The 70,931-nt window shown below is 50.0% G+C and overlaps 1 protein-coding gene across 3 annotated transcripts; it reads right to left on the bottom strand.

The window, feature by feature from the left end:
• Positions 1–23,516: 23,516 nt before the first annotated feature.
• NT5M (5',3'-nucleotidase, mitochondrial) lies at positions 23,517–62,053 on the bottom strand. 3 transcript variants are annotated; one of them, XM_008010515.3, is made up of 5 exons: positions 61,452–62,053; positions 58,614–58,714; positions 45,776–45,836; positions 26,252–26,384; positions 23,517–24,372 (listed from the first exon to the last, which is right to left on the bottom strand). In XM_008010515.3, exons 1-5 carry the CDS (start codon positions 61,716–61,718, stop codon positions 24,230–24,232), a joined length of 705 nt encoding a protein of 234 aa, XP_008008706.2. In that variant the 5' UTR covers positions 61,719–62,053; the 3' UTR covers positions 23,517–24,229. The 3 variants fall into 3 exon arrangements, with proteins under 3 accessions (XP_008008706.2, XP_008008708.2, XP_008008710.2); XM_008010517.3 differs by having other exon boundaries at positions 26,270–26,384; positions 61,452–62,051; XM_008010519.3 differs by lacking the exon at positions 26,252–26,384 and having other exon boundaries at positions 61,452–62,052.
• Between the last annotated feature and the right edge of the window lie 8,878 nt (positions 62,054–70,931).

Raw genomic sequence — 70,931 nt, 5'->3', positions numbered from 1 at the left:
AGGGAGGGAGGGAAGGAAAAGAAAGAGGGAGGGAAGAAAGAAAGAAAGAAAGAAAGAAAGAAAGAAAGAAAGAAAGAAAGAAAGAAAGAAAGAAAGAAAGAAAGAAAGAAAGAGAAACAGAGAGAGAAAGAAAGAAAGAAAGAAAGAAAGAAAGAAAGAAAGAAAGAAAGAAAGAAAGAAAGAAAGAAAGAAAGGAAGGAAGGAAGGAAGGAGAGAGAGAAAAGGAAGGAAGGAGAGAAGGAAGGAAGGGAGGGAGGGAGGAAGGAAAAGAAAGAGAGAGAGAGAAAGAAAATGTGGCATGTAGGCTGTTTTTTTTTTGTTTTTTTTTTTTTTTCAATCTTTGTAGCTATCTTATTTAGGAATAGAATGGAGGCAGGTTTGCCTGACACAGTTCCCAGCTTGACTTTTCCCTTTGGCTTAGTGATTTGGGGGTCCTGAGATTTATTCTCCTTTCACAAACCTTATTTTACAAATGAAGACACAAAGATGGCCCAGAGAGATTCAGTAACTTGCGCAGGGCCGCAGAGCTCCTAAGTGTCAAAGAAAGTGTCAAAGGTTGAGCAGGCAGCCACCATGCCAAACAGCCCCCAGAAACACAGAGGGCGGTGGAGAGATGACTACTCAGAGGGGAGGGCTGGAAATGACTTTTCCCAGAAGCTGAGAGCCAAGGCCAAGTAGGGGTGGGAGGAGGGAGAGGGTGGAGTAAAACTCTAGGTAGTAGCATCAGCTTGTGCAGGAACCTGAAGGCAGACAGAATGATTGCCACGTGGGGAGCCAGGCGAGTGTGCAAGGCACCCAAGCATTGAACGACCAGAGGTCACTCTCGTCGTCATTTTGGTTTTGGTGGGTTTTGGCCGGCTCCTTTACTGCAACCTGTTTTATCAGCAAGGTCTTTATGACCTGTATTTCATGCTGACCTCCTATCTCATCCTGTGATGATGAACAGGTGACTGTCCTCCCCACCAGCTCCCATGTGCACATCTAGGTGCAAGGGGCCCTGGCAAGCACATTTCTGGCCCAGCACAAGTGAGATTCCCCAGACATACAAAGAGTGTTCAAAAATGTCAGACAGCCAAAAATCATGACCGTGTTGATCAGACAGAAGAAGAGGCAAGTTCCATGTTGGCCCCATAGAGATGGAGGGGCCTGTGAGACCTCCAGGTGGAGCAATTCAGTATTTCTAGGTGCATGTACAGAAGAAGTCTGAGCCATGCCATCTAAGCCATTTTTCCTGGGAGATTTTAAGCAAAACTTAAAATTATGTGATGTTCTAACCATCACTCAGGCCCTGGTTAAAAAGTATTGTGAGGCTCGGGTTTTGTGGATTTAGGAAATTGTGTATTCAGTTGTGGTCTGATTGATCTATTTTCTTTACTTTAAAAAAAAAAAAAAAAATGGCCAGGTGCAAGTGGCTCATGCCTGTAATCCCAGCACCTTGGGAGGCTGAAGCGGGGGATCACCTGAGGTCAGGTATTCGAGACCAGCCTGGCCAACATGGTGAAACGCCATCTCTACTAAAAATACAAAAATTAGCTGGGTGTAGTGGCACACACACCTGTCATCCCAGCTACTTGGGTGACTGAGGTACAAAAATTGTTTGAACCCGGGAGGTGGAGGTTGCAGTGAGCCAACCACTGTACTCCAGCCTGGGCGACAGAGCGACACTCTGTCTGAAAAAAAAAAAAATTAGTCATGATTCACTGGTGTTTGGGTTTCAGTTGAGCTTGAGAAATTCAAATATTGATTCTTGGAGTCACAGAATTTCTCAGGCGGAAAGAATCTTAGAGGGCTCCATTCATAGCACAGACTCCACCACACCAAGGCCAGGGACTAGGGTAGAAGGGGGCTGGCACGGCGTGGCCCTCAGAGAGCCTGGGCTTGCAGACTTGGCTCTGCCTTTGAGCTTGTCTCCGCCTTTGAGCTTGTCTCCTTGTGTGTAAAATGGGGGTGACAGTCCTCCTTCTGTGAGCTGGTCAGAATCTAATAAAACAGTTTTTTTAAAAAAAAGAGAGAGAGAGACAGGGTATTGCTCCGTTGTCCAGGCTGGAATGCAGTAGCACAATCATAGCTCACTGCAGCCTCTCACCCCTGGCCTCAGGCAATCCTCCCACCTCAACCTCCCAAAGAGCTGGGACTACAGGCACCTACCACCATACCCAGATATTTTTTTTCTAAACCTTTTGTAGAGATGAGGTCTCACTATGTTGACCAGGCTGGTCTCAAATTCCTGGGCTCAAGCAATCCTCCTGCCTCAGCCTCCCAAAGTGCTGGGATTACAGGTGTGAGTAGTTCTTTAAATGTCTGGCAGAATTCGTCAGTGAAACCATCAACCCAGGGCTTCCCTCTGTAGGGAGGTTTCTGATTACTGAGCCAATTTCCTTACTAGTGAGGGGTCTATTCGGATTTTTATTTCTTTGTGATTTAGTTTCGATAGTTTGTGTATTTCTAAGAATTTGTCCATTTCATCTAGGTTATCCAATTTGTTGGCGTACAAGTGTTCATAGCATTTTCTTGTAATCCTTTTTATTCCAGTCAAATCAGTAGTAATGTCCCTACTTTCCTTTCTGATTTTGATAATTTAAGTTTTTTCTCTTTTTTTCTTAGTCATTCTAGTTAGTTTTGTCAATTTTTGCTGGTCTTTTAAAAGAATCAACTTTTGTTTCATTGATTTTCTCTATTGTTTTTCTATTCTCTATATTATTTATCTCTGCTCTAATCTTAATTATTTCCTCTCTTCTGCTATTTGGGCTTAGTCTGTTTTGTTTTTGTATTCTAGTTCCTTAAGTTGTAAAGTTAGGTTGTTGAATTGAGATCTTTTTTTTTTTTTTGCCATAAGTTTTTTTTGGTTTTGTTTTTGTTTTCAAGACAGAATCTCCCTCTGTCACCCAGGCTGGAGTTCTGTGGCGCGATCTCGGCTCACTGCAAGCTCTGCCTCTGGGATTCACGCCATTCTCCTGCCTCAGCCTCCCGAGAAGCTAGGACTACAGGCGCCCACCACCACGCCCAGCTAATTTTTTTGTATTTTTTTACTAGAGATGAGGTTTCGCCATGTTAGCCAGGATGGTCTCGATCTCCTGACCTCGTGATCCACCCACCTTGGCTTCCCAAAGTGCTGGGATTACAGGCTCAAGCCACCGCGCCCTGTCTTACCATAAGCATTTAACAGGTCGAAAATTCCCTTTTAGCACTGCTTTTGCTGCATCCCCCAAGCTTCAGTGTGTTGTTTTTGTTTTTATTCATACCTCTTTATTTTTTTAAAGTTATTTTATTTTATTTTATTTTATTTTATTTTATTTTATTTTATTTTATTTTATTTTGAGATGGGGTCTCACTCTGCTGCCCAGGCTGGAGTGCAGTGGCCCAATCTCGGCTCACTACAGACTCCACCTCCCAGGTTCAAGCAATTCTCCCACCTCAGCCTCCCAAGTAGCTAGGATTACAGGGGTACACCACCATGGCTGGCTAATTTTTAGTAGAGACGGGGTTTCATCATGCTGGCCAGGCTGGTCTCGAACTCCTGACCTCAGGTGATCCACCCGTCTCGGCCTTCCAGAGTGCTGGGATGACAGACGTGAGCCACCGTGCCCAGCCTAAAGTCATTTTAAATCCCATTTGAGCAGCCACTCACCCAGTCAGTGGTGTGGGATCTCCTCCCCTCTCAGACCCACAGAATGAACGAGAGCTTGGCCGTACCCCACGTGGGTGAGTCCTGACCCTCCAGAGAGGAAGTCCAGCTGACATCATCCCGATCAGCACCCTAGTGTCTCCTGGCGTTTAGCAGCATCAATCCCACAGTCTCCAAGGCCCCCAGAGCCCTGCCTGCTTCATTCTTGGAGACACCAGACCTCTACTCCTGCCCTTACCATCATCTCGGTCAGAGGCCTCTCTGGACGTCTCCAAGTACCTTTTCTTTTCCATCCATAAAATCCAAAAACCTGATCGGGAGGGTGTAGACTCTCATCCCAGGGCAGGCAAAGTCCTTCCCTTGGGGCTTCAAGCACACAGGAGCAACTTCTCGGCAGGACTCTGTGCTCCATCAATCAAAACGCATTTCTGGACCCTGAGTTTTTTGTTTCTATGCTTTTCACCCTAATTCAATTATATATCTCTTTGAAGCCTCGCTTGACTACTCCTCCCACAGGGCCTTAGAAGGTACTAAATAAATGTGTCCAAAAGGTGGGTGATTAATGCATGGATGCCAGGAGGTTAATAGCAAAGAGGGACTGGGGAGAGGAAACACCTCCAGGGACGGAGGACAGATGAGAGTGTGCCCCAGACCCTGGCCTCTCCAGCCTCCCTTCCCTCGCTGAGCCTTGGCAGCTTTGCCTGTCAGTCATGCCACCTGCCCTACAGATTAGAATGCTGCGCTGATCCCGGCTCTGTGCTCAGTGGCTCCAGTGACTTGCATTTTACCCAGTATGTCATCTGCCCTGTGCACAAATTCTGGAAAAAGTAAGGTCACATATTACAACCAGGGCCCAGAGAGGTCCCAGACTCACACAGCAAGGAAGAGAGCCCCACGTCAAACCCTTGGGCTGCTATCCAGCTGGCAGCACATGAGGGTCCCTGAGAGCCTGCCTGGGTCTCGGGTTGCTCCCCTGCGGGACATTTCCACAGATGCAGAGCTGCTGGTCACAGCAAAAGAGACGCAGTCCCTTCCCACCAAGAGCTGAGACTCAGAACAGGAGGTCCTGTCCTGGTGTTCTGTGCTTTTCCCACCAAGAGCCTAAGCAATCCAGAATGCAAGCCCGGAAGTCGGAAGGGCCGGGGGTCATGCTAAGGCTGTGGCACAGATGACTCCCAAGAGCTCCCTTCCTCATCTGTAAAGTAGGATGCCTCCCCCGCACTCCCAGAGCAGGCAAAGTCTGTTCTCACCAACAACTCCTCCCTGCAAAGCCAGGGCCTCTGCCCGAGGACTTCCCCTGGCCAAAGAACACATTGCTGTGTGCCCAGGGCAAGCCCAAGGGCCTGCCTGGCAGCTGACACCCCAGGAGCAGCCCTCAACTAACAACTGATGGAGGCAGATGGGTAAATCCCTGGCTCCCGTACCTCTGGTTTGTGATCACCTGAAGCATGCTGTGCACAGTCCCCCAGAGGTCCCCAGAAGGACCAAACCCCAGTTACCCACAGCAGTAAGCTTCTCATCCCTGCACCCTGTAATCAAATTCCTTCTCCTTCACCATCTCACTTCTCCACCTCACCATCAGTGCTTCCAGGAATCAGCTTCCAAACAAACTTCTTGCATTCAACTCCACATCTCAGGGTCTCCATTTAGACAAGGGAATTGGAGTCATAATAAGGGCTAATGCTTAACTGAATGTTCTCACTATCCCAGGCTCTCAATAAAATGGGAACCATTTCACTCTTATTATTTGTTTGTATCATGTATCAGTCAGGAGAAGTCACTTTATGCTGCAGTAACAAACAACCCCCAAATCTCAAGGGCTTAATACCACTAAGGTTTGGCTTGATGGAAGTGTTCTCTCTCTTTGCAGATCTTTAGGGACCCACTCAGACTAACATGTTTCACTGTCTTAAGACACCCTCATCTCAAAGGGAGACTTTAAAGTTTGCCAAAGCAGGGAATAGAGTAGCACACAGGCTTTTCCACCAGGAGTGGCATCGGTCACTTCTGTGCTCATTTCATTGGCCAAGCTACTCCACTCCAAAGTCTCAACCCCAACTCTGGACCACAGCCAAGAATTCTGAGGGAAGACCTGTCCTTGGGTCCGCACCAACCATCTCTGAGTCAGTTACTACTTCTGTGTAACAAAGCATGCAAAACTTAACAGCAGAGACAACACTATTGTTTCTCATAATTTTTGTGCCTAAGGAATTCCAGGAGGGCTCAGTCAAACAGTCTGTCATGTGCTTGTGGTTCTGAGCCCCTGGCTGGGCATCTCTTCCTCTTGATGTTTATCTATGTGGGCTTGTTGGGCTTCCTCACAGCATGGCAGCTCGGGCAGCTGGTCTGCTTACGTGGCATTTCAGCAAACGAAGCAGAAGCTACATTGCTTCTCACATTCTATTGCTCCTCAGCAAGTTAGACATCCTCCGAGAATCAAGAGGAGAGACAGAGCCACGTGCAGAGGACGTATGGGCTAGACAGATTACTGCGGCCACCACACCCTGCCAAGGAGGAACCCTTTGGGGGTGAACCCCATGCCACATCCTTGAGGTGCCCCCTTTGCCCCATGATAGAGAACTGAGAGGCACCAGCGGCCTGCATGACTCAAACTGCTGTTCCTTGCTGGGACTAGCTCAGAAATCATGTTGCCTAGGTAGCTGCCCCACCCTACGTGTCAATAATGGGGTTTTTTTGGTACTGGTATGTGTTCAGTTAGTATCTGGATTAGAATACTTGAAAATTGGTGGCACTGAAGGAGCTCCAAGTGTCATCAACCACATACATTTACCACGACATTGGATTCCTGCTACAGCTGTGTGAGGTGAACCAGGAGGGCACTGCCACTCCCCCTTTTTTTTTTTTTTTTTTTTTTTTTGAGACAGAGTCTCGCTCTGCCGCCCAGGCTGGAGTACAGTGGCCGGATCTCGGCTCACTGCAAGCTCCGCCTCCCGGGTTCACGCCATTCTCCTGCCTCAGCCTCCCGAGTAGCTGGGACTACAGGCGCCCGCCACCTCGCCCGGCTAGGTTTTTGTATTTTTTAGTAGAGACGGGGTTTCACTGTGTTAGCCAGGATGGTCTTGATCTCCTGACCTCGTGATCCGCCCATCTCGGCCTCCCAAAGTGCTGGGATTACAGGCATGAGCCACCGCGCCCGGCCTGCCACTCCCCTTCTTAAAAGATGTTAAACCTGAGACCCAAAAGCTTACACGCCTGGCACAGGGGACCCTGAATGTGAGTTGCAGATTAAAGACGAGGGAGGGCTGCCGACCTCTGTTCCCAAGACCTCCCCAACCCCTTGCGAAGGGTTTGCAGAAGACCCTTCCTCCTAGCTGGAAAGTGGAGCTTTCCAGGGAGATTAGCCAGATGAAAGGAAAAGGAGTGGGTGGGGAACAGAGGAGGGAGCCTGCCCCCACCACACCCATTCCCTGCAGAAAACCGGCTCTTGAATCACCCAAAGTCTAATGAGGGAAATCGAACTCATCCCAACTTCTCTTTTCACATAGTGGAAACAGAGGCACAGGAGGAGAAGGAGGTTGGCCAAGTCCACACAGAGGTAAGCGGCAAAGCTGGGGCCTGACCTGGGTTCCCTGAGACCCTGGCCTTGGTGCAAAACGCTGCACCCTCCCGGAGCGGGGGTAAAACACATGTCATCCTGCTTTCCGAACAAAACAGCGGCACCAGGCTTTTACATGTTAAACATTTGGTTTCTTTTTAAACGTTTTCGTCAGCTGTCCTCTGGGCTTTAAAAATAGAGCCAGTCAGACGCAGGCAGGAGCTAAGTCAGGGAGCCAGCCTGAATATTCAGCTCCAGGGTACAAGAGCACCAGGAAAGGGCAAAGCCTGATGAATAACCCATGTCCCCAAGCAGACACAGAGCCAGCGCCTCGTTCCACTTCCTGTGGCTTCCTCCAGGCCTGGGAATCTGGGGAAGGGATGCCCTGCCCGAAGGGAAGCAGGGTACAATGTCCAGGCCCAGCAGGACCTAGGCTGAGTCTCTGGGATTTGGGAGAAATGGGTCAGAAGCTCCCCAGTGAGGTGAGATGGGCCAGCTACCTTGGGTTTGCCTCTTCCAGGAAGCCCTCCAAGTTTCCAAAGTGCTTCATCTCCCAGGAGAGCCATAGAGAACTACTTTCTCTTTCTTCCTGCTTGGCTCCTTCAAATACACCCTTTGCCCCACCCAAGTGGCTGCCCTACCCCTCCCTGGAGTTCAAGGCTACAAAAGGGCTGTGGGGTCCTTGACCTTGCCTAACCCTGGGTTTCCCCACGCTGTGAGATTGGCTGGTTGGTTCTCACAGCTGTTTATTTACCCATCCTGCAGGTGCTCGCTCTGTAGGGTGCAGATGAGGCTGAGAAGGGCGGGCTGTCACCTTAAGGGTGTTTATAATCACCCAGGAACAGGGGAACAGGGTGTGTGCATCACTGTGGCAGGAGGCTGATGACCCAAGATGCCATAACAAGATGAAGCCACAGGGGAGGGCCGGGCAGAGACAGGTGAGGCCAACAGAGCCCCTGCCACCTCGCCTGCTCTCCCACCGGCCCCGCCCCTGGCTGCGTGCACAGTCTCATGGACCTGTTCAGTCCCTCCAAGGCCACCTCCTTCCTGCCCTGGGTCATCATGCCCGACCCCTCTTCCCCATCACCGCCACCTCCCTGGGCTAGCTGATTCCTGCTGCTCCTTCACGTCCCGTTTAAACATCCCTCCCCAGCCAGGCGCGGTGGCTCACGCCTGTAATCCCAGCACTTTGGGAGGCCGAGACGGGCAGATCACGAGGTCAGGAGATCAAGACCATCCTGGCTAACACGGTGAAACCCCGTCTCTACTAAAAATACAAAGAATTAGCCAGGTGTGGTGGTGGGCACCTGTAGTCCCAGCTACTAGGGAGGCTGAGGCAGGAGAATGGCGTGAACTCGGGAGGTGGAGCTTGCAGTGATCGTGCCACTGCACTCCAGCCTGGGCAACAGAATGAGACTCCGTCTCAAAAATAAATAAATAAATAAATAAATAAATAACAAATCGCCCTCCCTTCCTTAGGAGGTGGCAACGAATGAGTCAGCAAGGAAGGGCTCGGGGGTGGACGGTCCAAGTTTAAGCAGAAGATGCTCTTTGAGAGACCTGAGACTTATAGACGCCATGAGAGGGCTGAGCTTGCACCCAGGGTCAGGAGGAAGAGCATCTGGGAGAGGAAAGATCAGGTACAGGAGCCTGAGGGGGAGCATGGAGGCCCAAGAGGCAGTGCCAATGGACAAACAATGAGACCACCGTGAGGACTTGGGCTTCTGCCCTAGTAAAGTGTGAGCCATGAGACGGTTTTGAGCAGAGGAGGGAGAACAGTTGCCTTAGGCCAGGGGAGAACAGACCCTAGGGGGCAAGGGTGGGAGCAGGAGCCAGCTAGGAGCTGACTCAGGGCCACAGTGATGGCAGGTAGATCACTTGAGGTCAGGAGTTCAAGACCAGCCTGGCCAAATGGTGAAACCCCGTCTCTACTAAAAATACAAAAAATTAGCTGGGCGTGGTGGCAGGTGCCTATAATCCCAGCCACTTGGGAGGCTGAGGCAGGAGAATTACTTGAACCCAGTAGGCAGAGGTTGCAGTGAGCCGAGATTACACCACTGCACTCCAGCTTGGGCAACAGAGTGAGACTCCATCTCAAAAAAAAAAAAAAGGAAAAGAAAGGAAATCTTATTCAGCCACTGAAAGGAAAGGCCAGGCACATACTACAAAGTGAATGAACCTGGACACCATGATCCTAAGTGGCAGAATCCAGCCGCACAAGTCCCCACAGCACCTGAATCCATTTACACGCAACGTCCAGAACAGGCAAACCTATGAATTAAGTAGGGTGGCGCAGGGCCTGGGGGAGGCGACAGGGAGTGACCACTGGTGGGTCTGGGTGGTGAAGAAGTTCTGGAACAAGACAGTGGTGCTGCTCACACCACATTATGAATGACCGTAATGCTACTGAATTGCACACTTTAAAATGGTTCAAATAGTAAATATGCATTTTGCCACAATTAAAACAAAAATCAGCCCAAGGCACACCACCTGGCCATAGGCTGCGTGAAGCTGTCGGGCCACGCTGGCGCTTTGCAGGCTTCCGGGTGGAAGGGTGCTGGCTCTTCCTTCCCGGGAGTCACGCTGTGGGGAGGAGAAAGGGGGTCTTCTCAGCCATGAGGGGCTGGGGGAGGGCCGGCTGGGCTGCCACAGCCAGGCAGCATGGGGTAGGACCATGGTAGGGGTTTCGGGCCTCTCCCTGGCCCAGCCTCTCAGCCACCCCCAGCTGCAGGACCCTGGGTCAGTGGCTCCCTCTCTGGGCTCCAGACACCTGTCTCAAAAACAGGGACCAGAGAGAGCAGCTCCGGGGGTCTCTCCCTTCCTGTCCGAGAGTCTGGAACCAGATGTCCTCTGCTGACTCATGGGAATGTTGGAACAGCCAGCACAGGCTATCCCAGGACCGTCCCCCAAGCCACAGCAGCCAGCGTCCTCCCCACACCAGGCCCTCAGACCCCATGTTCCCAATGCTGGGATGTATCCCAACGTATGAGGCAGTGCTTCTTAATATTTTCTGGATCACACATTTCTTTGAGAATTAGAAAAACCAATCACACTCTTCCCAGAAAAGCGCCCTGAGCAGAGTGAAGAGCCTGTTTATGACGAGGAGATGAAAAGCAGCTGTGCAGTGTCAGAGGGACCAAAGCCCAAATCCTGGCCGTGCTGGGACTCACCAAGCCTGCGCATCTCAGGCTCTTCCATCTGTGAAGTGGGTGTGTTAATAGCACCCACCTCACGGATTAGATGAGATCATTCTTGCACGTCACTTAGGAGATGCTTGGCACTCAATGAATGTTGGCAAGGCCACACTCTGCAACCTTCCCAAAGACCGCCTCCTCCCAGCCTTCACCTCCCCCTCTCTGCCTCTGTCCTCCCCTCCCTGCCTGTCCTCCCCCTCCCTGCCTCTGTCTTCCCCCTCCCTGCCTCTGTCTCCCCCTCCCTGCCTCTGTCCTCCCCCTCCCTGCCTCTGTCTTCCCCCTCCCTGCCTCTGTCTTCCCCCTCCCTGCCTCTGTCTTCCCCTCCCTGCATCTGTCCTCCCTCTCCCTGCCTCTATCCTCCCTGTCCCTGCCTTTGTCCTCCCCCTCCCTGCCTGTCCTCCCTCTCCCTGCCTCTTTACTCCCCCTCCCTGCCTCTTTCCTCCCCCTCCCGGCCTCTGTCCTCCCCCTCCCTGCCTGTCCTCCCTCTCCCTGTCTCTGTCCTCCCTCTCCCTGCGCTGTTGCCTTGCCTTCCAAATGCCATCTCTCGTATCCATTCTCATCCCCATTTCCACTGCCAGGGAAGCTATGGTGTTTGCACCTTGGTCTTCTAATGCAACAAGCTTACCAAACTCTTCATTCATTCTTATTTTTTCTTTTCTAATGAGATAATCATACTGTCTACAAAACAACTGACTTTTTCAGTGTTTCAATATTGTAACCAGTCCATGTTTATCTGGAAATAACAATCTCTTTTTTGAACTGTTCAAGTCTATACACATGTATATCTTGTTAGAGGGTGGATATAGATTCTGATTAATTCTAGATGTTGGTAGAATAAGGTTAAGTAGGTGTGTGAAAATATTGAGGGATGCCAGGCATGGTGGCTCATGCCTGTAATACCAGTACTTTGGGAGGCTGAGGCGGGCAAATCACTTGAGATCAGGAGTTCGAGACCAGCCTGACCAACATGGTGAAACCCCGTCTCTACTAAAAATACAAAAAGTTAGCTGGGCATTGTGGCATGCACCTGTAGTTCCAGCTACTCGGCAGGCTGAGGCAGGAGAATCACTTGAACCTGGGAGACAGAGGTTGCAGTGAGCTGAGACCACGCCACTGTACTCCAGCCCGGGAGACGAGCAAAACTCCACCTCAAAAAAAAAAAAAAAAAGGAAAAGAAAAGAAAAGAAAGAAAGAAAGAAAATGTTAAAGGAAATCTCCAGAAAAAATGGAAATAGAATGTATAACTCGTAAACTATTAGAGGAAAAACTGAAATGGGAAAAATGAAATCAACCCAGCAAATATCAGGAAAGAGAAGAAAAACAAAATATGGGAAGTAGAAAACAAAAACTTATGTAAAAGGAATAAGTTAAAACATTTCAATAATCACATGTGATAAATGTGAAAGGGTTAAATTCACCATTCAGGAGTCTCCCTAGACAAAAAACCTATAGGACCTATATAGATTTGAACAGTTCAAAAAACAAATTGTATTACGTCTGTCAATTTCTGAGAAAAATATATTAAGGTCTCTCACTCTAATTGTAAAATTGCCCATTGCTCTTTATAGTTCTGTCAGTTTTTGTGTTAAATATTTTGAAACTATGTTAAGGGCATAAGATTTCATAATTTTTATTTTGATGGTAGATTGTCTCTTAGCAACATGAATTCAAATTTCCTTTTTTAATACAGTTTTTGCCTTGAGCTCTGTTTTGTCTGATACTGACGTATGCTCACCAATAGCTTTTTGTTAGGATTTTATAAATTAGATCTTTTTCTACTCTCCTATTTAGAACCTTCCTGGGCCATTAGGATTTATATGTGTTTTTTTTTTTTTTTTTTTTTTTTTTTTGAGACGGAGTCTTGCTCTGTCGCCCAGGCTGGAGTGCAGTGGCCGGATCTCAGCTCACTGCAAGCTCCACCTCCCGGGTTCACGCCATTCTCCCACCTCAGCCTCCCGAGTAGCTGGGACTACAGGCGTCCGCCACATCGCCCGGCTAGTTTTTTGTATTTTTTAGTAGAGATGGGGTTTCATCGTGTTAGCCAGGATGGTCTCGATCTCCTGACCTCGTGATCCACCCGTCTCGGCCTCCCAAAGTGCTGGGATTACAGGCTTGAGCCACCGCGCCCGGCCTATATGTGTTTTTTGAAGGCAGGGTTCCTTTTTTTTTTTTTTGGTCTAGCAAGACTCCTGAATAGGTGAATTTAACCCATTCATATTTATTGTATGTGATTATTGAAATGTTTGAACTTATTCCTTTTATATAAGTTTTATTTTCTATCTCCCATGTTTTGTTTTGTGTCTCTTTCCTGATATTTGTTGGATTGTTTTTCCCATTTCAGTTTTTCCATCTAATACTTCATAAGTTATACATACTACTTCTATTTTTCTGGAGATTTCCCTTAACATTTTCACATACATACTTAACCTTATTTTAGGAATATCTACTGTTAATCAGAATCTATATCCACTCTGTATCAAGACAAGAGCTTTAGCACACATTTACTCTCTACTGCTCCACAAACTCCTCAATGCTTTAATTGATAATATCTAATATTTTAGTTGAAGATTGTTATTAACTTTCAAGCAATCAACATTTACTTAGATTTAATAAGTTTTATTGGTTTCTTTGCTCATCATTGTTTCTTGTATTCCACTTCTTTTTTAAGACAGGGTCTTCCTCTGTCACTCAGGCTGGAGTGCAGTGGAGCAATCACATCTCACTGCAACCTCAAACTCCTAGGCTCAAGTGATGCTCCCGCCTAAACCTCCCAAGATGCTGGGACCACAGGCAAGCACCACCATGCCCAGCTAATTTTGCTGCTTTTTGTGGACATGGGGGTTTCACTATGTTTCCCCAGCTAGTTTCAAACTCCTGGCCACAAGCAATCCTCCTGCCTTGGCCTCCCAAAGTGCTGGGATTATAGGCATGAGCTACCGCACTCAGCCTCCGTTTCTTGGATTACTTTTTCTTCTTGCTAGGCTAGGCACATCATTTAACAATTCTTTCAAAAATGAATTTTATCAATGCTAAACATCTTAGACATTGCATGTCTCAGTATGTGTTTTTATCCTTGTATTTGGCTGCATTTAGAATTCTTGAGTTTGACATTATTTTCCTTCAGGTTTTAAAGATAATTACTTCTTTTTTTTTTTCTGGTTTCCTGTATCCCATTATTTTGCAAGTCGTCTGTTTTCAGTCTGAAATATTTAGAATCTTTTTTATCCCCAGTGTTCTGAAATTTCAACATGTCTGTCCGGTAGAGGCGCCCTCTTCATTCATCCTGACAGGCACTGGCAGAGTTCTGCGACATTGCCAATCTCAGCACTTGAAAATTTCTTCCCCTGCATTCTTTTGGTTGTGTCTTCTGGGACCAGAAAATGAAACTTTGATTCTGTCCTTCATGTCTCCTAACTTTTATTCTGTGCTTTCCATCTCTTTGTCCTTTCATGCTGCATTCTAGAAGTCCTCAGCTCAATCCTCTCACTCATTTATTTGCTCTTCAGCTATATCCATTCTGCTATTCAGCCCATTTATGGAGTTTTTCAATGACCAGATTTTAACTTTCTAGATTCTCTAGTTGATCTTTTTGGGGATCCAATAGCCTATCCCATCTCTCCAGGGATACTGATTACACCTTTCGAAGTCCTCATCCTGGTACATTAACTCCCTTTCCTTGGGTGTCAATTCTCTCATTGAGGAGTTTGCTGCCTGTCATTCACAGGCTCATCTTTGTATCTGAGGCTCATGGTTAGCCAATCTGCAAGCACCACAGCTCTCTCCCACAGCCTGCCCCACTCGTGGGGTAGCAGAATGCACCACCAGCTGCTACCTAATGTTCTGTGCATGGGGGCCTCCATTCTCCCTAAACACACCAGCCTTCCAGGACAGTGCCTGCCCCTTCGAGCCTTGCACTCACATTACTTCTAATGACCGCTCTCTCAAAACACAGATACCTGTGTTCTCTGCTTGGTCTGGGTGTGTGTGGGGTGTGTGTGTGTGTGTGTGTGTGTGGTGGTGGTGGTGGTCAGGAAGAGGGCTGAATTCACCTGTGGCTCCTGCTGAGTACCTTGAACAATCATCCCATCAGGGCCCAGGGGCCTACAGTGGCCCCAACTTTTTGCAGCAGCCAGTCCTCTCCCATCATTGGCCCCAGCCTCTCCTGCCTTTAAGGCCTTCAGCATAGTGTCTGGTCAACCGAGTGCTCCAGTCTTGTTTTCAATGTGGTTATGAATTTTAAAAAACGTATTTTTTGTCCCTTAGAGGATTTGGGATGATGGGGGAGGCTTCCATGTGAGTCACCTGCTACTCCATCCCTTTCTATTTCTTGCATGCCTCTGGGCATCTTAATCTCTGCAGACTGAGGTGCTGGGCATCAGCCCTGGAGTCGAGCTGAGCCTGGGCTGCACCTTCTCAGCATGACTTTTCACAGAATTGAGTCTATGTGGGCTGGGCACCGTGGCTCACACCTGTAATCCCAGCACTTTGATAGGCCGAGTCGGGTGGATCACCTGAGGTCAGGAGTTCAAGAACAGCCTGGCCAACATGGTGAAATCCCGTCTCTACTAAAAATACAAAAATTAGCCAGGTGTGGTGGTGGGCACCTGTAGTCCCAGCTACTCGGGAGGCTGGGGCAGGAGAATCACTAGAACTTGGGAGGGGCTGAGGTTGCGATGAGCAGAGATAGTACCATCGCACTCCAGCCTGGATGACAGAGTGAGACTCCGTCTCAAAAAAAAAAAAAAAAAAAAAGGAAAAAGTCTATGTGAACCTTACTTCATCCTCACCAGAAGGATTCATGACGTGACGAAGTGTCTGGCATCTGCTCAATACACGCAGGATCCTCTCCCTGTTTCTCTCTTTCCACTGCCCTGGAAAGTCAACTCCTTCCCTGGCGTCTGTTTGCAGTTAGTGGTCTAGGCAGTGAGGGCTGTAGGGGACAGAAGAGAGAGACTACGGGGGGACTGAAGTCTTCGGGGACCTTTTAGGAGAAGGAAGAGGCAGGCGGGGCCTTCAAAGAAGAACAGGCTTGAAATAAGTGGGGAGGGAAGGAAGAGATTCAGGCTGGAGGTGGGGGCAGGTGGGAAGGACAGACCAAGGTGAGGTGTGGGAATGTCACACCTCAAACAAACCATTGTCTGCTTTGTTTAGGCAGAGGTCAATGTCTCATATAGGCCATAGGGAGCCAGGAGGTGACAAACCTGTGACCAGGGCTGGGTCTGAGAGGGGCGGGGACTGAATCCTGGGGCAGGACATTCAGTCAGATTACTGCTCAACCAGCCTAGCCATCTGTGCCCACCTCCTGAGGACTTGCAGTGGAGGATATAAAAGCACCCTGAAAAAATACGGTGAGCCACCAAAGCGCTTCTGAGGACTGCCAGCTTGCAACCTCTGGCGTGTGTGGGCGCTCAGTGCTGGCACCATGGGAGGGGCCCGCAGCAAATGGCATCTACCATGAGAACAGGGACCCATGGATGTCTTTGAGCACCTGCCTTTCTCCTTGCCAGACCCGTGCAAGACCCCAGCCACCCCCTAGTCTGTCTCTGGAGTCTCAAATGCCCACAGCACTTCTCTCTTTTAGGTGAAGTCACAGCTCAGGTGATTCATCTTGCCCCTCAGCCAACCAAGTGGTTGAGGTCCCCAGGGCCTGCCCACAAGAGCATCCAGAACCTGCCTGGGGTCAGAAAGATGCTGATCATTAGGAACGTCCTTATGGGACCAGAACATGGGGGTTTGGGTGGTGACTGCAGGCCCCAAGGGAGGCCCCTCCAGGGAGGCAGTGAGGGCTTGCGCATCCAGAGCTGGTCCTCTGGCGTCATCCAGTGGCCATTTGTGTGAACTGCAGCCCCACGCCACTGCCTGATCATTCTCCAAAGAGCCAAAACTGCCAGGAGTCAGCAGAAAACCAGGCTGAGAACACAGGATTTCCGCCCACAGCCTGTTTGCAGCCCAGGCTGCATCTCTTCGGCCCTGCTTCTCTCTAAATTTTAAGGAGACTGATTATTGCTGGGTTCCTTTAGGCCCCGACCTGTGGGTACAAGCCAGTCTTGCCAAATCTAATCAAGGACTTCTTTTTCTTTTTTGGTAATTTTACCCAAATTGCCAACAGGGCAGAGACTATCCATGCACAGGCAACTTACTTACTTACTAGCTGTATATATTTCTACCCTTAAGAGTCATCTTCTTACAGCCCTGGCATACACTGGCTTAGGGCCTGTAAGAGCCCAGAAGAAAAGAGTCTTTTGGACTGTAACTCGTGGAGACCCAGCCTCTCCCTCTCCAAAGCTGCAGGGCACCCTCAGCCTAGCCTCCCAGGCCTGGGCAGCCCTGGATAAAGGTACCACTGCAAAAGCTGCTGCTGACACAGCCCACACTGCCTCCCCGCTGTAGGGAAGAAGAGCCAAGGCTCGTGCAGAAAGCGCCGGTAAAGACAGGTGAGAGGCAGGTGCACAGCCGCGGGTGAGGCATGCAAGGAGCCCTAGGAGCCCGGAGCGCCAGGGAGATGGGGAGGGCCAGGTCCTGAAGGGTCTTCTTCCAGAGCTAAGCTAAGGAGATCCCACTTCATCCCTAACATGACAGAGAGCTGTGGGTGGGCTAGAGGTGCAGCCCAAGGCCCAGCTGCAATCTGCACAAAGCCCTGGCTTGGAAGCAGAGCGACTTTCCTCTTCAGGCCTCCTTAAGGTCTTGCTGGTGGTGGGTGCTTGAAGTTTGTGCCTGGAGACAAGAAGGTTTCTGCTGGCCAAGGGTGAGCCCCCTACCCTGGTAGGCTGCTCACAGGTCCTCAGTCTGGCTAGCGCCCTGGGCCCATCAGACATTTGTCCACAGCAGCCTGGGGCATAAGGAGAAGAGCTAGCCCAGGAGGGCAAGAAGAGCACGTGGGGAACGGACCCCTTCCCCATTCTTTTCCCACAGCTGCCTGTACCCATGCACCCCCCATCATAAGCACGCAGGGGCAGTCATTTGAAGGGGGCTGTGCTGCCACCTGGTGGCCACACCACAACAATGCCCCTGGAAGGACTCCAAGTTCCTGTGGCAGGCAGTCCCGCCTTAGGACTCCCTCCCCCGAGCCCACTGCCTTGCTTTACAGAGGAAGTCAGTTTCCTCAATTAAGCAGCAACATTCTGGAATAAATGTCCCTATTTCCTTCAACCCTTTCTCATGGACGCGGACCCACTCTCATTTGTCAGCAGAGGAAGTGGGCTCAGAGAACTGTCACACAGCAAGTCGGTGGCAGCACCAGGCCCTGTCCTGCAGACGCCCTGTCCCTCCCTCCTCTGCAGCAAACTCTGGGGGCTGAGCTCCCACTCCAGCCTTGCTTGCTGTGTGGCTTGGGGGCTTGCCAATGAGCCTCTCTGAGCCCTGGTTTTTTGGGGGTGACACCACGACGCAGGATGTAGGAAGGGTTAAATGAGGCGTAGGTGTGACAGAATCAGGTGCACATGTGAAAACTCAGATAACTGAAAAACAGCAAATAACTGTTCCCTATTAACTACAACTAATCACCACTTTTTTTAAATTGCCAATTAAAATGAACTCAGTCTTTCCATTAAAGTGATCTTTGGTTTAACTCAGGCTCTTTGGGAGAAGCATTGAGTCTGTTCAAAGTTTCCACGCCCTGGAGCGGCTGATGGTCCCTCTGTGCTTGAGAAGGTCTCCTTCATTTCCTTCCCTGCCACAGGGGCATCTGGATCCAGGAGCTGGTTTCTGCTTCGGGGCTTGTCCGTGCTGCCAGGTTTCAGGGGATGGGCCTCCGCCCTGCCTGCTCTGCCGTCAAGCTCCTGAAACTCAGCGAGGGGCCTGCTCCTGAGGCCCAGCCAGTGAAGTCCTGCCTGGGCTCCACGGGTGCTTTGAGTCCCTCAGGTCTGGCTGCAGCTCCCATCTGACCCCAGACTGCATGGTCCCCTGCAGTCCTCAACCCTAGCTCACTTAGTCAAGTAGGCAGTTGCCCACCAAGTTCTTGACCGTGGTTCCTCCAGGAGCACACAGGATCCCCTGGATTTTTCCTTTCCAGGCTGAGGGAGAGCAGGGGGCCTTGCGGCCCTACCTGGCGGTCACCTGTTCAACCTCTCTCACGCCATGCAGAACCGGCCCCTCATGAGCCAGGGTTTCTGTGGGATTACTGTTCTCTTGCTCATACCCCCAACACATACACCTACTATTGAACCAAGACAAATGGGGGTCACTTCCCGGGGCCCTGGCTCACCCTCCAACAGTGTGGCCCCTCTGAGACTCTCCTCCCACCCAGGACCAGAGGCAGATTTCAGACTAGTGGGAACTTTCCCAAGGTCATCTCCTTCCTCCCTACCCATGGACTTCCTGTCCTGGATGACACCTGCCCTACCTTCCCATAGGGTGGTGGGGGTCATCACTTGGCCTGATTGGCAGGATTGCTGGGAAGAAAACTGGGGCAACGGGCGTTGTCTACAAAGTGCTGTCTCTATTGCATATGTAAGCGCCAGTCAGTCACACAGTGGAAGATGGATTCACTCCCATCCCCTTCTCACCCTCCCCGGCCCCAAGACTGACAACTGAGGCCACCTCAGTGGCTGGGCCTGCCCCTCTGGCCTCTAAGAATTGGCCTGCTCTCCCGACCCCGGGCCCTGCTTCACCCAGGAATACCTGGGCCCCAAGAGAATGCCAGGCCAGAGGACAGTGCCAGGAGGCCACAAGCACAGCCCCAGCATGGTCACCGCCTAGGGCAGCCCCAGCAGGCCTGGCCATGCAGAGATGGCTCACGCCATTCGCAACTGGGGACAGCTCCAGAGGGTGGTTCTGTGGCCGTGAAACGTGCTGATCACAGTGGCGGGACACAGTAAGTGCTGAGGAAACAGCTATTGTCAAAGTGATGCTGGATCGGGTCCCAACAAATGGGGAACCCTGACCCAGAAAATTAAAGACACCCACGGTCTTTCTGCCCTGAAGCCCGAGGCCAGCCTGGAGGACTCCAGTCCGCACTACTTGGTGTGTGTGTGTGTGTGTGTGTGTGTGTGTGCGCGCACATGGTGCACACATATGTGTCCCCTTCATCTCTGCCTCGTCATCCTCATCCCGGCTGCCATCCTTTGAGCTGTATCTATATGCTGGGCACTCAGAGAGAGATGTCCTTAGAATGTCCATTTCACAATTTTAAAACCCCCACTGAGGCTCAGGCATAGAGGTCTGTGGAGGGGTTGGGAAGGGAGTTGGGGGGGCAGCCACCCTTCCTCCACCCTGGGCCTCCCTCCCCAGCATTTGGGCCCCTTGTGAATGAGGACACATTTTACAGAGTCATGTGACCCCCTTGTGACCACCCAGAGGCCCAAGTAAGAAGACCACATGATGGAACCCGAGGGCTGGAAAGTGCCACCAGTGCTACCCCAGGGTGCACAGGATGTAGAGCAGGCCCTGCCGCAGTACTCACCACACAGCAGCCTCTGTCGCCCACGGCAAGCAGGCCACATCCCCAGCCCATCTGTGCATTGGAGGGTTTACACCCAAATGCTGGAAGGAAACTTCACCTGGTGAGACTGCTCCCTCGCCTTCCCTCCAGGGCACTGGTCAGAGCCCCTCCAACATGAGTCATCGCCAGCCTGGGCCTGGCTGTTATTGACCCGGATGTCCTGGTGCGAAGCCTATTCTGCTTATGGTGACTTCAGACCAGGCCACCTGTCCCCTGAGCCTTGCTGTGAGGCGTCACTGCACTCGTCACAGGCTCTGCTGCCAGGTTTGCCACCACCACCACCCCTTGCTATTTCTGAGCCGTTTCTGTGACATCATCTACCACCACTGTGGACCAGAGCTCAGTGGCTCGCTCGGAGCATGGGCATAGTGTGCCAGCTGCCCTGCCCTCCAGGGAGCGTCCACAGGCCGGGAAGCAGAGGTGGACAGTGCAATGAGAAAGCAGGAAGGACGAGAAAGCCTGGTCAGGCTGTGTGAGCCCCTGGGGGTGAGCGTGCCCTGGGCCTCTCAGGCCCATGAGCTTTGCACATGTGCGCATGGGTCCGTTTGAGCTGTGTTTCTGACACACACAAGTGGAAGTCTGGAACCTGGAAGGGGGCTGAGGAGAGGTGGCAGGGGGGCGGGGCGGGCAGCAAGGACCCCACCCAAGCTGGGTAGGGGCTGCAGTGGGGAAGCAGCCAGGGGACAATGACAAAGCCCTCCTGCTGGAGGCCTCCCTTCTGAAGAGCAGGTGGGGGAGTCAGATACCTCCGCCCTCTGGCAGGACAGAGAAGCACATTCCCCACACACCTGAGCGTGCGGCCGCGACTCCTACACGCTCCACAAACCTGCTTTCCCAGCGCCCTCTCCACCTGGGGGATGTCACCCCTTCCAGGGGCTCTGGTCCTAGAGCTCTGAATCTTTCCAGTATTTTCCAATGAATCACAACTTTCACCAAGAGCTGAGCCACTGAGAGCCAGCCCGGTGGATAAGGGAGGGATAGAGCTGACGTGCCATGGGGCAGAGCCAGGCCTAGCTTTCCTAGCGGGGGTGGATCTTCTTTTCTGGGGTTCAAAGACTGGTTCTGACGCAAAACACGCGCTTCCCAAGCTTCCAACAAAGTGACCTTCATTTCAATCAGAATTGTTTTTTGTTGAGATGGAGTTTTCTCTGCCGCCCAGGCTGGAGTGCAGTGGCACCATCTTGGCTCACTGCAACCTCCGCCTCCCGGGTTCAAGTGATTCTCCTGCCTCAGCCTCTCGAGTAGCTGGGATGACAGGCACCCACCACCACGCCCAGCTAATTTTTGTATTTTTAGTAGAGACAGGGTTTCACCATGTTGGCCAGGCAGGTCTCGAACTCCTGGCCTCAACTGATTCATCTGCCTCAGTCTCCCAAAGTTTTGGGCTCACAGGCGTGAGCCACCACGCCCAGCCTCAATCAGGAGAATGTTGACACCATCATGAATTTGGGGTCCCGGTCGAGGTCAGTGCAATGGGGACGGCAGCAGCTGGCTGAGCATTCACGTGCAGACAGCACCTCACTCGTCAACACCTGCTTCTCGTTTCTACCTCAGCAAGCTCCCCCCAGCCCTGGGCCTCTGCAGGGCGCCTCAGCCAGGGGCTGGCCCCTTCTTCCATGTGGGAGACTGTGCTGGGACCTGAGGCCCTCGGGGCCTCCTCCTGCTGCTCCGCAGTGCCTTGGCAGCCCCTCAGTCACCCCTCGAAGCGCTTGTCACCGTCATAGCAAGTTGCTTTGAAACCATCTGTCAGGTGGGGTCATGTTCTGAAGCATTTTTGCCCCTGCAATTATTTTTTCTTCTTTAAATAAATTATGCAGCTGAAGCAGCTGCCCACCTCGGGGTGAGTGATGATAACTGAGCAGAGAACAAATGCGGCAATTTGGAGCATGGAGTTCCTAAACTGACCTTTAAAACTGATGGCAATTATCAGTCTAAAACAAAAGGTTTCGGAACAGTCCGTCTACTGAAGGATTCAGAGCATGTTATTCTTGCGGACGCTTGGTTGGGAACTGATGGAGACTGCCCAGCCCTGCCCTGCCCTATACTCAACAAAGATCCCCTGGCTGGGGCAAGAGGCAGGAGGGAATGTCCCCCAGTGGGGCCCCGCCAGGCCCTGCCCCCCTCTTTGTGGACAAAAGGCCTCAGGGCCCCTCCACAGCTCCCTTGGGGTCAGTGAACACCGATCTCAGCGACCCGGCCCAAACCCCTGCACCAAGTTGGCCCCCAGGCCCGGGGCTCTCCCTGGGCAGGAGGAGGGAGGGAGAAACCAGGATGTGGCTGAGAAAATCCAGACAGGATTGAGTTTCTGTCATCAGAAGGGCCCCCAGGATGGAAACAAGCCAAGTTGCTTTCTGTACCCCAAGTTATAGTCACAAATGTTTTCAGGGTGTGGCTGGCCCCAGGAGAGGACTTGTGACTACAGTCTTCTGAACCTCTCTGTGGGGCAGTCCCTCTCAGGGCATGGAGCAGGTGGACAGGCCCTGCTGGGGACAAGAAAGAAGCTGCACATCACTCATTCTCCTGCTCCATTAGGAGGGACTTTCAGGACCCCACAGGTGAGACCTCAGACAGCAGGAAGAGACAGAGGGACTCAGGAGCAGCTGAGCAGCCAGCATCCCAGGGTCAGACTTCATTCCAGAGCCATGTGGCAAGACAGCTAGGACTCCTCCAACCACCACCCTGCCTGGACCAGATGGTTTCAGGTCACATGATGCAACCCCAAATATATTCCTGGTCCTGCCTCTCCCCTTCAACCCAAAGAAAAATATCAGTTCAGCGGGTGGGAGGGCGTGCAGTAGAGATCTGCCTTCGGCCAAGTCTAGAGGAGTTCTTCCTCCTTAAGCCGGGGTGATGGAGCCTGGAGGAGTCCTCCCTTCCTAAGGTGGGTGATGGAGCCTGGAGGGAACCTCCCTCCCTAATCTGGGGTGATGAAGTCTGGAGGGGTCCTTCCTAAGCTGGGGTGATGGGGCCTGGAAGGGTCCTCCCTCCCTAAGGTGGGTGATGGAGCCTAAGCTCCTGAGACTATAACAGGAACATCAAAAAGCTCAGCCAACCTTGGGCCATGAAAGCCTTCCCTTTGTCTTCCCTCCTACCTGACCCTGCCTCCAGGGCAGCCCAAAGCATCTCTGTCATATAAGGCAGAGAGGTCTGCCAGGAGGGCCCCAGAGCTGGGGTGGATTAGGGGTGTGGGCAACCCATGTTCCCTTCAAGGGCCATGATAGGAGAGTGGTCAGAGCAGTAAGGGGAAGGGCATAAGGACAAGAAAGTCATCCGAAAACCTCTCCAAAGGGTAGTGGGGAGGTGGCTGGTTCAAGTTGTCACTTCCCAGTGGGTCAAAAGGAACAGAAGCTGAGGCTCTAACACCAGCCCTCCGCCACAGGGCTCCTGTGACCCTACAGAAACTTGGCCTTGGGAGAAGAGCAGAGGATGGGGGACCCTGCTCTGGGGCACTGGGGCAGGTGCAGGAAGGAGAAGGAGGCACTTGAGAAAGCAGCCGAGTGTCTGGAGCCCATCTCCTAAGCCTCACCAACCAGAGCGGGGAGGTGCCCTGAGGAGACCACTGCTAGGGCCCACCCTACGAGGCACGGGCTGAAGTCATGCCTTCCTCCGCCTGTCTTCAGTGCAGTGGAACTGCCCCCTTACAAGACCTGAAGCTGGGTCCCAGGGGGCAGACGCTAGAGGGTCTTGAGGCAGGCCACAGCCTTGAGCTACACACGTGAAGAGCATTTATTTTTCATGCATTCAACACACGTTCAAGCCTATGGACTCTCTGCTGGGCCCTGAGCAGGGCCCTGGGAACAGAGGTGTGAGAAACCTCTGAGCTGGTCGAGGCCAGGGCCGGTATCGTCCCCCAGCACAGAGCCTGGTGGCCGCTGTCACCTACTGTTTGCTGAATACACAGAAGGTCGTGTGGGGTGAGCAGGTTGGGCAGGGCAGCTGGAAGAAGGGGTGCTGTGGCTGAGACCATGAGCGGGGCTCGTCCCCACCTGGAAGCACCTCAGTCGCCGGGTTCCTGTCCTCTTTGCTGATGGCTGCAACCTCTGGGAACAGGGAACTCCCCTCTGCCTCAGAGAACTTGCCTAGGGAGTGGAGAGGGCCACCAGTCCCCTGAACAGTGGCCTCAACTCCTCCCTGTCCTGAGCCCCTGGGCTTCTGGTAGCTTGGAGCCTGCTGCCTGAGGTCAGGCTGAATGGCCTGGGACCACATGTCTATGTCCAAGCGCCCAGAGGGCCCAGCCCTGCCCTGTGATCAGGTTAAGGCCTGGCAGGGCTGGGGAAGGGAAGGGACATGCAGCAGGAGGTCATGGGGCCCAGGAGTTTGGGAGGGACCCCCAGAGCAGCGTACTGGCCCCACAGGCCCCGAGCTGGGAGCCCTGAGGTCAGAGCCCCACAGAGGAGCCCGAAGCACAGTCCAGCTCAGCAGGGCCGCTTGCTGTCCAGAATGGCCTTCCAGTCGTCCGCCCATGAGTGTAGCCTGCGGCGAGGGGGCTGCAGCTGCAGGTGCTGGTTGTGGCAGGCGGTGAAGAGGACATGCTCCCAGCTGGGGGTTGGCTCGGCCCCTGTGGGTGGGAAAGCAGCACTCAGCTCAGCAGTGGAGACCTGGAACGCAGCCACCTAGGGTGGAAATGTGGGTAATCCAGGCAGGCATCTGGCCTCACCAAAACTAGTTTCCCCTGTAAGGTGGTGACTGCACGCACACCTGCCTCGCAGCAGGTGTGAGGATGGCACGAGATGCAGCAAGGAGGCCCTCAGTATGCGCAGCTAGCACTCAGTCAACAGGGACTGACTGTGCAGACCGCCGTCACCACCAGCACTGCCAAGAGACATGTGCCCTGCCACCCTGATGGCTTATACCACATGGTATTCCAACTTCCCTCTCCGTGCCCTGCCACCCTGATGGCTTATACCACACGGTGTTCCCCTGACTTCCCTCTCCGTGCCCCGCCATCCTGCTGGCCCGGTGTGGGAAGGTCAGGTGGCACTAGCTCTGTAGCTCACCAGCCGCTGACCACAGACCCCCTGCAGCCTTTCCAGGCCTCAATCCCTCGTGCCCACACTGGTGCTGCTGGTGAGATGCCACCCCTTTGGGTTATACACCCGCCCCCAGCTCCCTGTGGCTAGAGATGGAGGCCAAGTCAGCCTTTGGGCCCTGAAGGTCACGGCCCCCACAGGCCACTGTCTGCCCTGACTCTGGCGGGAACCCACGAGGCTGGGGAGGGTGGGGTGGGGTGGGTACAGCCATGGAATCCACCCTCTGGACACAGTGATGGAGGTGGGCATGTTTCCCAAGCCAGTGCTAAAACCATCAGGGGAAAAATAGAATGTATATTCCCACTGGGGTGTCCAAAAGACTAGACCTGAAACTACCGATGGCTACCAGGAGGATGTCGGGAAAGCAGGCCAGGGCAGAGCCAGGAGGCAAAGCAACGACACTCACGGGCAGTTTCAATGCCTAGACTTGGCTGGCCAAGGCCCTCCTCACCCCTCTTTTCAGTTAGGTAAACCCATACACTTCCCCTCTCCTGTGTTGTGTTTTGTTTTGTTTTGTTTTCTTGAGACAGGGTCTTACTCTGTCACCCAGACTGGAATGCAGTGGTGCAATCACAGCTCACTGCAGCCTCTACCTCCCCAGCTCAGGTGATTTTCCCACCTCAGCCTCCAGAGTCACAGGGACCACAGGCATGCGCCACCACCACTGGTTAATTTTTTTGGTTTTTTTTTTTTTTTTGTAGAGACAGGTAGTCTCACCAAGTTGCCCAAGCTGGTCTCCAACTCCTGGGCTCAAACAGTCCTTCCACTTCAGCCCCTGGAGTAGCTGGGACTGCAGGCAGGCACTACCATGCCCAGATAACTTTTGTATTTTTTTGCAGAAACAGGGTCTTGCTATGTTGGCCAGGCTGGTTTCACACTCCTGGGCTCAAGCCATCCACCCACATCAGCCTCCCAAATTATAGGCGTGAGTCGCCACGCCCGTCTCCCTCTCCTTTCTACAGCAGTTCAAGGTTGACTGGCTTGTATGTTTTTTGGGAGGGGAGTCTTCTGTCCCAACCCACCTTCCCCGCAGGAGCTCTGCTGTGCCCTCCTTTCATTCATTACATCAGTCCACATTGCTTTTGGGGGGGAAAATGGGTTTTGCTGCTAAAAACAAACATTTGGAGACCAGAGTTGAGTCCCCGTGTTACATGAGGGAAGCAAGGCTTTCATGCTGAAGGGACTTCCCCAAGGCCACCCCTCAAGTTAACCCTAGAGCTGGCACCCACTCCTCCTAGCTCCCAGGAGCACCAGGCCACAGCCCATACAGAGGGGCCTTGTCTTCCCGAAGGGGAGGGGCTCAGTGCCTGGCAAACAGCTGAGGACTAAGTGGGGCAGGAAGCAGCTAAGTGCTCACTGCCCAGGAGAAGGCGGCCAAGGCTCGGGCCCTCCCCATATGCTCCTCACCTGCTGCAGGCCACTTGCCTGTGATGTCCGGCCGGTCGTCTATGAGAAGGTCAGCAGAGACCACGGTCTTGTCTCTGGTGAGCACAATCTGCTCCAGAAAGTCAGGGCCGAAGTGCTTCTCCACCCAGGCGTACTGGACGCAAGCAGGCGGGGGCGGGTGGTGAGAAGAAAGTGACATCAGACCTGGGAGCTGACCCAGAGCCGAGGGTAGGGGTCAGCCTAGACCTCAGCTAACAGGCAGGGAGGGATGGAAGCCTGACACCAAGGCCCAGCGCCAGGCAGTCAGTGCTGGGAGGGAGTCCAGCCCAGGACGCTGGCACTCAGGGAGCACGCATGGCTGGTCCACACCCCAGTAGCTAGAAAGCAGCAGAGTCATGACAAACGCAGCCCTGTCCCCTATTCACACCCAGCGAACACTGCACAGCACAACCCAAACACAGGGGGCAGAGGGCGGTCGTGTCTGCCACCCCCGCCACCTGCTGGGCCACTGCCACCTCCTGCCCCACATGCATGCAGGCAGTGCGTTCTGTTAGGCACTGAACAAAGAAAACCAAGCCGAAAAGCAGCTCCTACCCTCAGGGAGCTTACAGCTGAGGAGACAGCGGTCAAGGCCCTCTTAAACAATGAGTTACATAACACCTGGGACAGGCCTACAAAGAAGCCACAGGCTGCCCAAGGAAGACTTTCTTCAGGACACGCAAGCTGACCACAGGGGCACTCCTAGCACACACCGCATTTCAGGCGCTAACGGAAATGGGGTGGGGTGTGTCTGGGCCAACGGAGAGCAAGCTGGGGTGCTGGTACTCCCCAGGGGCGGGGAGCAGACCGGGGCCTGGCAAGCCACTGGCACCCTCTCACCACTGGTGGGCTCTCGGCATCTTTTCCCTTTTCCTCGATTCCCTGGGGAAATTGACTTTTTCCTATAGAGTAGCAGGTCCTGGCTACTCTCACCACCCCAGTGCAGCCAGGGGTGGGCGCAGCCTAAGCATGGCACCTGCTCTGGCCCATGGGCCCCAGGCACCCTGACTGAGCCCTGCCCAGCTCCAGGCTGTCTCTACAGCCACCCAGATTCCAACACCCTTGTTGATTTCTGACACTGGCAACCAACATCTTAACTCACAGACCCCGTTACAACTACAGACGTTAACCAGCAGCAGATTTTAAGCAGAGGACGGGCAGGACTGGATGCACTATTTCCCAAAGCTCCTCTGGTTTCTGCATAAACAAACAGAAACACTGAGTGGCCCAGGCTGTGCAGGGAGCTCAGTGCATCAGCTGCCAACCTGGGGCAGAGCCGGGCAGGTCCTTGCCCTCTCAGAGACCCCGTTTTTCCCTGTATATGACAAGGGGATGGGACACGGGTGCCTCGGGGTGGCTTTCTTCCAGTTGGAGGTTGCTCCAGGAGCCCCACTTCACAAAGGCAGACACTGCATGAGCTTCTGCAACTGGCCAGCACACAGGACATTAGAAAAGGGCTGGATCTGCAGAGCAGACCAGCCCTACGGCTGTCCCAGCGCCACCTTTCCCTGTGGCCACCTCGCTTACCGCGCCCACCCACAGCGACCTCCTCTCAGTGCTTGACCGTATTATGCTTTTTCCTGCTCAGAGCCTCACATGTGCCATTTCCTCTGACTGGAACTTTCCTTCATGGACACGTGTGTGCACACATGCACACACGAGAGAACACGTGCACACACACACATGCACACAGGGCCCTTCTGCTAGTCCAGTGAGCACCTATCCTTCTAAAGCTGTCACCTCCTCGGCCTTCCCACTCTAATTGTCCTTCCTAGCAATGTCACAGTTGGAGCTATACATTTCTATAACTTACTTCACATCTGCCCCACAGGACTGTAAATTGCTTGTGAAGGCTGGATGTGGGGCAAGAGCCTGGGGCTAATGTTTTTAGCAGAACTACTCCACAGGCACGCAGTGTCCGTCATCGTATCTAAGCCTCACAGCAACCTTCCAGGTAGCCAAACTTTCCTTACTCGTGGAGCAATTTAGCCAATATTGCATGACGTAGAGTTCCAGGAACCAGAGAGACGATGGTCAACAGGAGACCGATGGAGTGCACATAGCAGGAGGAGGCACACAGGCCACAGACAACCCCAGCTGGGGTGCAAGGGCTCTGCAGTCAGCACAGAGCTCCAGCCTCACACAGAGGCCTCACTATAAAGGCGGCATCTGCTCTGGAGCCGACTGACAAGGCAGCTGGCTCTCCGTAGGTTGGCAAGAACATTCCAGGCAGAGGAACAACAAACACTGATGTTCCAAGGCAGGCTGGTGCTCAGGTGTTTGAGGAATGGGGAAAACCCTGGAGTGAGGCTGGAACATGGAAAATCTGGGAGTGTAGGAAGAGAAGGGTCAGGTTTTGTTTTTTTAATTTCCACTGCATTGTGACCAATGCTTTTGTAAGATATGAAATCAAATCATGTGCCTGAACACTGCATCACTGTCAAATTGCCATGAACGTTTCCAATCACAAGCACTGAGTTTCTGTGTTTCATCTTGGACTGGCACCAGTCTGCAGACAACATACAGAGCTGCTCTGCACAAAGAGTTTGCATGGGAAAATGATGCACCATGACAGTGGTGATGAGATCCCGTACAGATGAAGAAACAGAGGCTCAGAGAGGGTCGGTGACTTCCCAGGGGTCACACAAGTGGCAAAACAAAGTGGGCTGTTTGTATTGAGTTGTGAGAGTAGTTTATGTATTCTAGAAAAGAGTCCTTTATCAGACAATGCATTCTGCAAATATTTTTTCATGATCTGTGATTTGTCTTTTCATTTTCTGAACAGTACCTTTTGAAGAGCAGAAGTTTTATACTTTTAACTTTTACATGTATATATGTATTTATATGTATTTAACCCATTTGGGGCTTTTTTTTTTTCGTTTTTTGAGACATAGTCTTGCTCTGTCCCCCAGGCTGGAGTGCAATGGCGTGATCTTGGCTCACTGCAACCTCCACCTGCCAGGTTCAAGTGATTGTCCTGCCTCAGCCTCCCAAGTAGCTGGGATCACAGGCATCCGCCACCATGCCCAGCTAAATTTTTGTATTTTTAGTAGAGACAGGATTTCACCATGTTGGCCAGGCTGGTCTCAAACTCCTGACCTTGTGATCCGTCCACCTCGGCCTCCCAAAGTGCTGGGATTACAGGTGTGAACCACTGCACCCGGCCAGGGTTAAATTTTATATATGGTAAGAGGTAAAAATAGAAGAGGGCATGGGGTTCCCCCTGAGCCTCCTGGAGCCCAGCCATGAGCACTTATGTGGCCACTGCTCATAGATACCACCAGCTTCTCATGTGAGTATCTCTATCCCTCAGCAGGTTGCCCAGTCCCTATGTGGTGACACAGGGATGAGAACAGCATCTACCTCGTGGGTATTTAGTGGAAAATTGTGCATCAAAGTCTCAGTACTGCACCTGGCACACAGAAAGTCTTCAGAAAAAGGATTCTAGCTTTTTGTCTTGCCCTCAAAATTAGGCCCTAAGTCTCCCCTCTTGCCCCTGTGGTTCTGATACATGTGAGCTGGGGACCTTGGGCCAGCCAGTGACTTTCACTGTGAGGTCAGTTTCCTCACAGTGTCGCTGGTATGATCAAATAAAACACTGTGAGGACACCTGGAGTAATGCCTGATACAGATGTTACTAAATAAATGTAATTATTATAACTAGACTTTCATAGCCCCCAATTGTCTACATAAAGCAAGTAGAACTATTAATTTGGCAAAGTAACAGGATAAGGTCAATATAAAAAAATCACATGTATTTTTGGAATAAAACTAGAAATCAATAAGAGGAATTTTGGAAACTATACAAACACACAGACATTAAACAACATGCTCCTGAATGAAGTGGGTCAATGAAGAAATGAAGGAAACTGAAAAATTTATTGAAACACATGATAATGGAAGCACAACATACCAAAACCTATGGGATGCAGCAAAAGCAGTACTAAAAGGGAAGTTTATAGCTATAAGTGCCACATCAAAAAAGAAGAAAATGCTTTTGTGGGGGCCTGAATTTTAAAAAAATTAAAAAAGAAGAAGAAAAACTTCAAGTAAACAACCTAATGATGCATCCTAAAGAAACAGAAAAGCAAGAGCAGGCCGGGCGTGGTGGCTCACGCCTGTGATCCCAGCACTTTGAGAGGCAGGCAGATCACAAGATCAGGAGATCGAGACCAGCCTGGCCAACATGGTGAAACTCCATCTCTACTAAAAATACAAAAATTAGCTGGGCGTGGTGGCGGGCACCTGTAGTCCCAGCCACTTGAGAGGCTTAGGCAGGAGAATGGCTTGAACCCAAGAGGCAGAGGTTGCAGTGAGCTGAGATTGTGCTACTGCACTCCAGCCTGGGTGACAGAGCAAGGCTCCGTCTAAAAAAAAAAAAAAAAAAAAAAGAAAGAAAGAAAAGAAAAGAAAAGAAATAACAAAAACCAGAGCAGAAATAAATGAATATGAAATATTAAAAAATACAAAAATTGGTTTTGTGAAAAGAAACAAAAAGTTGGTTTTTTGGAAAGCTAAACAAAATGACAAACCTTTAGCCAAACTAAGAAAAAAAGAGAGAAGACCCAAATAAATAAAATCAGAGATGACAAAGGAAACATTACAACTGATATTACAGAAATTTAAAGGATCACTGGTGGCTACGATGAGCAACTACATGCCAATACATTAGAAAATCTAGAAGAAATGCACAAATTCCTAGACACATGCAATCTACCAGGATTGAACCATGAGCAAATCCAAAACAAACAGACCAATAACAAGTAACAAAAATTGAAGCCATAAGAAAAGTCTCCCGGCAAAGAAAAGGCTGAGACCCAATGGCTTCACTGCTGAATTCTACCACTTACAAAACTAATACCAATCCTACTTAAACTACTCAGAAACATACACAAGGAAAGAATACTTCCAAACTCATTCTATGAGGCCAGTATCACCGTGATACCAAAATCAGACAAAAACACATCAAAAAAAAAAAAAAAAAAAAAAAGAGAGAAAACTGTAGGCCAGTATCACTGATAAATATTGATGCAAAAATCCTCAACAAAATATTAGCAAATCGAATTCAACAACACATTAAAAAGATCATCTGGCATGACCCAGGGGAATTTATCCCAGGGATGCAAGGATAGTTCAGCAAATGCAAATCAATTAATGTGATATATCATATCAACAGAATGAAGGACAAAAAACATATGATTATTTCAATTGGTGCTGAAAAAGTGTTTGATAAAATTCAATATCCTTTCACGATAAAAACGCTCGGCTGGGCGCGGTGGCTCACGCCTGTAATCCCAGAACTTTGGGAGGCTAAGGCAGACGGATCACGAGGTCAGGAGACCGAGACCATCCTGCCTAACACCATGAAATCCCACCTCTACTAAAAATACAAAAAATTAGCCAGGTGTGGAAGCACGCGCCTGTAGTCCCAGCTACCAGGGAGGCTGAGGCAGGAGAATCGCTTAAACCCAGAAGGCGGAGCTTGCAGTGAGTCGAGATGGTGCCACTGCACTCCAGTCTGGGTGATAGCGTGACTCCGTCTCAAAAAAAAAAAAAACCCTCAAAAACCTGGGTATGGAAGGAACATACCTCAACATAATAAAAGCCATATATGACAGACCTATACATGGCTAGTATCATACTGAATGGGGAAAGACGAAAAGCGTTTCTTCTAAGACCAGGAACATGACAAGAATGCCTGCTTTCACCACTATGATTCAACATAGTTCTGGAAGTCAGCTAGAGCAATCAGACAAGAGAAAGAAAGAAAGGGCATCCAAATTCGAAAGGAAGAACTCAAATTATCCTTGTTTGCAGATGACATGATCTTATACTTGGAAAAATCTAAAGCCTCCACCAAAAAACTACTAGAACGGATAAAGTCAGCAAAGTTGCAGGATGCAAAATCTGAAAAAAAAAAAAATCTAAAAAAACAATTAAGAAAGGAATCCCATTTAAAATAGCTACAAAATAAAATACCTAGGAATTAACCCAAGTGAAAGAACTCTACAATGTAAACTATAAAATATTATACAAGAAATTGAAGACACAAAAAGTGGAAATATATTCATTCCATGTCCATGGACTAGAAGAATAAATACAGTTAAAATGTTCATACTACCCAAAGCAATTTACAGATTTAATGCAATCCCCATTAAAATACTAATGACATTCTTCACAGAAATAGAAAAAACAACCCTAAAATTTGTGTCGAACCACAAAAATTCCAGAATAGCCAGAGCTATCCTAAGTGAAAGGAACAAAACTGGAAAAATCCCATTATCTGACTTTAAATTATACTGCAAAGCTACAGTATCCCAAATGGCATATTACTGGCATAAAAACACACATAGATCAGTGGATAAGAATACAGAACCAGGCCAGGTGCGGTGGCTCATGCCTGCAATCCCAGCGCTTTGGGAGGCTGAGGCTGAGGCAGGCGAATAGCCTGAGTCTGTCAGGAGTTCAAGACCAGCCTGGCTAACATGGTGAAATCCCGTCTACTAAAAATACAAAAATTAGCTGGGCGTGGTGGCATACACCTATAGTCCCAGCTACTCCAGAGGCTGAGGCAGGAGAATCGCTTGAACCCGGAAGGCGGAGGTTGCAGTGAGCTGAGATGGCGCCACTGCATTCCAGCCTGGGTGACAGAGTAAGACTGGGTATGGAAGGAACATACCTCAACATAAAAAAAAAAAAGAATACAGACCCCACAGATAAATCCATATATCTACCATGAACTCATTTTTGACAAAGGTGCCAAGAACATACATTGGGGAAAGGACAGTCTCTTCAATAAATGGCACTGGAAAACTGGATATCCATATGCAAAAGAATGAAACTAGACCCCTATCTCTTTCCATATACAAAAACTACTAAAAGAAAACATTGGGGAAACTCTCCAGGACCTTGGTCTGGATGAAGATTTCTTGAGTAGTACCCCAAAAGCACAGGCGACTAAAGCAAACACGGACAAATGGGATCACATCCAGTGAAAAAGCTTCTGCACAGCAAAGGATACAGTCAGCAAAGTGAAGAGACAACCCACAGAATGGGAGAAAGTATTTGCAAACTATCCATCTGAGAAGGTACAAAAAGTACAAAAATTAGCCAGGCGTGGTGGCACATGCCTGTAGTTCCAGCTACTTGGGAGGCTGAGGCAGAACTGCTTGAACTGAGGAGGCAGAAGTTGCAGTGAGCAGATATCACACCACTGCACTCCAGCCTAAGCGACAGAGCAAGACTCCATTTCAAAAAAAAAAAAAGTGTTCATTTTAAAGCAACTAAGAATATAACTGGATTGTCTATAACACAAAGGACTGAATGTTTGAGGTGATGGATACCCCATCTGCCCTGATGTGTTTGTTACATGTTGCATGCCTGTATCCAAACATCTAATGTACCTCATAAATATACATACCTACTATGTACCCACAAAAATTACAAATTAAAATTTAAAAATCACTTGTATTCCAAAAATTAGCTGGGCGTGGTGGTGGTGGGCACCTGTAGTCCCAGCTACTTGGCAGGCTGAGGCAGGAGAATGGCATGAACCCGGGAGGCAGAGCTTGCAGTGAGCCGAGATTGTGCCACTGCACTCCAGCCTGGGTGACAGAGCGAGACTCCGTCTCAAAAAAAAAAAAAAAATCACTTGTATTCTATACATTTGGACATTGCAATTAAACAAAGTTTATAATAGCATTAAAAATGAAATAAGCTGAACTGTACACTTGATAAATTTTATCATGTGTATTTACCACTATAAAATATTAAAAATCATTTTTATAAAGATAGTCTCTATGCCAAAAAAAAAAACACACCATGACATACAGACAAAGTTAACACAGTATGTGCAAGACTGGTACACTGAAAGCCACAAAACATTGCTGAGAGAAGGTAAAGGTGGCCTACATAAACGAGGATGTGTGTGTGCCTGTGGATCAGAAGAGCCAATATTGTTAAGCTTTCTAGCTACAATGCACTTGGAATCAAATTCTCACCAGCTTCTTTGTAGAAACTGACAAGCTTGTTCTAAACATTCTATAGAAATGCAAAGGCCCGGCCGGGCGCGGTGGCTCACGCCTGTAATCCCAGCACTTTGGGAGGCCGAGGCGGGCGGATCACAAGGTCAGGAGATCGAGACCATGGTGAAACCCCGTCTCTACTAAAAAATAGAAAAAAATTAGCCGGGCGCAGTGGTGGGCGCCTGTAGTCCCAGCTACTCGGGAGGCTGAGGTAGGAGAATGGCGTGAACCCGGGAGGCGGAGCTTGCAGTGAGCCGAGATTGCGCCACTGCACTCCAGCCTGGGCGACAGAGCAAGACTCCGTCTCAAAAAAAAAAAAAAAAAAAAAGAAATGCAAAGGCCCCAGAATAGCCAAAACAATTTTTAAAATGAAGAATAATTTTGGAAAACTCACGCTGCTTTCAAAAGTTACTATAAAACTACAGTGGCCAGGCACAGTGGCTCAGGTCTATAATCCCAGCACTATGGGAGGCCGAAGTGGGCAGATCGTGAGGTCAGGAGATCAAGACCATCCTGGCCAACATGGTGAAACCCCATCTCAACTAAAAATACAAAAACTAGCTGGGTGTGGTGGCGCGTACCTGTAATTCCAGCTACTCTGGAGGCTGGGGCATGAGAATCACTTGAACCCAGGAGGAAGCGGTTGCACTGAGCCGAGATCACACTACTGCACTCCAGCCTGATGACAGAGGAGACTCCATCTCAAAAAAAAAAAAAAAAAAAACTACAGTAACTGAGACAGTGTGGTATTTACATTAGGTGGGACACTTAGATCAGAGAAGCAGGATACATTCCAGAAATGGACCCCAGGCTACCACAACACTTCAGTGAGAAAAGGTGGCCTTGGGAGGCCAAGGCAGGTGGATCACCTGAGGTCAGGAGTTCGACACCAGCCTGGCCAACATGGTGAAACCCAATCTCAACTAAAATTACAAAAAAATTAGCTGGGCATGGTGGTGGGTGCCTGTAATCCTAGCTACTTGGGAGGCTGAGGCAGGAGAATGGCTTTAACCCGGGAGGCAGAGCTTGCAGTAAGCCAAGATCACACCGTTGCACTCCAGCCTGGGCCACAGAGTGAAATTCCATCCCAAAAAAAAAAAAAAAAAAAAAAAAAGGATCATAACCTAAATAAACAACCTAAAAGTATAAAACTTCTCCTCCTCTAAAGACTCTGTTGAGAAAACTCACCTATAATCTCAGCACTTTGGGAGGCTGAGGCAGGAGGATTGCTTGAGTCCAGGGGCTCAAGACCAGCTTGGGCAACATAGCAAGACCCCATCTCTACAAAAAAAAATTGTTTTAAAAATTAGCTGGGCATGGTGGCACACACCTATAGTCCCAACCAGTGAGGAGGCTAAGGTGGGAGAATCACTTCAGCCCAGGGGGTCACAGCTGCAGTGAGGCATGATCATGCCATTGTGAAGTGACAGAGCAAAACTCTGTCTCTCAAAAAAGAAAAACAAAAAGAAAAAGAAAATTAAAATACAAATCACAGACCGGGATAAAATATTTGTAAAACACATTATCTGATAAAGAACTTGTTTCTAGCATATCTAAAGAACTCTCACAACTCACAAACAACTCAATGAGAAACTAGGCAAAAGGCTTGAACATTTCGTTACAGAAAATATATGAAGGGCTACTTGCTTAAAAAGATGTTCAATATCATTAATCAAGGAAATGCAAAGTAAAACAACAACAAGACACCGCTACATGCCTATGAGAATGGCCAAAATCCCGGGCCCCGACAATACCAAATGCTGGCAAGGATACGGAGCAAGAGGGACTCTCATTCGCTGTGGATTTTTAGGTATACAGCAAAATTGAGCAGAGGTACAGAGTTCCCATATACCCTCTGCTCCCACACAACGCACAGCCTCCCCAGTCATCAACACCACAGAACACAGGATACCGGGAGTGAACCGTGACAAAAACTATGGGCTCTGAGTGACCATGGTGCATTGAGGTAGGTTCATCAGCTATAATCATGTGCACACTGGTGGGGGCGTTGTGCCTTCAGCTCAGATTTGCCTGACAAGGGTAGGCTTGGACAAGGAACTGTCTGTTAAGTTTATCAGCAGCTATTTGGAAGAAGGGCTGTTTATCACCTGATCACCATTTTGGTTCCTGAAAGCTCTGGGGAGAAAATAGTTCAGCCCAGATGAATGTAAAGGTATCCAAGCACAAAGCGGTGCTGTGGTTCTAAACCAGAATCAGGAAAAATGCCTGCCATGGAACCTAAAACTACATGTAGCTAAAGAATTACTGGCAGGACTCCCAGGGGAGGCCCTCTCTCCAAGACCTAGCAGTGTAGGCAGGAAGTCTATGAACCACCTCGAGAGCAGAGTTCAGTGATTACCAAGAAGACACAGGAGTAGAGGGGGATGCTGGCACAGGACAGTGCTGGAAAAGATCAGAGGGGCAGATGGCTGGCAGCTCTCGACCCCATCTCCCTGCCTTTCCTGCGCCATGTGGCTCACAGGCCCACGACCAAATGCACACATCAGAAATAGAGATCTATGAGCTAGACACGGTCCCTGGCAGGCAAAATGTTGGAAGGGACAGAGTCCTGCTCCACTCAGCTGAGCAGATCCAAGATAGGCCTCAAATCAAGGAGGGTGGGGTATGCAGGTATGGGAGGTGGGTGAATGACACTCTTAGAAAAATAATACCATAGGCCGGGCGCGGTGGCTCACACCTGTAATCTCAGCACTTTGGGAGGCCGAGGTGGGCGGATCACGAGGTCAGGAGATAGAGACCATCCTGGCTAACATGCTGAAACCCCATCTCTACTAAAAATACAAAAAAATTAGCCCAGCGTGGTGGCAGGCGCCTGTAGTCCAAGCTACTCAGGAGGCTGAGGCAAGAGAATGGCGTGAACCCAGGAGGGAGAGCTTGCAGTGAGCCGAGATTGCGCAACTGCACTCCAGCCTGGGCGACAGAGAGAGACTTCATCTCAAAAAAAAAAAAAAAAAAAAGAAGAAGAAGAAAAAGAAAAAGAATACCATAAAACTGGAGGTTTTCAGAATGAATGGCTTGATCTAGGACACTTGAAAGGTATTATGACCAGGCACGATGGCCCAGGAGTTAGAGGCTGCAGTGAGCTATGATCATTCTACTACAATCCAGTCTGGGCAATAGAGCGAGACCCTGTCTTTAAAAAAAAAAAAATTACATAAATAAATAAAAGGATCATGCACTTTTGTCTACAATCTCTATTACAATGATAAAATGGCCAGATCTAATTAGGAGTGAGTTAGTTTGGGAATTATTAGCCATCTGAACAGCCAATTTTATTTTTTTTTTGGAAATGTAATTCACACACCATAAAATTCACCAATTTAAAGTGTACAATTCAATGGTCTTTAGTGTGTTGACAATGTTACGCAATCATTACCACTATCTAAATTCCAGAATGTTTCCATCACCCCTAAAAGAAACCCCATGCCAATTAGCATTTTTGGTAATTTTTGAATAGACTATTTTAAAAATAAACACTGGTATGGAACAGAACCATGCCAAGAAACACACCATGAGCCCCACTGGGGTTCAGGAGCTCCAGGGGAAGCTCCTGAATGCTGGCAGTGTGGCCTCCATGCCACCCCCAAAAGAACCTAGGGTTTCTTTACGTGCCAAGAGAAAGTGCCAAGCCTTTTAGCATAAGTCCTACAGGGAGTAACTGGAAAATGTACCGGGAGCAACTGGAAATTCAATGTAAAATATGCAAAGGCCAGGCGCAGTGGCTCACGCCTATAATCCTAGCACTTTGGGAGGCTGAGGCAGGCGGATTGCCTGAGCTCAGGAGTTCGAGACTAACCTGGGCAACATGATAAAACCCCATCTCTACTAAAATACCAACAATTAGCCGGGTGTGGTAGCACACACCTGCAGGCCCAGCTACTCGGGAGGCTGAGGCAGGAGAATTGCTAGAACCCGGGAGGCAGAGGTTACAGTGAGCTGAGATTGCACCACTGCACTCCAGCCTGGACGACAAAGCGAGACTCCGTCTCCAAAAAAAAAAAAAAAAAAAAAAAACAAATATAATTCATTATCTTAAGTTAAAAAAAAATATATATATATATGGTCTATGTCGGCCAGGCACGGTGGCTCATAACTGTAATCCCAGCACTTTGAGGGGCTGAGGTGGATGGATCACCTGTGGTCAGGAGTTTGAGACCAGTCTGGCCAATGTGGCCAATGTGGTGAAACCACATCTCTACGAAAAACACAAAAATTAGCCAGGCATGGTGGCAGGTGCCTGTAATCCCAGCTAGTCAGGAGGCTGAGGCAGGAGAATCACTTGAACCCAGGAGGCCGAAGTTGCAGAGAGCTGAGATCGTGCCATTGCATTCCAGCCTGGGCAAAAAGAGCAAAATTCTATCTTTTAAAAAAAAAAAGTCTACATTTTTACGTTTTTATTTCAGGTTAGAGGAAGAGGCTCAATTAAGGAGTGGGTTTTTGTTTTGTTTTTGTTTTTTGAGAAAGGGACTTACTCCCAGGCTCAAGCAATCCTCCCACCTCAGCTTCCTAAAATGCTGCAATTACAGGCACACATCAGCATGCCCGGCTAATTTTTTTTTTAGTAGAGATGGGGGTCTCACCACATTGCCCAGGCTGGTCTCAAACTCCTGGGTTCAAGTGATCCTCCTGCCTCAGCCTCCCAAAGTGGTGGGATTACAAGTGTGAGCCACTGTACCTGACCTGAAGTGGGAATTCTTGACATTTATTCTAAAAATCAATGCCGAATCAGGCAGACATATCATCTGGAAACCAGACTTCTAATCAGAAGAGCACAAACCCCTTCGCACCCAAGCCCCTCCCTTGTGATTACCCCCCTTGTTGAACGGGAAAATCTCAGAGTAAAATGTCATGCCTGTGCATGAAGAAACTGACATGGATTTTCAAATCTCTCTGCGGGGTGAAAAGGTACAGGTCATGCTGCTTAAGTTCCGAGTCAGGGAGTCCGAGAAGAGACAGCAAGGCTGAGGAACAGAGCCCGGGCTCTGAAGTCCAACTCCCCACTTTCTGGCCACTGACCCTGTGCTTCACCTCTCTGTGCCTCAGTCTGCCCAACTGTAGAAAAGGGATGATAAAAACACATATTTTGTAGGGCTACTATGAAGGCTAAATGGATCACTACAGGGAAAGCCCTTGGAGATGTATACTACCAACTTGGCTTACTGTTAACTATTACTGAGTGATTGGGTTCAGAATGTTGGGAAACCTTCTTTCCAGCCAGAAAGAAGGTTCTGGCAACCTGAATGTAACCCAACTCAACTCCCTCCATGTGGTGATAAAGCGAGACACCTCACAGCAGTCAGGTTTCCATCCTCTGACTGGGTCTTGAAAGAAAATCAACCAAGGAGAAAAGTTTCCACTTCCGGCAACAAAGGCTGATCCTACTTGTGGACAGGAGCTGGGGAAGGAACTGTGAGTGCTCTGGGGCCTGAGCCTAGACCAGGGCTACCGTGGAGGAGACCTCTGTCCTGTGCAGACATATCCTGAGACCCACCTCCAGCCCTTCCTTGCCTCCCCCAGGCATGGAGCAGAGGAACCATTAATACCTGCCCACTCTCAGCCAGGGAAGAAGTACCAGTCTATAGGGGTGGGAGGGGCACGAACGGTGGGCGAGGGGGTGCTCGGGGCAACCTTCACCTTACTCGCTTCTCACCCACACTTCTCCCTTTGTCTTAGTTCTAGGGTTAAAGGTGGTGGTATGGCTAAACCATGAGGACAGCTGGGAGATTTGGATAAACTAATCCATTTCACCCAGCCCAACTCCACTCCCAACCAGCCCCTGTAGCTACCAGCCAACTAAATTCACCTCGAATTCCTCAGATCTGCTGCGCACTTTACTGTCTTCGTGTGTTTGTTCAACGGCCCGCTTCCTCTATTGACTGACCCTATGTGGCCCAGCCTAGACCCCGGCAGGAGAAAAGGACCCTGCCCACGGCGGGTACAGTGGAAATGAATACAAGTTTCTATGTGATATATACCCGAACCCTACCTTTCCTCACGTGACCCAGGAATTGTATTTCTTGGAATTCACCCTAAGAACATGACCATACAGTGTCTTACTCACAAGACGTCTTCAGCTATTAACAATATCATGTTTTGGCCGGGCACGGTGGCTCAAGCCTGTAATCCCAGCACTTTGGGAGGCCGAGACGGGCGGATCACGAGGTCAGGAGATCGAGACTATCCTGGCTAATATGGTGAAACCCCGTCTCTACTAAAAAATACAAAAAAACTAGCCGGGCGAGGTGGCAGGCGCCTGTAGTCCCAGCTACTCGGGAGGCTGAGGCAGGAGAATGGCGTCAACCCGGGAGGCGGAGCTTACAGTGAGCTGAGATTGCGCCACTGCACTCCAGCCTGGGCGACAGAGCAAGGCTCTGTCTCAAAAAAAAATAAAAATAAAAAAACAATATCATGTTTCTGGCCAGGCACAGTGGCTCACATCTGTAATCCCCACACTTTGGGAGACCGAGGCGGGCAGACTACTTTGAGACTAGGAGTTTGAGACCAGCCTGGCCGACATGGCGAAACCCCATCTCTATTAAAAATACAAAAAATTGGCCAGGCGTGGTGGCTCACGCCTGTAATCCCAACATTTGGGAGACCGAGGCAGGCGGATCACAAGGTCAGGAGTTTGAGACCAGACTGACCAACATGGCGAAACCCCGTCTCTACTAAAAATACAAAAATTAGCTCGTCATGGTGGCACGCACCTGTAATCCCAGCTACTCAGGAGGCTGGGACAGGATAATCACTTGAACCCGGGAGGTGGAGGTTGAAGTGAGCTGAGATCACGTCACTGCACTCCAGCCTGGGCGACAGGGCGGGACTCTGTCTCAACAAAACAAAACAAAACAAAACAAAATACAAAAAATTAGCCAGGCATGGTGACACACACTTGTCATCCCAGCTGCCTGGGAGGCTGAGGCACAAGAATCACTTAAACCCAGGAGGCAGAGGTTGCAGTGAGCCAACTTCAGCACTGCACTTCAGTCTGGGCCTCAGAGCTGGACCCTGTCTCAAAAAAAAAAAAAAAAAAAATCATGTTTCTGAAGAGTGATGACAGAAAAAGGCTAAAAATATATTAATAAGCAGAAAAGGATAACTATATTGGATGAAAGCTTTGTTAAAATATGTGTATTATATTTAATACACATCAAAGAAAAACGAGGGCTGTGTGGGTAGCTCACCTGTAATCCTAGCACTCTGGGAGGCCAAGGTGGGTGGATCACGAGGTCAGGAGCTCAAGACCAGCCTGGCCAACATGATGAAACCCTGTTTCTACTAAAAATACAAAAAAAAGGCCGGGCGCGGTGGCTCAAGCCTGTAGTCCCAGCGCTTTGGGAGGCCGAGATGGGCGGATCACGAGGTCAGGAGACCGAGACCATCCTGGCTAACACGGTGAAAACCCGTCTCTACTAAGAGATACGAAAAAACTAGCCGGGCGAGGTGGCGGGCGCCTGTAGTCCCAGCTACTTAGGAGGCTGAGGCAGGAGAATGGCATCAACCCGGGAGGCGGAGCTTGCAGTGAGCTGAGATCCAGCCACTGCAGTCCAGCCTGGGCGACAGAGCGAGACTCCGTCTCAAAAAAAAAAAAAAAAAAAAAAAAAAAAAAACTAGCCAGGTGTGGTAGTGCGCATCTGTAATCCCAACTACTCAGGAGGCTGAGGCAGGAGAATTGCTTCAACTTGGGAGGCAGATGTTGTAGTGAGTTGAGATCACTGCACTCCAGCCTGGGTGACAGAGTGAGACCCTGTCTCCCCAACTCACCCCAAAAAAACTAGAAAGAAACAGATCAAAGTGCTAACAGCATCTCTCTCCAGGTGGTGGGATTGTAGATGTGGATTCTTGTTGCCTTTGCTCTTTCGTTTAGTTTGATCAGGACATCCACCATCAGTGTGCCCCTTCTTCTGGCAACAGCACCTCAACTCCTCTGGGAAGCCACGCCTCTGCCACCAGCTGCAGCCTTTTAGGACAGTCCATCAGGGCACCCAGGGCTAGGTGTAGGACCCAAGCTCAGCTGATGGGCCTCTCTCTCCTGGGTACTAGGAATCTTGGGCAATGAAACCCAAGGATGGAGAAAGGGTGCTCCAGCATCTTGGGCTGTTTGCTGGAGACACGGTCTGCGGGCTCTGCCCCCATGGCCTCAGGCCAGCTTCCTCAGGCTGCCCTGTGATTCCCTCATCAAAGCAAAGCAACATCCTTCTAACCAGTCCCGCCTTTGTTCAAGTGAGCCAGAGACTGTTGATGTTGCTGTGACTAGGGTCCTGACATCCCTTTCCTCTTAAATGTGAGCTGTTTCCAAATCCTCTCCAGTGAATGCACGCTACCTCCAGGGGAACACACTGGCGGTGGGCACAGGCTCTAGACAGGCAGACCCAGAGCAGGCCTCACTGGCTGGCCAAGCGTCAGACCTGGTAAATGAGCTGCCTCATTCCCTCTAAGCCTCAGTTTCTTCATCTGTCAAATCAGAAGAGTTTTCTTGTTTCACAGGCAGCTGTTGTAAACCTCAAAAGTGATGATAAAAGGACAGTGCCTGGCATATCAAAGGTGTCAAATGAATGGCAAGCACTGTTACTCGCAGGTGTTTAATAACTCTGCTGGACAAATGAATCTCCTCATTTAACAACAAACACCGTGTCCTCCCAGCATGCCACCCTATGCTGGGTGCTGGACTTGAGAGTGGGCAGGAGGGTGAGAGCCCAGCCTGCACAGGTCCCAGCCCAGTCGGGAGATGGACCAAGAATAAGCCACAGATGAAAACACAAACCCATTTCAAGTGGTGGGAAGTGTTATCCAAAAAACAAGATGGAGAAAGAATACATTTCAAACATGACGGTCACAAAATGTGGGGAGACTTCTGGGCTGAAGCCTCGTGGACAAGAAGGCACCAGGCCTGGGGGTGGGAGGTGAACATTCCAAGCCAAAAGCTGCTTGAGAAGCACGCAGAGAGGGGGGCACAGTGGGTGGAGAGGCAGGCAGGCCCTGCAGGTCATGCTCAGGAGGGTGTACGTGGTTTTTAAAGGGAAACCATTCAGAGGTCTCAAGTCAGGAGCTGCCATGGTCTGCTGTGTGAGAAGCCTTGTCAGCCTGCGTGGGACCAAAAGGAGCAGGCAGTTTAGGAGGCCCTGTCAACTGTCCTGGGAGGAAATGCCAAGGTGCTGGCAATGAGAAGAGAGATAAGCAGACAGGTACCAGGCATGTTTTCGAAATCGGTCCCACAGGACATGGGACTCACCAACAGGCTGGAAGTGAGGGCTTAGAGGAAGACGTCATCAGGATGGCCCCTGATTTCTGACCTGAGGCCGCTGCCATCCACTGGGAGGGAAGGAAGGACATGCACAAGGAAACCAGCACCCCAGGGACAGATACATCGGGTCTGAGTGTCTGGAGCTCAGAGGGCAGTCCTGGGCCGAGGCAACACAGGTGGGACAGCCGGCACAATGATGGTATCTCAATCTCCAGGAACGGATGAATGAGGTCATGTTGTTCATCTCACTCCCACAGCTGCTGGTCAACCACCATGGCCACCCAGTGAAACTCCAGCTAAAATAGTGACTCCAGGCCCACAGTCCTCAAACTTGAGGGTGTATGAGAATCACCTGGCAAGCTCGTTAGGCCCACGTTGCTACTCCCAGACTGTCTGATTCGGAAGGTCTGGGGTGGGGCTGCAAAAGGTCCACTCTTAAGGAGTCTCCAAGGGATGCTGACTCTGGTCTGAGGACTCACTTTGGGATCACTGCTCAACCAGAAACGGTGGGCCTGGCCCTCACTCTGACTCCACATTGACTGGCTGCAGGTAAGACACTCCTCTCTCCTGAGTGTAACTGAACTCGTGCTCCTCGAGTGTTAAAAGGGGGTCAGCAAAAGCCAGCCATGGTGGTGCGTGGCGTGCGCCTGTGTTCCCAGCTACTCAGGAGGCTGAGGTGGGAGGATTACTTGAGCCCAGGAGTTCAAGGCTGCAGTGAGCTGGGATGGCACCTGTGAGTGGCCACTACACTCCAGCCTGGGTGACAGAACAAAACCCACTCTCTAAAAACACGAGGGATGTCAGGGTAACTAGGGAATAAGGTGTCATGAGGACATGATGAAACAGTGGGCACCAAGCACCCACATAATGCCAGATCTACTGTTCAGCAAGTGTAATTCCCACTGAGCACACAGAGGGCACGCTATGTAGGCCGAATGTGTGAATTTCTTTTTTTTTTTTTTCTTTTTTTTTTTAATAAATTTTTTTGTGGGGGGGACAGTCTTGCTCTGTCACCCAGGCTGGAGTAAAGTGGCATGATCTCGGTTCACTACAACCTCCACCTCCCAGGTTCAAGCAATTCTCATGCCTCAGCCTCCTGGGCAGCTGGGACTACAGGCATGCACCACCACACCCAGCTAATTTTCGTATTTTTAATAGAGACAGGGTTTCACCATGATGGCCAGGCTGGTCTTGAACTCCCAGCCTCAGATGATCTGCCTGCGTCGGTCTCCCAGAGTGCTGGGATTACAGGCGTGAGCCACCGCAGCTGACCATAAATTTCATTTAAATATGGAATCCAGGCCAGGCACGGTGGCTCATACCTGTAATCCCAGCACTTTGGGAGGCCGAGGCAGGCAGATCACCTGAGCTTGAGTTCGAGACTAGCCTGGCCAACATGGCAAAATCCTGTCTCTACTAAAAATACAAAAAAAATTACCCGGATGTGGTGGCAGGCACTTGTAATCTCAGTTACTCAGGAGGCTGAGACAGGAGAATCACTTGAACCCAGGAGGCGAAAGTTGCAGTGAGCCGAGATCACGCCATTGCACTCCAGCCTGGGCGACGACAACAGCGAAACTCTGTCTCAAAAAAAAAACGGGAAAGGGTCATGTGAAGAACAAGAAAGAACTCATGCCTGAAGGTTTGACGCCCCCAAAGCAGGAGGGGCTCTGGGCTGAAGATCTTGCCTTTCTCGGCTTGGGAAGAGCTGTTCTGATGTCCCCAAGGAGGGCCGGCCCTGACCCCTCCGGCACGAGTGCCCTCCTCCAGGGCCACAGACCTTTCCTCTAGGTTTGGCAACTGCAAGTTCCCAATTTCCAGAAAGGTCTCACTGTCATGCAGTTCTAATTCTTTTCAATAAAGACAATAAAGTGAGTACATAGAAAAATGAACTTTACCCACCTCACCTTTTTAAGACTTTTCATGTTAATGCATCCACGTGCCTCCCCAGGCATGATTCTCATCCTTCAGAGGCCTGCTCTGGGCCGGGCTAACCTGACACAGTGACAGACACCCTTCCCGGAGACCCTGTGTCATAATGAGGCTCCATCTAGAGCCTCAGGCTGGGGCTGGAGAGGGCCTTGGGGAGCAGGCGCCGCTGTCACAGAGGTGGGGGAGTGCTGTGAGGGTCCATCCCCTTTCCACAGGCAGGCTGAGCCTGTACCCCTCACTATCATGCATGGGGTAAGGGCCCAGCGGAGCAGACGCACGCCTTACCTTCTCATAGGGACAGAACTTGAACATCTTGATGGGGCTTGTGCAGATGAAGACGTCAGTGCTGTCAACAACAGAAAGGAGGTTGAGCCTGCAGCACCACGACTTCACCACCCTGAGGCCTTCCCCACCTGCCCTGCCTTCTCAGGGCTGGGCCCTCTGAGTCTGAACCCCTCACCTGCTGTGGGAGACCCACTCTCCTGTACTACCTCCACACCAGAGGCGTCGGCCTCACGTGTCTGCCCTATCCCATGGCCCTGGGCAGCCAGTGACCCTACCCTGCCCATGGGCAGCCAGCTCTGGACTGGACATCTGACTGAAGGGCCTCCTGCAATGCAGAGTGGTAAGTCGAGAAATCTATGAGGAAGAAAGATTCTGACGTGCGAGTCTCCTGGCCTGGGGAACACAGACAAGGCGCCTACTCCACGCCAGGCTGAGCCCTGCAGTGAGCCAGTCCCTGAAAGACAGGATTGGCTTGGCTCCGTGTGACGAGCGCCACGTCCTGGCGTCACAGTGCTGTGCTGGATCCATGGGGGAGCTGACCCAAACGGCCTCCCAGGTGCCTGCACCCTCATGCCCACAGGGCCCCAGCCCTCACTAATGAGGCCACCTGGTCCCAAACACCCTCATGAGGCTGGCATTTGCCACTGGAGCCTGTGCCTCCTGTGCGTCTTGCTGAGCCTCTGGAAGACAGCACTTTGCTGACGCTTTCTCTCCGGCAAACGCATCCCCCAAGAGGCAGAGGTGAGACTGCCGCATCCCTGGGCATACCCTGGGCACAGGGTATGCCCTCTCGTTTCCTGATACTTGGCACTACTTCCACCAACCGCGCCATCCCCTCTCCTAAAGACTCAGCCTCTCCCCAGCATCCTCACTCCTGCCCCAACCAAAACTGGCCTCACACAAAGGGCGCACCTCCCCAACTTGCCTCTCAGTGAGAGCTGCCTCTTCCTCACCTCCCTACAGACTTTAGAGATGGCAGGTGAGGATGGCGTCTGGCTTCTCCACTGCTCCTTCCAGCTCCCTGATGCCAATGCCCCCACCCTACAGCACACCCCTACAGCCCTTCCTGGCCACTGTCACCTACCGTTGCCAGTTACCGTCCCTCACGCACCTCACTTGCCAGCTGGCCATCCTCTCCACTCCTGCTCTATCACCACCCTCAGTGATTTGACACACATGTTCACATATATGTGTGTGCACAGGTGAAGATCCGACACCTTGTCGCTCAGTTCCTAACCCTCTCCACCTCCAAACACCCAACCTCCAATACCTCTCCTACTGTCATCCCCGGAGCTTGAAATCACTTCCCCCTGAATCCTCGTCTCAGGCTTTGACTCCCTGGCCACCACCCACGACGCTTCAGCAAATGAGTTCTCTCATCCTGCACTCAACTCTTCAGCCTCGTGGAGACACCCTCCTCGTCCCAGCTTGGCAGCCTGCCTTCATCCAGCTGGGGCCTAACCTTCGCTGCCATCCTCTGCTTGTGCTTCTCGTCCTCCACCCAGGCCTGTCTCGCCAGGCCCTGAAGGAGCCCAGCTATCCCACTGCTCCCACCTGCACCCAAACAACTGAATGTTGCCAGAAAAGAAAATTCACATCATCAGTTGGACCCGTTTCACCTTCACTTCCTGACCCCAAGCCAGGGCCTGCAGCTGCCTGGCAGCTCTCTCCAATGCCCTCTCTGGTGCTCTGGGCACAGCCAGGAACCACCCGCCCCATTTCCTCAACCTTCTTGTGGGCGAGACTCTGAGCGCACCTCATCATGGATCTGGAGACTCACCTGCCACTGGGCTCACTTCCTCCTCCCTTCCTGCTGCACAGGAGGAAGCCATACTGCTCCCCTCTCCTGGGTTCCACCTGTGCCCTGGATCCTCCCCCTCTGCCCTTCAGACACTATGCCCTGCAATACCCGCTTGCTATCCTCCTCCACAATCCTCATTCAAACGCATGCTGGCACCTCCCAAATACCTGCTTGCTATCCTCCTCCACGATCCTCATTCGGACGCATGCTGGCACCTCCCGCCTTAGCTATATACACACACAACCTTGACTCCCACCCTCCAGCTGCCCCCTTCACAGCAGAACGTCCCCGACAAGCCGCCTCCACCTGCCAACCCCACTCCCCCACCTCCTGCTCCTGCTTCAACCCACTGTGGACTGGGCCCGCCCCTTCACTCCACAGAAATTGCTCCTTGTCACCAAGGACCCTTGTATCCCTCTGTCCAATGCCCACCTCGCCATCTTCACCCACAGGCACTCAGCCCAGCCGGCCACACCAGCTCTCCTGGGCTTCCCTATTCTGGGTCCTGGCCTGTGCTCCTGGCCTCCTTCTCCTTGCTGCCCAGCCCAGACTCCCCGTCTACTCCTCTCCTGACCGCTCCAGGTTGGGTCTAGGCCCCCAGGGGCTCTCGGCCTGCGCTCCTGCTTTAAACACCATGTGCATGCTGATGCGTCCCAGCCTCTCTCAGCACCAGGTTTCCACCCACCTGGACGCCTCACACACCTCGCACAGGACTTCCAACGTGGGACACATGATCCCCTACTCCTAAAGCGTGTCCCTCCCCGAGTCTTCCCTCAGTTCCTAGACTATTTTAGATAAGCAGAGACTATATAGACGGAGCTCTGCTCAAGCAAAACACCTAAAACTCACCTATTTTTCCTAGCTTTATTCCACCCCCAATATCAGATCCATCCCCAGGTCTTATGGGTCCCACCAAAGCACACGTCATCTACCAGGCTCTCTCCACAGACCTCACCCCAGTCAAACTGAGCCGTCTCCCACTGAGCAGCTGCAACCACCTCCACTGACTCCTCAACTTCCAGTTCTCGCCCCTCCGAGCCATTTCCACCCAGCATCCAGACTGACTCTTTTTAAACAGCTTTACAGAGGTATAAATAATCAACATGCAATAAACTGCACATATTAAAAGGGTACAATTCAATAAATTTGAACATAAAGACACATATGGGAGGCTGGGCATGGTGGCTCACACCTGTAATCCCAGCACTTTCGGCGGCCAAGGCAGACAGATCATCTGAGGTCAGGAGTTCAAGACCAGCCTGGCCAACACGGTGAAACCCTGTCTCTACTAAAAATAGAAAAATAGCTGGACGTGGTGATGAGCACCTGTACACCCAGCTACTAAGGAGGCTGAGGCAGGAGAATCACTTGAACCCAGAAGGTGGAGGTTGCAGTGAGCCAAGATCACACCACTGCACTCCAGCCCGCCGACAGAGCGAGACTCCATCTCAAAATAAAGAAATATGAAATAAGTAAAAGACACACATGGGAAACCCAGATCACCACAATCAAGAAATAAACACACTTGCCACCCCCAAAGGTTCCCGTTATCTCTCCCGGCTGCCCCTCGTGTCCCTCCCTGCCCCTGGGGCCCCAGGCAACCACCCATCTACTTTCCATCGGTATAGATTGGATAGTATTTTCTAGAATGTTACATAAAAGAAAGTATAGTCTATACTCTGTTTTGCCTGGCTTCTTTCATCCAGCAAAACTATTCCGATATTCATCATATTGTTAAATAAATGGATCAAGAGTGTGTCCTAATTGTTAAATAAATGTATCAATAGTTTGCCCTAAATTTTTAAATGTTTGAGTAAACATTTCTTAAAAGTTTTATTGAGATAAAATACATATATCCTAATATTCACCTATTTTAAGTGTATAATTAAATAAACGTTAGTATATTTACAGGGTTTTACAGCTGTCACCACAATCAAATTTAAGGACGTTTCCATCACCCCAAAAAGAAGCCCCATTCCCATTAAGCACTCACTCCCATGGCCCCTCCCCACAGCCCGGGGAACCAGAGGCTGCCTAGCTGTAAGGATTTGCCTCTTGTTCAGAATTTTTTTTTTTTTTTCTCTAGAACAAGTTCTCACTCTTGCCCAGGCTGGAGTGTAATAGCTCAATCTCAGCTCACTGCAACCTCCACCTCGCGGGTTCAAGAGATTCTCCTACCTCAGCCTCCCAAGCAGCTGGGATTACAGGCACCCACCACCATGCCCAGCTAATTTTTATATTTTTAGTAGAGATGGGGTTTCACCATGTTGCCCAGGCTGGTCTCGAACTCCTGACCTCAGGTGATCCACCTGCCTCGGCCTCCCAAAGTGCTGGGATTACAAGTGTGAGCCACCGCGTCCACCCTAGAATATTTCATATAAATAGAATCCTAAAATATGTGGCCTTCTGTGTCTGGCTTCTTTCACTCAGTATCATGTTTTCAAGGTTCATTCATGTTGCCACATGAATGGGTAGGTCACTCCTTTTTTTTTTTTTTTTTTTTTTTTTTTGAGACAGAGGTCTGCTCTTGTTGCCCAGGCTAGAGTGCAATGGTGCGATCTTGGCTCACTGCAACCTCCTCTTCCCAGGTTCAAGGGATTCTCCTACCTCAGCCTCCCAAGTAGCTGGGATTCAGGCATGTGCCACCACGTCTTGCTAATTTTGTATTTTTAGTAGAGACAGAGTTTCTCCATGTTGGTCAGGCTGGTCTCAAACTCCAGACTTCAGGTGATCCACCCGCCTCGGCCTCCCAAAGTTCTCGGATTACATGCTTCAGCCACCGCGCCCAGACTTTTTTTTTTTTTTTTTTTTTGAGACAGAGTCTCGCGTTGTTGCCCAGGCTGGAGTGCAGTGGCACAATCTAGACTCACTGCAACCTCCCGTTTCCCTGGTTCAAGTGATTCTCCTGCCTTAGCCTCCCAAGTAGCTGGGATTACAGGTGCCTGCCGCCAAGCCTGGCTAATTCTTTTTGTATTTTCAGTAGAGACGGAATTTCGCCACATTGCCCTGGCTGGTTTCGAACTCCTGAGTTCAGGCAATCCGCCCGCCTCAGCCTCCCAAAGTGCAGGCATTACAGGCGTGAGCTACCATGCCTGGCAGTCATTCCTTTTTATAGCTGAAACATATTCCATTGTGTGGCTACCTCATATTTTAAATATCCATCCATCACTGAGTGGATTCTCGGGTTGTTTCCACCTTTCAGTTGCTGTGAACAGTGCTGCTGGAACATTCGGGTACTAGTATTGGTTTGAATACCTGTTTTCAATTCCTTTGGGTATATACTTAGGAGTTGAACTGCTGGCTCATACAGTAAGTCTATGTCTAACTTTCTTTTTTTTTTTTTTTTTGAGATGGAGTCTCAGTCTGTCACCCAGGCTGGAGTGCAGCGGCATGATCTCAGCTCACTGCAGCATCCACCTCCCAGGTTCAAGCGATTCTCCTGCCTCAGCCTCCCGAGAGCTGGGATTACAGGTGCCCGCCACCCATGCCCAGCTAATTTTTGTATTTTTAGTAGAGACAGGGTTTCACCATGTTGGCCAGGCTGGTCTCAAATTCCTGACCTCAGGTGTTCTGCCCTCCTTGGCCTCCCAAAGTGCTGGGATTACAGGCCTGAGCCACCGTGCCCGGACTAACATTTCAAGGAAATGTTTTTCAAGGTGTTTTTCCACACTGGCTGCACTGTTTTATATTCACACCCACAATGTGAATTGTGGTCTTCTTAGAGACAGTCTCACTATGTTGCCTAAGCTGGCCTTCCGGCCTTCTGTTGCCCTCCTCAGCCTTCTGAGTAGCTGGGAGCACAGGTGAGCACCACTCACTCGGCTCCCTCCTTGTGGTTTTGACTTGCACTTCCCTAATGACTGACGATGTTTTCATGTACTTACTGGCCATCTATATATCTTCACTGGAAAAATGTCTATCCAAATTCATTGCCCCAAATCCACATTTTAAAAACCTAAGTTATGGCCGGGCACGGTGGCTCACGCTTGTAATCCCAGTACTTTGGGAGGCCGAGGTGGGCGGGTCACGAGATGAGATCAGGAGATCGAGACCATCCTGGCTAACACGGTGAAATGTCGTCTCTACTAAAAATACAAAAAATTAGCCAGGCGTGGTGGCACATGCCTGTAGTCCCAGCTACTTGGGAGGCTGAGGCAGGAGAATTGCTTGAACCCGGAAGGTGAGGTTGCAGTGAGCTGAGATGGCTCCACTGCATTCCAGCCTGGGTGACAGAGCGAGACTCCGTCTCAAAAAAGAAAAAAAAAAAAAAAAAAAAAAAAAAAAAAAAAAACCTAAGTTATGGCCGGACACGGTGGCTCACACCTGTAATCCCAGCACTTTGGGAGGCCAAGGAGGGCAGATCACCCGAGGTTAGGAATTCGAGACCCGTCTGGCCAACATGGTGAAACCCCATCTCTAATAAAAATACAAAAATTAGCCAGGCGTGGTGGTGGCTGCCTGTAATCCCGGCTACTCGGGAGGCTGAGGCAGGAGAATCGCTTGAACCCGGGAGGCGGAGGTTGCAGTGAGTCAAGATCACACCATTGCACTCCAGCCTGGGTGACAAGAGTGAAACTCTGTCTCAAATAAATAAATAAATAAAAACCTAAGTTGGGCATGGTGGCTCATGCATGTAATCCCAGCACTTTGGCAGGCCAAGGTGTCAGGAAGTCAAGAGGTTAAGAGGTCAAGACCAGCCTGGCCAACATGGTGAAAACCCGTCTCCACTAAAAATACAGAAATTAGCCAGGCGTGGTGGCGTACACCTGTAGTCCCAGCTACTCCGGAGGCTGAAACAGGAGAATTGCTTTTACCCGGGAGATAGAGGTTGCAGTAGTGGGTTGAGATGGCACCACTACACTCCAGCCTAGGCAACAGAGTGAGACTCTGTCTCTTTAAAAAAAAAAAAAAAAAAAAAAAAAAAAACCCAAATTAGATCACATCAATCTCTCTTCAACCTCACCCTCTGCCCCACCCCCCACCACCCCCAACATGCTTCCTAAGTTCCAGTTCCAGCTGTCCAGTTCCTTTATGTTACTCAGACAAACAAAGGCCTGGCCTGGCTCAGGCATTGGCGCCTGCTCCTCTCCTGGCCTGCAAGGCCTGTCCTGACTCCTCACTGGCCTGTTCATTCTTCCCCTTCAGGTCTGAGGTCAATTCTCAGTTCCCTAGAGCCAGTTTCCCACCCCACCCAAAGCAGCCTCTTCCCTGTTTCCTCTGTAGAACAGCTCCCTGTTTAGTTCCTTCATGAAGCTTATCACAATTGGAAATTATTTTAGTTTATATGTTGTCATCTTCCCTGCTGTGATGTAAATTCCCTGAAGCCTGAGACCTTAGGTGTCTTATTTACAAATATATCTCCAGTGCTAGCATAGTACTGGGTGCATGTTAAGTCGTAAAATATATCTATTTAATCAACCCATGAATAAACTGCCTCTTACCCTAGGCTCCACAGCAGTGAGCACCATGTTAAAATCAGGTTTAAGTTCTTATCCTTCTAAATGAGTGGTTTCCTCCAAAATTGTTAAAAAAAAAAAAAAGTTTTTAAAAAATCAAAAATTACTATGGGATTATGCACATAAAGCTATTCATTTGGCAAATACTTTTGAGTGTGTGATGTGCCAGGCATCATTCTGGGAACTGAGAATAGAGTCAGAACCAAGACAATCCCTGACCTCAGGGAGCTGACATTGGAAAGAGGAAGGGACAGACACAGACGTGCAATTTCAGCTTAGAGTACACGCTCAGGGTCATGGGACAGAACGACCAGGAGGGGAGGGCAGAGATCTCAGCTGCAGTGATCAGGGAAGGCCTCTGTGAGGAGGCAACATGCAAGGTTCTCAGTTTGAAAGAGAAAAACAATCTGGCTGTGTAAAGAACTAGGGCAGAAACATTCTGGGAAGATGTAACAAGAACAAAGGTCCTAAGACCAGAAACACACGTGGCACATCTAAGGGGCAGGAAAGAAGCCAGTGTGACAGGAGCAGAGGAAGACAGAGGTTGGAAGGGAAGGCAGGGCCAAATGGCAGACAGCCTTCCCAGCCTGGCCGAGGGAGAGCAGGATTTTAGCACAGTATGAAGCCAGCAGAGGGCTTTAAGCAGTGGGGCTAACATCATCCGAATTTGGTTTAAAAAAAATCACTCTGACTGCGGGGTGGAACATATAGATTTGTAAAACTATATCTAAATATGTAGGGGGGTGCACTTCAAAAGGTTTGGAAGCATACACACCAAATTCTTAACTAGAGCAGAAACAGTGGGCCAAGGCGGGTGTATGCAGGGAGATAGGGCAACTGACAACTTTCACACATGCTCACACTATTTGAGTCTTTTATAAGAATATATTCGGCCAGGTGCGGTGGCTCATGCCTGTAAACCCAGCACTTTGGGAGGCCAAGGAGGGTGGATCACCTGAGGTCAGGAGTTCGAGACCAGCCTGGCCAATGTGGTTAAATCCCGTCTCTAATAAAAATGCAAAAATTAGCTGGGTACAGTGGCAGGTGTGTGTAATTTCAGCTACTCGGGAGGCTGAGGTAGGAGAATTGCTTGAACCCAGGAGATGGAGGTTGCAGTGAGCCAAAATTGCGCCACTGCACTTCAGCCTAGGTGACAAGAGTGAGACTCCATGCCAAAAAAAAAAAAAAAAAGAAAGATAAAGAATATATTCATGGCCGGGCACAGTAATCCCAGCACTTTGGGGGGCCGAGGTGAGCAGATCACTTGAGGTCAAGAGTTTGAAACCAGCCCGGACAACATGGTGAAACCCCGTCTCCACTAAAAATACAAAAAAATTAGCCGGGCGTGGTGGTGGGCACCTGTAATCCCAGCTACTCCAGAGGTTGAGGCAGGAGAATCGCTTGAACCTGGGAGGCGGAGGCGGAGGTTGTAGTGAGCCAAGATCGCGCCACTACACTCCAGCCTGGGCGACAGAGCAAGACTCCATCTCAAAAAAAAAAAAAAAAAAAAAAAAAGAATATATTCATATATTCCTGAACAATAAAAAGAATGGTCACCCTGAAGATATTCCAAACCAAGCTCCTCAGAACCTGAGGCTCTGCCCAGGGAAACCCTATCTCACACACAGAGCTGCCGGAACAGGGCAGGACGTGCGACAGAGGCCGTCTCAGGAGAGTCCCCTGGGTGTCTGCTCAACTGTTCCCTTCCTACCTGGAGTCCCCTTGCCCTTCACTACCTGGCAGGTTCCTTTTCATTCCTCAAGATGGCAGCACAATGGTGCAGCCTCCCAGGGAGAAGCAGTTCCTGCCTGCCTGCCTGCACCCCAACACCATGATTACTTTGAGAGCTATGTTCCAATGCCTGTTTACCAGGGAACTCTTTGAAGATAAGAACTCTCTTATTTGCGTGTCTGCAGCCCCTGGGATGAGGCCGAGCACGCAGCAGGTGCTGGATAAACAGTCATGAGGCTGACTGATCAGCCTTGGTCTCTACTGCTGGGCCCACATCTCTTGTACTCAGAGTGCCCACTTCAGCACCAGATGCCCAGCACCAGAGTGCCCACTTCAGCACCAGATACAGTTATCCACTCAGTTACTGACAAGTCCCTTCGCTTTGTCTCGATACTGGGCACAAACTGACCATAGGAATCTTCTACCAAGTTAAGAACCAAATGGAGATGAAGGACTACTGGGTATGGTCTAGATTTGCATTCCCAAACTGGAATTTCTGCAAAGGTGTTAATCGAGAAGCTATGAAAAAATGATCCAGGCTAGAATACCTTTTTTTTTTTTGAGACAGGGTTTTGCTCTTGTTGCCCAGGCTGGAGTGCAATGGCGCAATCTCGGCTCACTGCAACCTCCGCCTCCAGGGGTTCAAGTGATTCTCCTGCCTCAGCCTCCCAAGTAGCTGGGATTACAGGCATGCGCCACCACACCTGGCTAATTTGTTTGTATTTTTAGTAGAGACGGGGTTTCTCCACGTTAGTTAGGCTGGCCTCGAACTCCTGACCTCAGGTGATCTGCCCACCTTGGCCTCCCAAAGTGCTGCGATTACAGGTGTGAGCCACCGTGCCTAGTCATTAGAATACTTTTGAAGAAAGCTGCATCCCTTACTACCCCAATGGAGTGTAACAAAGCACACAAGCAGTTAAAAGCTCTGAAAAGTTCTATGGTGAAGAAGCCAATCTAATCCATTGTTTCCCATACTGTGGTGAATTAAGGATGTTTTTCTTGTGATATGCCTATTAAATGTAACAGAACAGCAACAGCAGCAGCTAGCATTTGCTGAGCACCTGCTATGTGCCAGGCACTATACTGAGGACTTTCTCATTATCTCCATTTTACCGAAACCCAGAAAGTTTAATAACTTGCCTGACATCTGGGAATGAGATTCTGGGGAAGTGAGGATGTGAGCCTGGGCAGCCAATGTCCAGAACCCCACTCCAAACCACCGTGCCCTGCAGCTCCCCAGGATACAGCCATGTGGCTGCAGGTCAGCAGGTGCTGATCCAGGCCGTGAGCAGGGTTTTGAAAGCTTAAGTGTAAATGCTATACACATATTCTTTGCCTCTCAGACTCTTGCTACAGGAACACTATATATCAAGTTCATACCATAAGCCAGAACAAAATTCACTACTCTGCAGGACTTGGACTCACATCCAAAGATAAATTACTACCAAATAAGGTCTACGATTCAACTCAAACTCTGTATTTTATGTTTCTCTGACACCTACTTATCATATTAGAACTTTGAAAGTTGACAATTTTTTGAGGCATTTATATGACATAATGAAGGCCAAATCATACCTTACGTTTGATTTGTCATTCAGGTTGCTAAATTCAAGCAAAAATGTGGCCGATAAAAGTTATCCAAGTCTAGAAATAAATCCTTGTATTGATGGTCAATTAATTCTCAGCAAGAGGGGCCGGGCGCGGTGGCTCAAGCCTGTAATCCCAGCACTTTGGGAGGCCGAGATAGGCGGATCACGAGGTCAGGAGATCGAGACCATCCTGGCTAACACGGTGAAACGCCGTCTCTACTAAAAACACAAAAAACTAGCCGGGCGAAGTGGCGGGCGCCTGTAGTCCCCGCTACTCGGGAGGCTGAGGCAGGAGAATGGCGTAAACCCGGGAGGCGGAGCTTGCAGTGAGCTGAGATCCGGCCACTGCACTCCAGCCCGGGCGACAGAGCAAGACTCCGTCTCAAAAAAAAAAAAAAAAAATTCTCAGCAAGAGTGTTAATACAATACAGTGGGGAAAAAATAGTCTTTTTAATAAATGGAACTGGGACAACAGGATATCTACATGCAAAAGAATGAAGTTTGATCCCCTACCTCATACCATATACAAAAATTAACTCAAAATGGATCATAGGCTTAAATGGAAGAGCTAAAACTAAAACTCTTAAAGAAAACACAGGGGCAAATCTTTGTGACCTTGGGTCAGCAACGGCTTCTTCATATGACACAAAAATACAAGTGACAAAAGAAAAATACAGATAAATTGGACTACGCCAAAAGTAAAAACTTCTGTGTGTGTGTGTGTGTTTTTTTTCTTTTGAGACGGAGTCTTACTCTGTTGCCCAGGCTGGAGTGCAGTGGTGCAATCTCGGCTCACTGCAACCTCCGCCTCCCAGGTTCAAGAGATTCTCCTGCCTCAGTCTCCCGAGTAGCAGGGATTACAGGCGCCCGCCCCCACGCCCAGCTAATTTTTGTATTTTTAGTAGAGATGGGGTTTCACCATGTTGGCCAGGCTGGTCTCAAACTCCTGACCTCATGATCCGCCTGCCTCAGCCTCCCAAAGTGCTGGAATTATAGGCGTGAGCCACTGCACCTGGCCTGTATGTCATTATTATATGTCAATAAGGCTGTTTTAAAAAAGCTCTCAGGGAAGCACATCCTCTGTAATTGTCAACAGGTCACTGAGTGGGGGCTTCAGTCCATAGAACTACTCATTTCACCAGAACAAAACAGAAATATCTCAAGCAATACCACTTCTCTTTCCTTAAATGCTTTTTCTAAATGAGGTTTCCCACTGAACCTCTTTTCCTTCAGCTCTTTGGACAATCTGTGATTGTCTTCATTTTGTGATTCTTTTTTTGAGATGGAGTTTCACTCGTTGCCCAGGCTAGAGTGCAATGGCACGATCTCGGCTCACCGCAACCTCCACCTCCTGGGTTCAAGCAATTCTCCTGCTTCAGCCTCCTAAATAGCTGGGATTACAGGCGCCCGCCACCACGCCCAGCTAATTGTTTGTATTTTTAGTAGAGACAGGGTTTCTTTTTTTTTTTTTTTGGAGATGGAATCTTGCTCTGTCGCCCCGGCTGGAGGGTAGTGGCGCAATCTTGGCTCACTGTGCAACCTCTTCCTCCCTGGTTCAAACAATTATCCTGCCTCAGCCTCCCAGGTAGCTGGGACTACAGGTGCATGCTGCCATGCCTGGCTAAGTTTTTGTATTTTAGTAGAGATGGGGTTTCACCTTGTTGCCCAGACTGGTCTTGAACTCCTGAGCTCAGGCAATCCACCCACCTCGGCCTCCCAAAGTGCTAGGATTACAGGCGTAAGCCACCACGCCTGACTGAGACAGGGTTTCATCATGTTGGCCAGGCTGGTCTTGAACTCTTGACCTTAGGTGACCCACCCACCTTGGCCTCCCAAAGTGCTGGGATTACAGGCGTGAGCCACCAAGCCCAGCCACTTTGTAATTCTTTAATGTCTGCTCTGTCTGAACTGGAAGCTCCAGGAGGGCAAGGACTATACTTTGCTCGTTGCTGAATCACTGGGGCCTGCAGTATCTAGCACAGTCAGTACTGAGATATTTGCTGAATAAATTAGCTTTGAACACCCAGGGAACCAGATCAAATTAAACTGGGTATTTCCTCAAGTTCCTGGATCAAAACATCACAGCCTACAAACCGAGATCATTGTATTTGGTGGTTTTCCCCAGGCTCAGCAATGATGAGGCAAATGCAGCCTTGCACAGGGCCAAGGGGAGAGAAAGGAGAAGGCAGAGAAGGGAAGAAGCAGGAAGGAGGTACAGGGCTCCGTGGCCCGGCCGGGCAGGGCTGGGAGGACAAACTTACTTTTGTAGGTTGGCCATCTCCTTCACAGCTTCCACAGCCCCTGGCAGGGGCTCAAGTTCAAAAAAGAAATTCTTTGACTCCCAAATGCTGATGGCCTTCTCCTGAGAAGTTGAGAAAAGCAAGTTACTTCTAGGGTCCTCAGCACCTTACCGCCCTCATCTTGGGGAGTATATCCAGGCTATAGGGGAAGTGGTTCTGCATTCCTCACTCCCCCAAACACACACCCAAGGACGTATTTCCTGGGGGAAGTGCAGAGAGTATGTGGGCTTCGAACACCTTTCCAGAAAGGACCTGACTTCGTCGGGATCCAGCAGAGACTAGCTAAGGTGTCAGGCCCATGGACTCCTACACCTGCCGGAGCTCTCTGGGACCTGAGGTCAATCGTCAGGAACTGCGTGCTTGCTAGGCTGGATTCGAGTGGCCAAAAGAACTGTGGAAACTGAGGCTGGACCAGCTCTTACCATGGCAGTAGAGTCCTTAAACTTGAGAACTGGAGGGACTCAGAGATCTTTAAGGGCACTGCTGTGTCATGAGGGATAAGCGGGAGGGGGAGACAGGGTAAAAGGACAATTCAGGGAGCTCTAGGATCCTCCCCACATTAACCAGAAGAGCTCTGCTTTTATCTGTTTTACATGTTGAGGTGCCAGTAAGTACGTTAAAAAAAAAAAAAAAAAAAGTATTTCGCTGCTTTTAGAGTTGCAAAGCAAAAATGCAGATCCTCATTTTACATGTGAGAAAACTGAGGCTCAGAATGGGGAAGAGATCCACCTGATGTCACATAGCAAAACAGCAGCTGAGCTGGGAGGAAAACCCCCAACACCAACCCTCTCCTCCCCACTCCCCAACCCCCGCTGCCTTTCTCCTTCCCCTGTTCTGCTGCAGGGCCAGAATGCAGCACCTTTTCTAGGGTCAGGCAAGGGGAAAGTGACAACCAGAGGGGAGGCACATTTCTACCTAGGAGAAGTAGAAGCCTAAATTCCATGTGTGCAGTGCAGGCAGTGCCGCTGCCAGCCATTCGGCATGCTATAGAAAGACAGTCATGGATGTCACATGGATGGCTGGAGGACGCTCTGACAGCACACCAGCAACACTCTCAGGAACCACAGGGACTAGGCAGATGCGTGCTTATTACTGAAACACATTTAATCCTCACATCCCACATGGGGTACTGTGAAGATCAAAGGGAATACAGATAGAGCAGAATTTTGAAAAGCAGAAATGCCTACATACACATAAGGAGCCACATGTGGGGGAGGTTTGTTTTAACCACTTGGTTAAACAAGTGGTTTAACCAAGGGACCAGCTTGGCCAAGGGATGTCCGCAGCAGCAAGCCGTGCCTGGGGAAGGGAAGTAGGGGAAGCCAGAAGATCACTCCCAGGGCACCCTCCTTATTTTGCCTTGTGCTTGGAAACCAGTAACCCTGCACATACACAGCCTACATATTTGCACAAAGAACTGGAAAAGCTGCTGCACTTTTCAGAATTGGGGGTGGGCTTGGTTTCCACGTCAATACACTCCTGGGTGGATATATGGTGTCCAGACTCCCGATGCCGAGCGCTGTCTATAAATGAACACTCGCGGCACACTGGAGCCTTTTCCTGAGGCTGCAGAAAGTACTAAGGCATTTTCTCCGGTTTAAAGTTTATCATTAGGCATTGGCCCTGGAAGAGCTCAGCACACTGGGCTCTGTGAAAGTCACCTTCTGAAGTGCCTGGTGTTGATGGAGACAAATGGTACTTGGTTTCCTTTTGTTATTAACACGTGTCCCTCAACAAACCACATTACTGATGAAGTATCTTTCTGAAGTCAGAAGAAATGTCACTTGTTAGAGACAGCAGGACGTAAAACAGGACTTTGGAGTGGGGAGCACTAAGTGTGCTTGGGAGGCAGACAGACTTGGGTTTGAGTCCTGACTGAACCCCTGAGCAGCATGTGACTTGGGGCAAGTTTCCTCATCTGGAAAACAGAGATAATAATATCTACCCAACAAAAAAGAGGATGCAGTGAACTTGTGGCTAAAACACGGGCTCTTGTAACATCCTTCTCCTCTTTATCAAACCCTCTGGCAGCAACCCTAGGTGACCAATCAAGGGATGCCAGAAAACACTCAGCCTCTTTAATTTTGTGCATACCAAAATCCCCTGTTCCTTTTGCAAAATACTTCAAATTTACCAACCAAGATCTGTGTGTAAACGTCCCTCCTTGGATCTTTCCCCTCTATCCATCCTGGACAGAACACCTCGGGAGTCGGATGGTAGGGGTTGAGCTCAGGTGTTCAGGAAGGCCAGCTCTGCAAGGGGATAAGACATGAGGTGGATCCCACCTCACCTGGACCAGACTCACTGTGTGACCCCCAGAAAGTCACACAACCTCTCTGGGCCTCAAATACCCCTGGAAGCTATGCTTTCATGGACAACAGCAAAAAAGATGGGTAAAGACACCCATCAAAGCCCTGGGGACAAAGATGTGGGAATGTGATTGCAGTCGGGATGAAAGAAGACAACTTATAACGTTTATTTTTCTAAAAATTTAACAAACGACTTGAGGCCAAATATGCCACAAATTTTAAAGTCAGCTTTAGATGGAGAGTTAGTTATATTAACACTTTGTACTCTCCCGCATTTTCAGAAGCTCTGGATGGCAGCCAATAGATCCTGAGCGCGGGGCCGCGTCTTCCCGGCGCGCTGTGGCCCCGGTACCCCCGCCCCAGACCCTATTCTACCAGAGGGCCACCCCGAGGCTGGGGCGCTGACCGTCCAAGGTCACCCGCGCAGGGGCGGGGTCTGGGGCTCTGGGAGAGAAGGGGGCCCGGCAAGGGGCGGGGCGGGGACGCTCACGCTCAGCCCTGGCCGCAGGCGGCCGTACTGCTCCGACACCCAGAAGCCGCGCCGGTCCTCCAGCGCGATGAAGGGCTGGTCGGGGAAGCGCGCGCGGAACTTCCTGAGGAATCCGCCCTCGAAGTCGGCCAGCACGCCGTCCATGTCCACCAGCACCCGCAGGGCGCGGCCTCCCGCCAGGCCCTGCCCGCCCGCCGCCCCGCGCCGCCCCGCGGGAACCGCTGCGCTGCAGAGCCGCCGCGCACACCAGCCGCCCGGCCGGATCATGGCCCAGCACGCTGGCCCGTAGGGGGCGCGGGGACCTGGGTCGCGCCGTGCTGCCGGGGCCGGCCGGACATGCCAGACGCGGAGAAGACCCCAACGCTGGGCGCGCGGAAGGCGCGGGGCCGGGAGCGCGGGGCGCGGGCGCGCAGGTACCGGCCCCAGAGCGAGGCCGCGGCGCGCGCGGTCCTTAAAGGAATAGGCGCCGGCGGAGGCGGAGCCCCGGGGCGGGGCTTCGAGGACGGACAGCGGTGGGCGCAGGGCGCCTCTAGAAGGTCCGCGCTCTCGCGCTCTCTATTTGCGTCTTCTCAGTGGACCCTGGGCCCGAGCTGCCTCCTCCCGCTGCACAGACTACCGTGGAGGAGCAGTGCAAACCGAGAAGCAGGCCTGTGTCGTTAGACATTTTTGAGCCCTTACTGTGTCGAGTGTGAACCAAATAGACAAAGTTCCTGCCGTCCTGGAACTTACGTTTTAGAAGGGGAGCCAGACAACAGGATGGAGGAACCAAAACGGCGCACTCTGAAAGCCTCTCTGCTTTATTTACAGCAAGTGTCCGCGGAGAGATTGATAGAACCAATATCGTGCTAACATATACAGCCTTAGTAAAACTGATGATACTCAAGTAAATACATGAATAAATGTTATGTATCCCTGTATAGTCTTTTTTTTTTTTTTTTTTTTTGGAGACAAGGTGTCGCTGTGTTACCCAGGGTGGAGGCAGTGGCGTGATCTTGGTTCACTGCAGCCTTGAGTTTCTGGGCCCAAGGGGTGCTCCTGCTTCCGCCTCCTGAGTAGCTGGGACCACAGGGGCCTGCCACCACACCCTGGTTTTTTGGGTTTTTTTTTTTTTTTTTTTTTGAGACGGAGTCTCTTTCTGTCTCCCAAGCTGGAGTGCAGTGGCACAATCTCGGCTCACTGCAAGTTCCACCTCCCAGGTTCACGCCGTTCTCCTGCCTCAGCCTCGCGAGTAGCTGGGACTACAGGGGCACGCCGCCACGCCCGCCTTTTTTTTTTTTTTTTTTTTTTTTTTTTGGTATTTTTAGTAGAGACAGGGTTTCACCATGTTAGCCAGGATGGTCTCGAACTCCTGACCTCGTGATCCGCCCGCCTCGGCCTCCCAAAGTGCTGGAATTACAGACGTGAGCCACTGCGCCGGGCTTTTTTTTTTTTGTTTTTAGACAGAAGTCTTCCTATGTCAGGTCAAATGATCTTCCCACCTCAGCCTCCCAAAGTGCTGGGAAAACAGAAGTGAGCTACCACGCCCAGCCCACTTTTTTTCTTTCCAAGAAAAAAACAAAACAAAACAAAAACCACATGGCGATGGGATGGTGGAGAGAGGTGGAGGGATTAGCAGGGGTGGACAAGGAGGGCCTCTCCTAGGAAGTGATGCTGGAACAGAGACATGAGGAGGAGAAAGAGCAGACAAGAACCAAAGAGACAAGAGGCCCCATCCACAAGGGCAGCAAACTCAAAGGCCTGAGGGCTCAGGAGGGAGAGAAGGCCAAAAAGAGCATAATTTTCTTTTCAACTTTTATTTTAAGTACAGGATACATGTGCAGATTTGTTATATAGATAAATTGACTGTCTTTGGGGTTTAGTGCACTGATTATTTCATTACCCAGGTAATAAGCATAGTTCCTGGTAGGTAGTTTTTCCATCCTCACCCTCCTCCCACTCTCCATCCTCAAGTAGGTCCCTGTGTCTGTTGTCCCTATCATTACGTCCATGTGTACTCAATGTTTAGTTCTCACTTTTAAGTGAGAACATGAGGTATTTAATTTTTTGTTCCTGTGTTTGCTTAGGATAATTGTCTCCAGCTCCATCCATGTGGTTGCAAAAGACATGATCTTATTCTTTTTTATAACTGTGTAGTATTCTATGGTGTATATGTACCACATTCTCTCTCTCTTTTTTTTTTCTTGATATGGAGTCTTGCTCTTGTTGCCCAGGCTGGAGTGCAGTGGCAGGATCTTGGCTCACTACAACTTCCACCTCCCAGGTGCAAGCGATTCCCCTGCCTCAGCCTCCGAAGTACCTGGGATTACAGGCGCCCACCACCACACGCAGCTAATTTTTTGCATTTTTAGTAGAGACAGGGTTGCACTATATTAGCCAGGCTGGCCTTGAACTCCTGACCTCATGATCTGCCTGCTTCGGCCTCCCAAAGTGCCGGGATTACACGTGTGAGCCACTGCACCCCGGCCGATTTTGTATTTTTAGTAGAGACAGGGTTTTACCATGTTGGCCAGGCTGGCCTCCAACTCCTGACCTCAGGTATTCCGCCCCCCTCGGCCTCCCAAAGAGCTGGGATTAAAGGCGTGAGCCACTGCGCCCAGCCTGTGTTACAGCTGTTTTAGCCTCACCATTTGGCAGGTCCCGAGTTCTTATCCTGCATCCAGGAAGAATGAGGTAGGCAGACAAGTGGAGAGTGAGCAAGAGGAAGAGGAGCTTTATTAAGCAACAGAATCGTTCAGAAGAGACCTGCAGTGGGCAGCTCCTCTCCATAGCCAGGGTTTCCCCACATGTGTTCAGCTTTCTGCAGAGAGGATAGCTCCTCTCTGGCAGGCAGGTCATCCCAACAAGTGTCCAGCTCTCAGCAGAAGGGGGTACTTCCTTTCTGCAGTTGATTTTCTCCCCATCTCCCCTCCTCTCTTTGAGTCTGGCTGAGTCCAGGGTTTTTTATGGACCTCAGAGGGGAAGAAGTAAGTGCTGATTGGTCCATGGGCGGCCATAGGTGGCCTGAGCAGGCCTGGGGAAAAGCACACAAGTTCCCCCTCTGGTACGGGGACTGGTGGCCTGGCCCCCAGGCTTCAGGCCCTTCCAGGATTGAAGATGGGGCTTCACCAGGGACCCGCCCCCTTCCACCAAGGAACTGTCTGCATCCTGCCGCTGTTCATGGTGCCCAGGCTGTTCATGCCAAGGGGTACCTGCAGGCCAGCCCAGGCTGTCCTTATACCAACCTCGGCCTCTCTCCGGTGCTTGTTGGCGCCCAAGTCCGGAGGGGACCAAGGAGTCAGGGGGCTGGCGTGTCAGTGGTGCCCGGAGCGTGCGCACACACGGCCAGGCTGTGACAGCGGCCAGGCTCAGCCCGACTTTGCTCCGAGATTGGAGCAGGCACCAACAGCAGGGAGAAGCCAGGCAGCAGGAGCAGGCACTTCCGAGCTTGCGAGGGGCAGTGGAGCCTTCCCAGGTTCCCAAGAGCACAGAGATGCCGGGCCAGAGCCGGGCGACTGCAGCTGCACCTGGGGAACTCCCGCCGCGCCAGCTCAGAAGGGGCGGGGCTCCTGCTGTGCCTTCTATATGGAGTTGCCTTTGCAGTTTTTTAAAAACTCCATCCATCAGGCCGCGCACGGTGGCTCACCCCTGTAATCCCAGGATTTTGGGAGGCCGAGGTGGGCGGATCACCTGAGGTCGGGAGTTCGAGACTAGCCTGACCCACATGGAGAAACCCTGTCTCTACTAAAAATACAAAATCAGCCGAGCATGGTGGCGCATGCCTGTAATCCTAGCTACTCCGGAGGCTGAGACAGGAGAATCGCTTGAACCCGGGAGGCGGAGGTTGCAGTGAGCCAAGATCACGCCATTGCACTCCTGCCTGGGAAACAAGAGGGAAACTCCGTCTCAAAAAAAAAACAAAAAACAAAAAACAAAACAAAACAAAACAAAAAAAAACAACTCCATCATGTTTCTGTGAATCTATTTCTAGATTCTCCTATTCTGTTCCATTGATCTGTATGTTTCTCCCTTTGCTGTTAGCAAACTGTCTTGATTACTTTCGCTTCACAGTAAGTCTTTTTTTTTTTTTTTTTTTTTGAGACGGAGTCTCGCTCTGTCGCCCAGGCTGGAGTGCAGTGGCGCGATCTCGGCTCACTGCAAGCTCCGCCTCCCGGGTTTGCGCCATTCTACTGCCTCAGCCTCCGGAGTAGCTGGGACTACAGTCGCCCGTCACCACGCCCGGCTAATTTTTTGTATTTTTAGTAGAAACGAGGTTTCACTGTGGTCTCGATCTCCTGACCTCGTGATCCACCCGCCTCGGCCTCCCAAAGTGCTGAGATTACAGGCGTGAGCCACCACGCCCGGCCATAGGAAGTCTTAATATTAAGTATTGTGAGTCCCACAACTTTGTAGTAAGTCTTAATATTAAGTATTGTGAGTCCCACAGCTTTGTAGTAAGTCTTAATATTAAGTATTGCGAGTCCCACAACTTTGTAGTAAGTCTTAATATTAAGTATTGTGAGTCCCACAACTTCTTTCTCAAAAAAAAAAAAATTTTTTTTTTTTTTTTTGAGACGGAGTCTTGCTCTGTCGCCCAGGCTGGAGTGCGGTGGCACGATCTCGGCTCACTTCAAGCTCCGCCTTCCGGGTTCACGCCATTCTCCTGCCTCAGCCTCCGGAGTAGCTGGGACTACAGGCGCCCGCCACACGCCCAGCTAATTTTTTGTTTTTTTAGTAGAGACGGCGTTTCACCGTGTTAGCCAGGATGGTCTCCATCTCCTGACCTCGTGATCCGCCCGTCTCGGCCTCCCAAAGTGCTGGGATTACAGGCATGAGCCACCACGCCCAGCTCAAAATTGTTTTAACTATTCTAGCTTAATTGACTTTCCATATAAATTTTAGAATGAGCTTGTCTATATCTACACACACACACACACACACACACACACACACACACTTCCTTGGTTTGGTTGGAAGTGCGCTAGATCTGTAGATCAATTTGGAGTGACTTGACTTCTTAATTAGGTTGACTATTCCAACCCATGAACACAGTATATCCCTCTTCAGTTTTCTTTGGCTTCTTACACCGATGTTTGGTAGTTTTCAGTATACAGATCCTGCATGTGTTTTGTTGATTTATACCTAAATATTTCACTTTTTGTTTTTTTGGTTTTTTGTTTTTTGAGACGGAGTTTTGCTCTCGTTGCCCAGACTGGAGTGAGTGCAATGGCACGATCTCAACTGACCACAACCTCCGCATCCCAGGTTAAAGCGATTCTCCTGCCTCAGCCTCCTGAGTAGCTGGGATTACAGGCACCCACCACCACGCCCGGCTAATGTTATATTTTCTTTAGCAGAAACGGGGTTTCTCCATGTTGGTCAGGCTAGTCTCGATCTCCCAACTTCAGGTGATCTGCCCATCTTGGCCTCCCAAAGTGCTGGGATTATAGGCGTGAGCCACTGCACCCGGGCAGTATTTTTTAAATTTAAATTATTTTGGTTGGGAAAACTAAGACACATCATAATCAAATTGCTCAAAGCCAGAAATACACAGAATCTTAAAAGCATCCAGAAAAATCAAGAAACATTATACACAAAGGAACAAAAAAAGAAAAGGATGGGCCGGGCGGAGCTTGCAGTGAGCCAAGATCACGCCACTGCACTCCAGCCTGGGCGACAGAGAAAGACTCCATCTCAAAAAAAAAAAAAGAAAGAAAGAAAAAAAAAGAAAAGGATGACAGCAGACTTTTTGTCAGAAACAATGCAAATTACATTAAAAATGAGCAACAAGGCTGGGCGCAGTGGCTCACGCCTGTAATCCCAGCACTCTGGGAGGCCGAGGCAGGTGGATCACCTGAGGTCAGGAATTCAAGACCAGCCTGGCCAAGATGGTGAAACCCATTTCTACAAAAAAATACAAAAATTAGTCAGGCATGGTGTTACACACCTGTAATCCCAGCTACTTGGGAGGCTGAGGCAGGAGAATTGCCTGAACCCGGGCAGTGGATGTTGCAGTGAGCCAAGTTTGCACCACTGCACTCCAGCCTGGGCAACAGAGTGAGACCCCATCTCAAAAAAAAAAATGAGCTACAGATTTGAATAGGCATTTCTCCAAAGATATACAGATGGCCAATAAGCACACAGAGAGAAACTCAACATCACTATTAACTAGGGAAATGCAAATCAAAACCACAATGAGATACTACTGCATACCCATTAGGATGTCTATTATAAAAAACTAAAACAAAACAGAAAATAAGCATTAATGAGTATGTGAAGAAATTAAAACCTTTATGCGTTCTTAGTGGGAATGTATATGGTACAGCAACTGGGAAAAACAGCATGATGGTTCCTCAAATAATTAAACATAGAATTACCGTTTGATCTAAAAATTCCACTTTTGGGTATATACTCAAAAGAATTGAAAGCAGAGTCTTGAAGAGATATTACTATACTCATGTTCATATCAGCATTTTGCACCATAGCCAGGAAGTAGAAGCAACCCAGTGTCTATGAATGGATAAATAGATAAACAAAATATGACCTACATAATGGAATATTATTTAGACTTAAAATAGAAATGAAATTCTGACACATGGTACAACGTGGATGAACCTCAGGGATGTTATGCTAAGTGAAATTAACTACTCACGAAATGACAAATACTATATGAGTGTTAGATGAGGTATTTAGAGTAGTCAAAGTTATAGAACTAGAAAGTAGAATTGGGCGGCCGGGCGCGTTGGCTCACGCCTGTAATCCCAGCACTTTGGGAGGCCAAGGCGGGTGGATCACGAGGTCAGGAGACAGAGACCATCCTGGCTAACACGGTGAAACCCCGTCTCCACTAAAAATACAACAAAATTAGCCAGGTGTGGTGGCGGGTGCCTGTAGTCCCAGCTACTCAAGAGGCTGAGGCAGGAGAATGGCATGAATCCAGGAGGCGGAGCTTGCAGTGAGCCGAGATCGGGCCACTGCACTCCAGCTTGGGCGACAGAGCGAGACTCCGCCTCACAAAAAAAAAAAAAGAAGAAAGTAAAGAAAGTAGAATTGGGAGTCCCGGGAGATGAGGGGAGACGAAATGGAAAGTTATTTAATGGGTAGAGTTTCAGTTTTGCAAGATGAACAGTGAATTCCAGGGGATGAGGGCAGGAAGGCATGGGAAGTTCTAGAAATAGGCTGCATAACAATGTGAATATAATTACTACTACTGACCTGTATACTTAAAATAGTTAAGATGATAATTTTTTTTTTTTTTTTTTTTTTTTGAGACAGAGCCTTGCTCTGTCACCCAGGCTGGAGTGTAGTGGCACTACCTTGGCTCACTGCAATCTCTGCCTCCTGGGTTCAAGCAATTCTTGTGCCTCAGCCTCCTGAGTAGCTAGGATTACAGGTGTGCGTCACCATGCCCAGCTAATTTTTTTAATTTTTAGTAGCGGTTTCGTCATATCGGCCAGGCCAGTCTCAAACTGCTAGCCTCAGGTGACTTGCCCACCTTGGCCTCCTAAAGTGCTGGGATTGCAGGCGTGAGCACCTTGCCCTCCTAAAATGATAAATTTTAAGTTATGTCTGTCTTGCCACATTTAAAAATAAAAATTAAAGAATGAAATTCTGACATATGCTACAACATGGATGAACCCTGAAGACATTATGCTAACTGAAGTAAGCTAGTCACAAAAGAACAAACATTATATGACTCCACAATATAAGGTACTTAGAATAGTCATGTTTATAGAGACAGAAAGTAGAACAGTGAATTCCAGGGGATGAGGGCAGGGAGGCATGGGAAGTTATTGTTTAATAGGTACGGAGGTTCAGTGTGTGATGATGAAAAAGCTTTAGAGATGGAAGGTGGTGACAGTTGCACAATATGAATGTGCTTAATGGCACTGAACTATATACTTAAAAATAGTTAAAATAAGCCCTGCACAGTGGCTCATGTCTCTAATCCCAGCACTTTGGGAGGCCGAGGCAGGTGGATCACCTGAGGTCAGGAGTTCAAGATCAGCCAGGCCAATATGGTGAAACCCCGTCTCCACTAAAAATACAAAAATTAGCCAGACACGCATGCCTGTAATCCCAGCTACTCAGGAGGCTGAGACGGGAGAATCGCTTGAACCCGGGAGGCAGAGGTTGCAGTGAGCCAAGATCACACCACTGCACTCTGGGCAACAGAGCAAGGTGTCTCAATAAATAAATAAATAAACAACAGGCCAGGTGCAGTGGCTCATGCCTGTAATCCCAGCACTTTGGGAGGAAGACAGACAGATCACTTGAGGTCAGGACTTCAAGACCAGCCCGGCCAACATGGTGAAATCCCATCTCTACTAAAAATACAAAAATTAGGCCAGGCATGGTGGCTCACCCCTGTAATCCCAGCACTTTGGGAGGCCAAAGTGAGTGGATCACCTGAGGTCGGGAGTTCAAGACTAGCTTGGCCAATATGGTGGAACCTCATCTCTACTAAAAATACAGAAAATTAGCTGAGCGTGGTGGTACACGCCTGTAGTCCCAGCTACTGGAGAGGCTGAGGCAGGGGAATTGCTTGAACCTGGGAGGTGGAGATTACTGTGAGCCAAGATAATGCCACTGTGCTCCAGGCTGGTGACAGAGTGAGACTCCGTCTCAAAAATAAACAAACAAACAAACAAATAAATAAATAATTAGGCCAGGTGTGGTGGCTCACACCTGTAATCCCAGCACTTTGGGAGGCCGAGGCAGGTGGATCACCTGAGGTCAGGAGTTTGAGACTAGCTTGGCCAACGTGGTAAAACCCTGTCTCTACTAAAACAATACAAGAATTAGTTGGGATGGTGGTAGGCACCTGTAATCCCAGCTACTCCAGAGGCTGAGGCAGGAGAATCACTTGAACCTGGGAGGTTGCAGTGAGCCAAGATTGCACCACTACACTCCAGCAACCCGGGCAACACAACAAGACTGTCTCGGGGCCAGGCGCAGTGGCTCACGCCGGTAATCCCAGCACTTTGGGAGGCCGAGGCGGGTGGATCATGAGGTCAGGAGATCGAGACCATCCTGGCTAACACGGTGAAACTCCATCTCTACTAAAAAATACAAAAAATTAGCCAGGCGTGGTGGCGGGCACCTATAGTCCCAGCTACTTAGGAGGCTGAGGCAGGAGAATGGCATGAACGTGGGAGGCGAAGCTTGCAGTGAGCCGAGATCGTGCCACTGCACTCCAGCCTGGGCAACAGAGCGAGACTGCGTCTCAAAAAAAAAAAAAAAAAAAAAGAATGAGACTCTGTCTCAAAAAATAATACACAAACAAATAAATAAAATAACAGTTATAAATTAGCCAGGCATAGTAGTGTATGCCTGTAGTCCTAGCTACTCAGGGATCTGAGGTAGGAGAATTACTTGAGCCCAGAAATTTGAGGCCGTTGAGAGGTATGATGATGCCACTGCCTTCCAGCCTGAGTGACAGAGTGAGACCCTGTTTTTTTGTTTTTTTGTTTTTTTGAGACAGAGTCTCGCTCTGTTGCCCAG

The sequence above is a fragment of the Chlorocebus sabaeus genome, chromosome 16, assembly GCF_047675955.1.
Source record: "Chlorocebus sabaeus isolate Y175 chromosome 16, mChlSab1.0.hap1, whole genome shotgun sequence".
In the NCBI taxonomy this organism is placed as follows: domain Eukaryota; kingdom Metazoa; phylum Chordata; class Mammalia; order Primates; family Cercopithecidae; genus Chlorocebus; species Chlorocebus sabaeus.
This window is presented reverse-complemented; position numbering and strand designations above follow the sequence as displayed.

Bases quoted from the DNA above. Each gene is read 5' to 3' on its own strand.
- NT5M (XM_008010515.3), bottom strand. From the start codon at position 61,718: ATGATCCGGCCGGGCGGCTGGTGTGCGCGGCGGCTCTGCAGCGCAGCG. The intron at 45,837-58,613 runs GTAAGTTTGTCC...TGTTGTTGACAG, and splicing joins GAGATGGCCAACCTACAAAA to CACTGACGTCTTCATCTGCA. The intron at 24,373-26,251 runs GTGAGGAGCATA...TCCCACCCACAG, and splicing joins AGGCAAGTGGCCTGCAGCAG to GGGCCGAGCCAACCCCCAGC.